At 41.3% G+C, this 72,089-nt stretch overlaps 2 protein-coding genes across 3 annotated transcripts; one reads left to right on the forward strand and one right to left on the reverse strand.

The window, feature by feature from the left end:
• The first annotated feature begins 26,705 nt into the window (after window positions 1–26,705).
• On the forward strand, window positions 26,706–31,904 carry LOC127128385 (proline-rich receptor-like protein kinase PERK8). 2 transcript variants are annotated; one of them, XM_051057640.1, is made up of 9 exons: window positions 26,706–26,868; window positions 27,181–28,334; window positions 28,944–29,351; window positions 29,691–29,777; window positions 30,055–30,125; window positions 30,312–30,388; window positions 30,675–30,822; window positions 31,137–31,298; window positions 31,399–31,904. In XM_051057640.1, the coding sequence occupies exons 2-9, from the start codon at window positions 27,275–27,277 to the stop codon at window positions 31,654–31,656; spliced, it is 2,271 nt and encodes a 756-aa protein (XP_050913597.1). In that variant the 5' UTR covers window positions 26,706–26,868; window positions 27,181–27,274; the 3' UTR covers window positions 31,657–31,904. The 2 variants fall into 2 exon arrangements, with proteins under 2 accessions (XP_050913597.1, XP_050913596.1); XM_051057639.1 differs by having other exon boundaries at window positions 26,707–28,334.
• A 60-nt stretch (window positions 31,905–31,964) lies between these two features.
• LOC127128386 (uncharacterized) lies at window positions 31,965–33,775 on the reverse strand. Its single transcript, XM_051057641.1, has 5 exons — window positions 33,346–33,775; window positions 33,149–33,263; window positions 32,635–32,716; window positions 32,278–32,329; window positions 31,965–32,189 (listed from the first exon to the last, which is right to left on the reverse strand). The coding sequence occupies exons 1-5, from the start codon at window positions 33,697–33,699 to the stop codon at window positions 32,127–32,129; spliced, it is 666 nt and encodes a 221-aa protein (XP_050913598.1). The 5' UTR covers window positions 33,700–33,775; the 3' UTR covers window positions 31,965–32,126.
• Window positions 33,776–72,089: the final 38,314 nt, after the last annotated feature.

A 72,089-nucleotide genomic window follows, 5' to 3' on the forward strand; every position in this document is an offset into this window, starting at 1 on the left:
CATATGTCTATGTTAATGGTTAAGGAATTGGATTTGATTGAGCAGTTTAGAGACTTGAGTTTGGTGTGTGAGAGTACTCACAATAGTGTTAAATTGGGAATGTTGAAGTTAACGAGTAGTATTTTGGATGAGATCAGAGAGGGTCAGAAATCCGATATGCTTTTGGTTGATAAGCTGACTCTAGTGAATCAAGGTCAAGGTGGTGAATTCAGAGTTGATGAGAATGGTGTTTTGAGATTTGGTAATCGGGTGTGTATTCCGGATGTTACTGAGCTTAAGAAGAGCATTCTTGAAGAAGGACATCGTAGTGGTTTGAGTATTCATCCTGGAGCTACGAAGATGTATCATGATTTGAAAAAGTTATTTTGGTGGCCGGGAATGAAGAAAGAAATTGCAAGTTTTGTTTACTCCTGTTTGACTTGTCAGAAGTCAAAGATTGAGCATCAGAAGCCGTCTGGGCTAATGCAACCGTTGGCTATTCCAGAGTGGAAGTGGGATAGTATCGGTATGGATTTTGTTTCTGGTTTGCCGAGGACAAGTAAGAATTTTGAGGCTATATGGGTAATTGTTGATAGATTGACGAAGTCGGCTCATTTCATTCCGATCAGAATGGATTATCCGTTAGAGAGATTAGCCGAGTTGTATATTGAGAAGATTGTAAGTTTGCATGGTATTCCGTCGAGTATTGTTTCGGACAGAGATCCTAGATTTACATCGAAATTTTGGGAAGGTTTGCAGAGAGCTTTGGGAACTAAGCTGAGATTGAGTTCTGCATATCATCCGCAGACTGATGGTCAGACTGAGAGGACGATTCAGTCATTAGAGGATCTTTTGAGAGCTTGTGTTTTGGAAAAGGGAGGTGCTTGGGATTGTTATTTGCCTTTGATTGAGTTTACCTACAACAATAGTTTTCATTCGAGTATTGGTATGGCACCGTTTGAAGCCTTGTATGGTAGGAGATGTCGGACACCTTTATGTTGGTATGAGCCCGGTGAGAGTGCTGTGGTTGGACCGGAGATTGTTCAACAGACTACGGAAAAGATTAAGATGATTCAGGAGAAGATGAGAATTGCTCAGAGTCGTCAGAAGAGTTATCATGATAAGAGGAGGAAGTCACTTGAGTTCCAAGAGGGAGATCATGTGTTTCTTCGTGTTACTCCGATAACTGGTGTTGGTCGAGCTTTGAAATTGAAGAAGTTGACACCTCGATTTATTGGTCCTTATCAGATTTTGGAGAGGATAGGAGAGGTAGCCTATCGTATCGCTTTACCGCCATCGCTTGCGAATTTGCATGAGGTTTTTCATGTGTCTCAGTTGAGGAGGTACATTCATGATCCGTCGCATGTAGTCCAAATAGATGATGTACAGGTGAGAGATAACCTGACTGTTGAAACATCACCTATGAGGATCGAGGATCGAGAGTTGAAGCAGTTGCGGGGTAAAGAGATTGCCTTGGTGAAGGTAGCTTGGGGAGGACCAGCAGGTGGCAACGTGACTTGGGAACTGGAGAGTAAGATGAAGGAGTCTTACCCAGAGTTGTTCGCTTGAGGTATGTTTTCGAGGACGAAAACTCTTTTAGTGGGGGAGAGTTGTAACACCCCGATAATAATAAAATAATTATTTAAATTGGGTTAATAATTTATTTATTAATTTAATTAAATAATTGGAAATTTTATTATTATTATTTTTGGATTATTATTATTCGAAAAATATATATATATTGGAATTGAGAAAAATCCCATTTTTGGTAAAAAGGTTATTTTCACGTGAAAAGGGAAAAGAGGCAGAAAAGGGAAAAGGGCAAAAAGCCAGAGAACGAAGGTTGAAAGAAAGGAAAGCTTGGAGCTCAGAGACTGCCGGATTAACTCAGGTAAGGGGGGTTTATCATCGATTAACGGGTATTATGGGATAGTATGTGATGGGTAGTGAGAAACCATTGAAATTTGCCTCTGATTGAATGATATATGTGATGAACTTGTGACTTATTGATGAACGAATTTGGGTGATGATTGATGAGAAATTCGTAGGAATTAGAGGTAGAAAGGTTAACAATTTGTGAAATCGAAAATGTATGATTCGTGTTAGATGTTATGTGTAATATTGTGTGAAATTTGGACTGTGGAAGGGTAAATTGGATAGATCCCGTAGCAGAGAAAGCCATTGCAGATCTGAGAGTTCTGGTTTCTGGTCATACGCGTATGGCACTAGGCAATACGCGTATGAGATGGCTGGTACACATATGGCACTAGGCAATACGCGTATGGATGAGGAAGATGATGTTTTGAACGTGTTTTGGTCTCTGTTGGTACGCGTATGGGAATGTGATACGCGTAGCATACGCGTATGGGCGTGGGCATTACGCGTATGGATTTGGTCAGGCGTGGGCAATACGCGTATGGGCATAGGCAATACGCGTATGGGCAGAATTGTGATTTTCTGTGCTGTTGTTGTGTAGTTTTTGGTTGTTTAGGCTGAGTGATGTACTTAGCTGATGTATGATGTAGTAGGGATCATTTCCCGTTGTTTTGAGTAGTATAGGTATTAGTAGAATGTGCTAATACTGTATTTGATTATGTGGCATGATGTGATATGCTTTTGTGATAAAATGTATTAATGAGGTGTGATGATAAGCATGATGCTGTGAATGTATCAGTTATGTATGCATTTGCGAATAGACTGTTTTATGGCTTAGAGTGTGAGCTTATGTCTATTCTTGAGTTGTTGCTGTTGTTGTTGCATTGCTAGGTGATTAGCATGCTTATTCTAGCCTTTGGGGCTGTAGCTAATTCCCATGGTGAGGAATTAGTGAGTGAACCATGGTGGGTTTGTTGTTGATGTTTGCATGCTAGATGATTAGTGTGCATAGTCTAGCCTTCGGGGCTGTAGCTAATTCCCATGGTGAGGAATTGGTGAGTGAGTCATTAGATCTCAAATGAGTGGGACTAGTGAGCTTAGTAGCCGTATCTGGATTTGATCGGTGAGCTTGAACTGTATGTTCAAGAATAGTCGGTACCGCATGTGTGGAGTCTCATTTCATAATGAATGTATGGCATATAATATGAATGGATGTATTCCAGTATTATATGTGTGTTATGTGTTGTGTTGTTGATGTTGAGTATGGTTGAGATTATACATATGCTATATGTTACTGTTGAATATGATGTTTGAACGGATATGGCCGTTGCTGAGTGCGTAGTCTAATTTGGGTGAATTGATGTGTTATTTACTTAGCATTACATGTTGTTCTATAATGCTTATTATATTGATTGAGGAACTCACCCTTACATCTATTTTTCAGGTAACGAGCAGTGAGTTGAGTAGAAGCTAGTGCTATGGAGTCTAGTGTCGTCCTTAGTGGGTCATGCTCTGGTAGATGTAACATCGGGAGGGAATGTTTGACTATGTTTTCATTTAGTTGTTGATTCAACTTTACATGTAATGTAGTACATGATTTGAATGTCGATGCTTTGTACCCGCTGCGAATTATGCAAAAGAGTCTTATTTTGATTTAATAAATGAGCATGACAGGATATTTTGATAATTGTTGTGAAATGATTGTGTGACACCCTTCGGGGCATAATTACTCTGATTGATATGTTATTATTTTAATTAAATATTTTGGGGTATTTAGAAGGGTGTTACATATCTCATCTGGAATGAGAATCAGAGCTGTCGTAGTTCGGCTAACGCACGACGAAACAATACACCAAACAGAGACGCTGAGACGTCAAAAGAAACACTCAAAAGGAAACAGATTGCCAATACATGGACTTACACCCGACTCCTGGCAAAAGGAAACAGAATGCCAATACATGGACTTATATCCGACTCCAGACAATAACAAACAAAAGGAAACAGAATGCCAATACATGGACTTACATCCGACTCCAAACAACAGCACACGCTAACCAGCGAACACCAAAGAAAAAGGTTATCAGATTGACAAACTAATAGGGAGTCTGGAACTCGAGCCTAATAGTTGTCACACAAACACAAAGAGGCGCTGAGACGTCAAAAGAAACAAAAAGGTTGCCCGGAGAGATCTCACTCGATCTCCTGCCTACGTATCTCATCTGGTATGAGAATCAGGGCGACGTAGTTCCCCTTAACAGGGGAAAGGAGACAACAAACTAATAGGGAGACTAAGACTCGAGCCTAAAAGTTGTCAATCTGATAAGAGAAAGAGGAATCGAGGTTGATCCTGCTAGAGTAAAAGCGATACAAGAAATGCCTGAACCAAGAACAAAAAAGAAGGTTCGTGGTTTCTTAGGTAGATTGAACTACATGTCACGGTTCATATCTCATCTAACAGCCACGTGTGAACCCATATTCAAGTTGTTGAGAAAAGATCAAACGGTCAGGTGGAATGACGATTGCCAAGCGGCATTTGAAAAATAAAAGAATATTTGCATGAGCCTCCGATTCTGATGCCTCCTGTGGAGGGACGACTGTTAATTCTGTACTTGACAGTCCTCGAGGGGTCTATGGGGTGTGTACTGGGGCAGCATGACGAGTTGGTCGAAAAGAGCATGCAATTTATTACCTTAGCAAAAAGTTTACCGACTGTGAAACAAGATATTCACTGTTCGAGAAAACTTGCTGCGTTTTGGCATGGGCTGCTCGCCGACTAAGACAGTATATGCTGGTTCATACCACTTTGTTGATTTCCAAGATGGATCCGATCAAGTATATATTTGAGAAGCCAGCATTGACCGGACGGGTTGCGAGATGGCAAATGATTTTGACTGAATACGATATTCAGTATACTTCTCAGAAAGCGATAAAAGGGAGTGTATTGTCTGATTACCTCGCCCAGCAACCCATTGAGGATTATCAACCGATGAAGTTTGAGTTCCCTGATGAGGACATCATGTTTCTCAAATTGAAAGATTGTAAGGAACCGATCCCGGAGGAGGGGCCTGACCCTGAATCCGAATGGATTCTGATGTTTGATGGGGCCGTTAACGTGAATGGTAGTGGAGTTGGTGCTGTTTTGGTTATGCCGAAAGGATCCCACATTCCTTTTGCTGCCCCGCTAACATTTGAATGCACCAACAATGTGGCTGAATGTGACCTATAAGGATTGGCACGAGATGTTGCCGTTTGCATTGCATGGGTATCGAACCTCAGTGCATACATCTACTGGGGCAACACCTTTCTCGCTGGTGTTTGGGATGGAAGCCGTGTTACCAGTTGAGGTCCAGATTTCGTCACTAAGAGTCCTGATGGATGTGAACTTGGAAGAGGCTGAATGGGTAAGGACTCGGTATGAAGAGTTGAGCCTGATTGAGGAGAAGAGGCTGGCGGCCATTTGTCATGAGCAGTTGTACCAACAGCGAATGAAGCGTGCTTTTGACCGAAAGGTGCGACCTCATGTGTATCATGTAGGAGATATGGTGTTGAAAATGATCCTTCCTCCTCAGAACGATCGTCGGGGCAAGTGGACACCCAATTATGAAGGTCCATTCGTGGTCAAGAAGGTTTTCTCTGGCGGAGCCTTGTTGTTGACGATCATGGATGGCGAGGATTTTCCATTCCCTGTGAATGCGGACGCAATTAAAAAATACTTCGTATAAGAGACCCGCTGGACGAAAAGAATAAAATAGTCCAGGCAAAAAAGGGCATTCCAGCGAACCAAAAAAAATGAAAAAGGTTCGGGCAAAAATTAGGGATAAAAAGAGAAAAAACTGTACACCCAGCAAGTCGAAAACCCCACAAGGGCGGCTTGGGCAAAAAAGGGTATCCCGGTGGACTGAAAATCCGAAAGGGCGGTCCAGGCAAAAGAGGGAATGAAACGAACAACTGCGTCTAGCATGATCGTTTGTACTTTGGATATGACACATGGATAATCCACAGCAGAGATCAGTCGGAAGCGTCTTATTCAGAAGGCAGAAAGCGCGGAGAGTCTTGAGGATATGTGGGTTGCAACCAGGTTGGAACTTGATGAGATCACGGTTTCACATTGCCATTAGGATATATTTTCCTTCTGTGCACAATTACCTCTTTTCAGGGATTGTTTCCTGTGTATTGCTCAGTTACGAGCCACCTTTTTCAATCAATAAAATGCATATCCAGTCAAATAATTTTGTTTTTGTTTTCATTACCGCTTTGATTGCAAAAACATCCGTTTATTTTGATAAAGAATCTTTGCATTTTGAGACATAGGAGTCCCTTCCGATGCATGTTTATAAGATTGAAAGCCTGAAATCTTATTCGGAAGGTTGAGTGACCTAGGTATTGAAATTTTGGCACGCCTGGGGCACATTTTTATCTAACGATCTCTTTTGCAGGTGCTGTTAGATGTTTTCACTCATTTGCAGGTCGTGGTATGAAGTGTTTTTGACAAAATATTCCTTTGAAGTCCAATCAGGGACGAGGAGTTGAAGAATGGTGTAAATACAGCGAAAGAATGTGAAATTCTAGTTATCAGACTTTGGATGTCACACAGGTTGTTATGACATCCAATTCTGCACAGACAGGGATTATGCAGAACTTAATTATAAGTGCAGTAAATAACACAAGTAATTGTTCACCCAGTTCAGTCCAACATGACCTACATCTGGGGGCTACCAAGCCAGGGAGGAAATCCACTATTAGTAGTATCAATTCAAAGCTAAACTCACCCGTTTACAACTTATCACTTAATCCCTACCCAATGCAATTTCAATCTTAATCTAAGATCAGAGTTCCTACTCACTCCCCCTCAATCACCTCAGTGATATTAAAAACACTTTGAAGTCACACTTCAAAAACAACTCTTGGTTATGCTTCACAGCTTAAACCAAGATACACAGCACTCACGCTTAAAAGCTTTGAGTGACACAACACTTACAACTCAATGAACACCCTATGCCAAAGCAATCATCTATTTGATAATGACTTGGCTTACAAGATACGTCTAATTCTAGACTCACAAAAATACAGCAGTGAAGTAAGATGGACACACTAAATCTTCACGCCTCAAAAACCCTGAAACTGAATGGAGGAATGCCTTCCTTTTTATATTGCAGCACCTGGGCTTTTGCACCTGTATTTTCCTGAATTTTAGGTCACATACGTTCCCTCAAATTCAATATTTAGGTTGCTAACAAATAGGCTATTTGTTAGGTTCATTGAATGTAGCTTGGTTGTTGATTTCCTGGATTTTCTCTGAGCTGTTGACTTCCTAAAGAATAGCCTGAGAAAGCTGTAACAGAAAACTGAACAACCTACAATTTAGCATATGCTGTCAGGCATGAATGTCACGACATTCAGCTTGACATCAAGGTCCATATGCTGAGTCTGTTTTCCCAGAAAACAGACTGTACAAATCTGCTGACCTGTACATGATCACTATGACCATACTACAGTACCAGCTTACATTAGTAAATGTCAAAGTGTCCAACTTAACATTTACACAATTGGCCTTAAGTTAGTTCTGCTATTCTCTTGAATAACAAACTAAGTAAAGTGCTGAAGTATAGCAGAACACCACTCTGCCCAATCTTCAGTAGCTGCTGTCAATGATGAATGTCACAACATCCAGTTTGACATTCAATCAGTAGGCCTTATGCCAGGTCTGGTTCTTCCTTGATAACCAGACTGCAAGTGAATACTAAGTTCTAACAGAGCTTCTGTTCCTTAGTATCTGCTGACAGGTATGAATGTCACAGCATTCAATAATCCTGTGTTAGCTAGTCCTGCAATAACTACAATGTAGTTACATATACATGTCATGACATCAGTCAAGACATTTGTGTTTTACCATACAATGCAGCCAATTAAACACCTACAAACTCCCCCTTTGGCAAATTTTTGGCTAAAACACTTTGATCCCCATAACAGAGTTCATGGCAGCGGAATAAAACTAGCTAATACACTCAGAGTGGCAGCACACTCACACACATGGAAGTTAAATAAAACTTCTCATAGCAGCACACATATATTCGAAGTTGCACCTAAACTTCAACATCAGCTGCAAGGGGGGAATCTTCAGATCTGTCATGAGAGTCTGTTGTAGAGACCCACTCTGTTTGTCAGGGGTATTGGTGGTTATTACTCCCCCTTTTTGTCACAAATGTTGCCAAAGCCAACAACATAGTCAGAGCACAATGACAGAGTTCCAGACTTGGTTTTACTTCACAGTTTCAACCAAGTTCACATCCACTTGATCTTGCTTCTTCTGTCATCAGCACTTCCAGCCCAATCAGCAACACAGTACCCATATAGGACAGGCTCAGACCCATGTGAGTACAGCATCCCATAGTCACATGTCCCATTGATGTACTTGAGGATCCTTTTGACTTGATTCAAGTGACTCACCTTGGGCTCTGCTTGATATCTGGCACACACTCCAACTGCATAGGAAATGTCAGGTCTACTTGCAGTTAGATACAGCAGACTACCTATCATGCTTCTGTACAGGCATTGATCAACACTGGGTCCTCCATCATCTTTGGTTAATTTCAGATGAGTAGGAGCTGGAGTCCTCTTGTGCCTGGCATGATCCATACCAAACTTCTTAACTATGTTCTTGGCATACTTGCTTTGGGAGAGAAACATGGAGTCCTCCATTTGGTTTACTTGCATTCCAAGGAAATAGGTCAGTTCTCCCACTAGACTCATTTCAAACTCAGATTGCATCTGGTGAACAAATTTTTTAACCATTTGTTCTGACATTCCACCAAAGACTATATCATCCACATAGATTTGAGCTATCATGATTTTGCCTTCCTCATCCTTCACAAACAAGGTTTTATCTATGCCACCCTTTCTGTATCCATTTGTGGTCAGAAATTCGGTTAACCTTTCATACCAAGCTCTGGGTGCTTGCTTCAACCCATACAAGGCTTTCTTCAGCTTGTATACATGCTCAGGTTGGTTAGGATCACTAAACCCTTTGGGTTGTTCCACATAGACTTCTTCATTCAGGTAGCCATTCAAGAATGCACTCTTCACATCCATTTGAAATAGCTTAAACTTCAGGATGCATGCTACCCCCAACAGCAATCTGATGGACTCAAGTCTAGCCACAGGAGCAAATGTCTCATCAAAGTCTACTCCTTCAACTTGAGTGTATCCTTGAGCTACTAGTCTTGCTTTATTTCTAGTAATTACTCCTTTCTCATCAGATTTGTTTTTGTAGATCCACTTGGTACCAATGATGTTGGACCCTTCAGGTCTTGGAACCAGCTCCCATACTTCATGCCTTGTGAACTGCTCGAGTTCCTCTTGCATGGCAATGATCCAGTATTCATCAGTCAGGGCTTCTTTCACATTCTTTGGTTCAACCTTGGAAACAAAGCAGGAATTTGAGTTTATTCCCCTTGACCTGGTAGTTACACCACTGGTGGGATCCCCTATGATAAGATCCTTAGGGTGGTCTTTCTGAATTCTGATAGATGGCACTTTGGCAGGTGCTTCTACTTCACATTCAGGAGGAGGTTCCTGTACTTCTTCAGGCTTGACTGGACTGTCAGTTGGACTATCAAGGAATGTTTCAACATCCTCCATGACATCGGTTCCTTCCTCTTTATCATCCACAATGACATTTATGGATTCCATCAGGACATTGGTCCTGTAGTTGAACACTCTATAGGCTCTGCTGTTCGTGGAGTATCCCAGAAATACTCCTTCATCACTTTTGGGATCTAGCTTCCTTCTCTGTTCACGATCTGTGAGAATGTAGCATTTACTTCCAAAAATATGAAAGTACTTCACAGTGGGTTTTCTACCCTTCCATATTTCATACAGAGTGGAGGAGGTTCCTTTTCTCAAGGTGACTCTGTTGTGAACATAGCACGCCGTATTCATTGCTTCAGCCCAAAAGTGCATAGGGAGCTTCTTTGCATGAATCATTGCTCTGGCAGATTCTTGAATAGTTCTATTTTTTCTTTCAACTATTCCATTCTGCTGAGGAGTTATAGGGGAGGAGAACTCATGGCTTATTCCTTCAGATGAGCAGAACTCATCAAACTTGGAATTCTTGAACTCAGTGCCATGATCACTTCTAATCCGGACCACACAACTGTCCTTTTCTCTTTGAAGTCTTATGCACAGATCCTTGAAGACATCAAATGTATCTGACTTCTCTCTGATGAAGTTTATCCACGTGTATCTGGAATGGTCATCAACCACCACGTAGGCATACTTCTTCCCTCCAAGACTTTCCACCTGCATAGGTCCCATTAGGTCCATGTGCAGCAGTTCCAGAACTCTGGAGGTTGTGGAATGTCCCAGCTTTGGGTGTGACATCTTGGTTTGCTTGCCCACTTGGCATTCTCCACAGACTCTACCTTCATCAATCAGAAGCTTTGGCATTCCTCTGACTGCTTCCTTGGATATGATCTTCTTCATTCCACGTAAGTGGAGATGGCCAAGTCTTCTATGCCACAGCTTCACCTCCTGTTCTTCCTTGGCTGAGGAGCACGTTGTGGAAAAGTTAGAGAGGTCAGGTTCCCACAGATAGCAGTTGTCTTTGGACCTGGTTCCTCTCATAACTTCCTGATTGTCACCATTTGTCACAATGCACTGCTCCTTCGTAAACTGAACATGAAAACCTTGATCACACAGCTGACTTATACTGATGAGGTTTGCAGTGAGTCCTCTTACTAACAGCACATTGTTCAGTTTTGGCACTCCAGAACAGTCCAGTTTGCCCACACCTCTGATTTTTCCTTTGGCACCATCACCAAAAGTCACATAGCTGGTGGTGTGAGGTTGAATGTCTACCAGTAGATTTTCCATACCAGTCATATGTCTTGAGCATCCACTGTCAAAGTACCAGTCTTCTCTGGAAGAAGCCCTTAGGGCAGTGTGTGCTATCCTAGCATACCATTGTTGCTTCTTAATGGGAACACATCGCTTGCGTGTGTTATGCTTAGGTCTGACAGGTGAGGCTCTGTTAGGGAAGCCATGAATCCAGTAGCAGAAGGCTTTTATATGTCCAAGCCTGCCACAGTGGTGACACCGCAAATTCTGGAATATTCTCTTCTGATGATCATTCATCCTAGCTCCTCGATGTTGAGACATCGGTTGTGACATCTGCTTGAACTTCTGAACTTTAGCCTTTGGGCGTTTGTGTTCAGTTCTTTTCTAAATCCTAGCCCAGATTTGGTTCCAGACTGCTGTCCCACCTTTAGGATTTCTTCCAAGGTGTCAGTTCCCTTATTCATCATTCTGATGGATTTGGTCATCTGGTTCAGCTTGGAGGTCAGCAGGGCTATCTCATCATTCAGCCCTTCTATGGCAGACAGTTGTTTCTGTCTCTCATCTTCCAGTTCCTTGATGAGTTTCTTCTGCTTTTCACCTTGTGCACGTACTTCTGCACTGGTGGTACACAGCTTCTTATATGCTGCAGCAAGTTCATCAAAGGTCAGCTCATCTGCACTTGTGTCATCTTCAGAGACACACACACTAGTTAGTGCAGTGACATGTTTGGCAGATTCTCCTTCAGATTCACTTTCAGAATCTCCTTCAGACCATGTGATAGCTAGCCCCTTATTTTGCAATTTGAGGTAAGTAGGACATTCAGCTCTGACGTGTCCATACCCTTCACAACCATGACACTGGATTCCTTTCCCATGGTTGAACTTTTCTTCAGAAGTTGATCTTTTCTTAATGTCAGACGGGATGTTCTTGACATTGGGTCTACCTCTTTGATCAATCTTCTTCATGAACTTGTTGAATTGCCTTCCAAGCATGGCTAAGGCTTCTGATATACTTTCATCACCTCCAGTATATCCTTCTTCTGCCTCCTCTTCAGCATTAGATACAAAGGCTATGCTTTTCTTCTTCTCAGCATACTCACCTAAGCCCATTTCAAAGGTTTGGAGAGAACCAATGAGCTCATCTACCTTCATATTGCTGATGTCCTGAGCCTCCTCTATAGCAGTGACCTTCATAGCAAACCTCTTAGGCAAGGACCTGAGAATCTTTCTTACAAGTTTCTCTTCGGTCATTTTCTCACCTAGTCCACCAGAGGTGTTTGCAATTTCAAGAATATTCATGTGGAAGTCATGAATAGTCTCATCCTCTTTCATCCTCAGATTTTCAAACTTGGTTGTCAGCATCTGAAGTTTTGACATCTTTACCTTGGAAGTACCTTCATGAGTTACCTTGAGGGTATCCCAAACTTCCTTAGCTAGTTCACAATGGTGCACCAGCCTGAAGATGTTCTTAGTGATTCCATTGAACAGTGCATTCAAGGCTTTGGAATTTCCAAGAGCTAATGCCTCTTGTTCCTTGTCCCAGTCTTCTTCAGGAATCTGCACACTGACTCCATCTTCACCTGTCCTCATTGGATGTTCCCATCCTTTGTTGACAGCTCTCCAGACTTTGCTGTCTAGAGACCTTAAGAAGGCTATCATACGAGGCTTCCAGTCATCATAATTAGAGCCATCCAACATGGGTGGTCTATTTGAGTGTCCTAAGTCCTTGTCCATGGTACTAGAAAGTAACTTCCCTAGATCTCACCCAGAACTTCACAGGCAGGGTGCCTGCTCTGATGCCAATTGAAATTCTAGTTATCAGACTTTGGATGTCACACAGGTTGTTATGACATCCAATTCTGCACAGACAGGGATTATGCAGAACTTAATTATAAGTGCAGTAAATAACACAAGTAATTGTTCACCCAGTTCAGTCCAACATGACCTACATCTGGGGGCTACCAAGCCAGGGAGGAAATCCACTATTAGTAGTATCAATTCAAAGCTAAACTCACCCGTTTACAACTTATCACTTATTCCCTACCCAATGCAATTTCAATCTTAATCTAAGATCAGAGTTCCTACTCACTCCCCCTCAATCACCTCAGTGATATTAAAAACACTTTGAAGTCACACTTCAAAAACAACTCTTGGTTATGCTTCACAGCTTAAACCAAGATACACAGCACTCACGCTTAAAAGCTTTGAGTGACACAACACTTACAACTCAATGAACACCCTATGCCAAAGCAATCATCTATTTGATAATGACTTGGCTTACAAGATACGTCTAATTCTAGACTCACAAAAATACAGCAGTGAAGTAAGATGGACACACTAAATCTTCACGCCTCAAAAACCCTGAAACTGAATGGAGGAATGCCTTCCTTTTTATATTGCAGCACCTGGGCTTTTGCACCTGTATTTTCCTGAATTTTAGGTCACATACGTTCCCTCAAATTCAATATTTAGGTTGCTAACAAATAGGCTATTTGTTAGGTTCATTGAATGTAGCTTGGTTGTTGATTTCCTGGATTTTCTCTGAGCTGTTGACTTCCTAAAGAATAGCCTGAGAAAGCTGTAACAGAAAACTGAACAACCTACAATTTAGCATATGCTGTCAGGCATGAATGTCACGACATTCAGCTTGACATCAAGGTCCATATGCTGAGTCTGTTTTCCCAGAAAACAGACTGTACAAATCTGCTGACCTGTACATGATCACTATGACCATACTACAGTACCAGCTTACATTAGTAAATGTCAAAGTGTCCAACTTAACATTTACACAATTGGCCTTAAGTTAGTTCTGCTATTCTCTTGAATAACAAACTAAGTAAAATGCTGAAGTATAGCAGAACACCACTCTGCCCAATCTTCAGTAGCTGCTGTCAATGATGAATGTCACAACATCCAGTTTGACATTCAATCAGTAGGCCTTATGCCAGGTCTGGTTCTTCCTTGATAACCAGACTGCAAGTGAATACTAAGTTCTAACAGAGCTTCTGTTCCTTAGTATCTGTTGACAGGTATGAATGTCACAGCATTCAATAATCCTGTGTTAGCTAGTCCTGCAATAACTACAATGTAGTTACATATACATGTCATGACATCAGTCAAGACATTTGTGTTTTACCATACAATGCAGCCAATTAAACACCTACAGAATGGCTACGATCCTAGGTTAATCAAGAAGACTCTTCAAAGTCTGAGGTGGAAAGTTGACACTATGGTTAGATGGTGAATGCTAGTGGTCGACGAGTCGACGGGTGTTCCGTGTCGAATATTCTGTATCTCCCCTAGCAGGGTCGGGATTGTTATCTCCAGCAGATTTGAGGTCGGTGTTTCCTCGGCAGACAGGCCTGAAGTTTGCTGTTTCCCCTAGCAGGGTTGAGAGTGTTATTTCCCCAGTGAGTCTGAAGATTGTTGTTTCTTCAGCGGAGGTGTGCGTTGGTGGTTTCTTCCCCAGCGAAGTCCCCAAGCGGATCGAATTCAGTGGAGGTCATCCCCAGTAAGGATTATCCTTTCCCCAACAGCATTGCTATTCCCCAGCAGGGTGGAGAGTGGAGCGATATCGAGTTCCTCAACAGAGTGGCTTGTATCGTCCCCTGTGTAACACCTCAAAATTTGCCCTCTTCTCTTGGGACTAGCTAACATATTGCATATCATTTTTAGGTCATTAGGCATTGCATATTGCATATCATGTGGTTACATTGTGCAAGTCATCCTCACAAGTCTTGATCAGAAGATGAGGAAGTGAAAGTGCAAGCTAGGGTTTTATTGGACTGGTCAGCAATCATCTGAGGATGTGGAGGTCCAAATTAGGGTTTTGTGATTCTCAAAAGATATTGGTCTTCATCTTGTTTGGAATGATTCATCATCATCATCATGGTTTGTCATCATCAAGTGTTGAAGCACATTCCTTGAGATTAGGGTTTTGACCACTGGTCAACCCTAATCAGTTGTATTGGGCCAATCAGGGCATGATCAGGAGATGGGGTCTATGATGTATATGGGGATCATCCTATGATTTTATTGAGATAATTGAGGCTAGGGTTTCACCCTTGAGCCATTTCATCAGGAGATTGGGGCTCAGATTGATCAGTGCATGGCCAAATTCATCTATCAGTTGAAAAAGTCAACTGTGGTCAACTGTACATGATTTAATGGATTTGGTGGTGGAATTGAGTTGGATACACTTCATTCATGTTGGAACAAGTGTTATTTGACATTTCAAAGCTTAAGAATGGAGAAAATCAAGTCAGGACAAAAACTGCCAAAAATAGAAAGTGACTTGTAATGGAAGTTTCCAAAAATGGAAAGTTTTTGACCACAAAATTACATGTCCAAGGAAGCTTCAAATGAAAATTTGTTCAACATGAAAGTTGTAGATCTTGTTCTCACCTTTCCAAAAAGTCCAAGAACTTGAAAATCCCATGTATGGTTGGCAAGTTATGGTCCATTAAATTTCAAAAATGACCCATAGTCAGAGGGGCATAACTTCCACATGGAGTGTCCAAATTGGATGATCTTTTTATGTACAAACTCCATTTGACATGTACTTTCATGGTGCATAATTGGAATTCATAAAAAATGGTCAATGCAAAAAGTCAAATTTCAAGTGTACAGTTAAAGATCCAGGGGCAAAATGGTCCAACTTGTGAAATAATGGGAATTTTTGAATGGGGATTTTTGTAACACCTCACAAATACTATTTGGAAATGGTTTGAATCATCATAACAGGTCAAGGTGCAATGGTTGAAGAATTCACTTTTGAAATGAACTTGAAAATGCATAAAAGTGCCATGACATAGTGAAATTGCAAAATATACATCCAATGGCCATGGGACAAGTTGCAACAGCTCACACATGTCATTTTGAGAGTGTGTGAGCTGTCAATGAGCTGTCACAGAGCCCATAGGAAAATACCATTTTGCCCTTGCCTTTTGAAAGTGACACTTTGCTAATCATATTTCATTTTGCTAATTAAGGTGATTAAGGCTTGATTAATTGGAGATATATATTCCTAATCATAACAAACTTCTAACAGAATCACAATCATCAAGATCACAATCTCTTTTCCCTCCAAATTCACCAAATTCCCTCAAGAACACTTCAAGCAAAATTCCAAAAATCTCTGTCAATTCTCCATCAATTTGTGTAATTCTTCTTGATCCAAGCTCCAATCATCATCTACTTCAACTGTTTTGGCAAGGCAAGATCAAGAGCATCTTCATTCACAACTGTCCAAGTGATGTGCATCCATGGCTTTTGAAGAATTCGTGCATTAGAAGCAAATTCAATCGAACCTGAGCACTTCATTCAACATCTTGAGGCTTGTACTCCATCTGTTTTGGACTTTCACGAGCAAACTCATCAAAATTCATCGCTGTCTTCAAATCAAGGTTGGAATTCGAAATTCACCTTTGCTTTAATGATTATATGCGTTTTGAAGAGTGTTTAACATAGATTATCATGATGTAATTGGTTTTAGAAATGGATGAACGTAGGATAAGATATTGTGATTAGAAGTTAGGATGTGGAAACCTAAGTTGCTCGATTAAGGAAATATAGGAAGAATTGGACAAAACCATTGGCATATTTGTAATCCTGACATTGAGACCTTTCCAACGAGTATTAGTTTGTAGATTTTGGTTAGGGTTTGATGTTCATGTGTTCTTCCCCAAATCTGGAAAACGCGTTGAAGAAGAGAAAGAATTCTGGACAAATTTTCATGTTTGATCCATCGTGTTGCAATTCCAATTCGAAATCGTGTTTGGCGCTGAAACTGACCAATCGCGTGCCTCCATCTCAATTAGTAAAGCGCAGCGTTTTGGACCATTGAGCGCGTAATTACCATTTTGCCATTAAATCATTTAATTAATAATAACAATTAAAGAATTATTTAACAATTCATTTAAATCTTAAAAAATTCACAGAAAAATATTGGCTAATCAGAAAATTATGAGAGTTTTTTTGTTGGATCCCATTTTGTCTCTAGTTTTTTATGGACATGATTTTGCAAGTTGTGCATGGTGAATTGTTGACTTGGTCTATGGATGTTTGACTTGTATGCATTTTTGACATGTTCTACCATTTTCAATGTGAAATACTCATGCTTTAAAAGAAATTCTTGAAATTTTTTATGGTGATTCTAGACATGTTGCTGGTGATTTACATGTAAAGTTCATGATTTTTGGATACCTGTGGAGTGAGATATGTTTTTTTGAACTTAGGTGTGACAATTTGTGTCACACCTAACTAGGGCAACTTCATGAAATTATTTGCCTAGCCTATGTTTGTTGACATGAGTTGAAATTTTTCATGGATGTTTATGGATATGTTGAGATGCTATGTGAATTTTTCTGGATTTTTATATGGCATTTTTAATTTGATTGATATTTTTCATCTCTGTTGGTCAATTATGCAAGTTCATATGACACATGTTTGTAAATTTAATGTGAAATCCTCATATGCTTTTAGATGAACATGAAATTTGGTATGCTGGTTGTAGACACATTGTAGGACATCCCTGTTTTGGTCCCATTCATTTCTTAATTGTTTTCATTTGACTTATGAATTTTTGAAGTGAATGCATGTGTTGATGTCATGGTTTGGCTTGAATAATTGTGTCTGGATTTCTTGATTTTCATTGGCCTAGTTCCTTTTGTCCAATTGAGCTGAAAATTGACATGCTATACCTTGAATATGTCCTGTTTAGGTGTGAATTATTTGAGGATTTTTGGAATTGTTTTGATATGGATTTGATTGAAGTCATTCTGTTGGGACTTTTGATGTTGCATTTGACCTAGTTTGACTTGTTTTGATCATGAAATGATGATGATGAATGATATGAGTATGGGATCAATGGCATTGGCTTTCTATTTGCATTAATTTGGTTTTGGTTGAGAATCCCTTGCTGTTGAGGATTTTTTATCCCTTTTGGACCCTAGGCTTGGCCTAGTGGTCCAGTTTCTCACATTTGGTTTGATTTTTCAGGATAAAAGTGCAATGCTTAAGGAGAATGCTTCAAGTCATTTGAATTAAGTTTGGTTGATGTTTGAGAACTAATGTGAATTTGTTTTGTAGGTTGTGAAGCTTGAGCTTGAGCTTATAGCTTGCCTTTGTGTGCATTAATTTGTATAGTCTGACTGATTAACATTTGCTGTTTATTGTTGTTTGTCTGAGTACTGATGATACTTGATTGTTTTCAGGTACATTTAGTTGCTTACAGTTCTTTAAGAACTTGCTTGCTGCTGCTTGGTTTTTAAACCACTTGAGGTAGGACTTCTATTCTTCATGTAGTCTGGAGACCCGGCCTGTTACTTGGCCGGGCAAACTGTCTGAAGTCCTCCTTAAGAGGCGATGTTTGTGATTGTTTAATTTTGTGCCTAAGCAGGTGAAGTCCTTGATCAAGGCAATTGGTGGAAGCCAAGGGATATGCAATCTATCCCCCACTACTCTGTTGAGTCGTCCCTCTGCTCACACGGCTGTGTGTTGATGCATTGGGACACAAACCCAAGATCTTGTACTTTGTACAGTTGTGTCAGAGTCTTTGAGCGTAGAAGGGTCCCTCCATTCTGGACCCACGCTCCTTCGTCAGAAGCTCTCCCTGGTCAGGGATAAGAGCTGTGAAGTCTAATCTTCACTTCACCTTTCATCTGCTTCACCTTAGCCTCGTAATGGCAAGGTTAAGAGCGAGCAATACCCATGTACAGATGACTTGCTTCGGCAGTCAAACCCATTGTGTGAGCCTCACTTGACTGGTTATAGTGTGTGCTTTGTGAACATTTGTTTGCTTGTATGCTTGTATGCTTGCTTTCTTCCTGGATAGGAGTAGTTTGCAGTTGTGCAAGTAGGTAGAAACCTCAACGTAGGGTAATGATGCATGACAACACTAGGCTCGAGTACAGCTCCCTGGTAGTGTGTCTTCCCTTGGTTTCTGGCTAGATTTTCTTTCCCTTTAGGACGAACTACATCGCCCTGATCCTTGTTCCAGACGAGGTATGTAGGCAGGTGGTCGTGCGAGACCACTCCGGGCAACTTTTTTCCTTCTTTGTGTGTGTTTACTTGTGACCTGATTGCGTGTTTGGTTCGGATGCCGACGTAAGTCCAGTGATTGGCTGTCGGGCTCCACGTTTGCCCTTTTGGGTGTGTTTGGTTCGGATGCTGACGTAATTCCATCGAATGGTTGTCGGGCTCCATGTTTGCCATCTGTTTGTGCGTTTTGTGTTGTTTGGCGTGCGTAAGCCGAACTACAGTGGCTCTGATTCTCGTTCCAGACGAGATATGTAGGCATAGGATGCGATGTCCTATCGAGCTCCCTTCTTCTTAACCCCACCTGCGTTCCCTGTGTGTGTGTGATGTTTAACAACCTATTCTTTATTTTAGAGCGTGGATCCCGTCGAGTACGACGGACGTGAGGGGTGCTAATACCTTCCCCTTGCGTAACCGACTCCCTTACCCTTTCTCTTTGGTCGCGAGACCATTTCCTTTCCAGGTTTCTCTGAGCGTTTCCTTTCCCTATTTTGGGATAAATAACGCGCAGTGGCGGCTCTGTGTTGTGTTTTTATTTCAGCCCGCCGGTTGATTTTCGCGGATGCGACACCCTGAGGGGGATACTTTTTTATGCATTCATCATTTAGAAAAGCATAGCATATTGCAAAATTCATTGCGTAGCATTTCCATGGTTATGGAGCATTACGTTGTAAAAACTCATGCACCAGCATTGCAAGCATAAGCTAGTCTCAAGCCGTGGTTACCGTTTGAGAATTGGTTTAGCTGGTTGGTGAAGATGTTACTCTGAGGAGTTCGGCATCGTGATTCTGAATCGACAGTATTCCCCAGTAGTGCGATATTGGAGGAAAATTCTGTCGTGCAAAGATGGAAGTTGGAAGATGTTACTCTGAGGAGTTCGGCATTGTGATTCTGAATCGACAGTATTCCCCAGTAGTGCGATATTGGAGGAAGAATTCCGTCGTACAGAGATGGAAGTTGGAAGATGTTACTCTGAGGAGTTCGGCATCGTGATTCTGAATCGACAGTATTCCCCAGTAGTGCGATATTGGAGGAAAATTCCGTCGTGCGGAGATGGAAGTTGGAAGATGTTACTCTGAGGAGTTCGACATCGTGATTCTGAATCGACAGTATTCCCCAGTAGTGCGATATTGGAGGAAGAATTCCGTCGTGCGGAGATGGAAGTTGGAAGATGTTACTCTGAGGAGTTCGGCATCGTGATTCTGAATCGATAGTATTCCCCAGTAGTGCGATATTGGAGGAAAATTCCGTCGTGCGGAGATGGAAGTTGAAAGATGTTACTCTGAGGAGCTTAGCATCGTGACGTTGGATCAACAGTATTCCCCAATAGTGCGATATTGGAGGAAGAGTTTCCGTCGGGCGGAGATGGAAGTGAAGATCAGAGAACGTTACGCGTCAGGCGACTGGGGTTCAAGTGGAGAACGGGGTTCATTGTTTGGCAGCAAGAGTGACAAAGAAAGTTCTGGGGTTCAAGAAAAGCAAAAAAAAATCAATCAAAAAAAGTTTTGGGGTTCAAGAAAAGCGAAAAAATAATAATAATTCCCAGCGGAGTGCAAATTGTTCGTCTGTTCTTGGTATTCAACCACTCTTCACTCTGATCATCTGAAAGCCGAGGCTGTTCGTATCGACAGGTTCACAGTGGATTGAATAGGGGTAGCTGTAACACCTCAAAATTTGCCCTCCTCTTCTTGGGACTAGTTTGAGACATTTCATTTCATTTTAGGACATTAGGCATTGCATTTTGCATATCATATGAAAATAAGAAGGTCATCCTCCAAGGTCTTTTCAGAAGATGGAGAAGTTATATGATTCAGGCCTGAGGGTCTTTATGAATTGATGATCAACCATCTGAGGGTTTGCACTTCAATTAGAGTTTCTTGATTCTTTAAAGGTCTTGAGTATCATCTGGTTTTCAAGGATATATTATCATCATCATGGTTATGTCATCCTCAAGGGCTTCATTGTTCGTTCTCAAGTTCCTTTGGATTAGGGTTTTGACCTCTGGTCAACCCTAATCAATGACATTCTTTCAACCAGGGTTTCTCAAGGAGGTGAGGTATTTTCTTGGGATGAAGATCACATGGTTATATTGAGGAGCTTACATGAGCTAGGGTTTCATTTCTGAGCAATTTCCCCAAGTGGTGGAGGTTCAAGCTGATCGGGGCATTTCAAGGTCATCTGAGGACCATAAAAAGTCAACTGTGCCGTCAACTGAGGGCTTTGAGTTGGGGAGATGAATTTAAACACCTCAATCATGTTCAAACAAGGCTTATTCATCATGTTAAACATCTATCTTGAAGATTTTGAAGTCATGGCAAAAGTTTCCAAAAATGGAAAGTGGCCTATAATTTCAAGTTTCCAAAAATGGCAAGTTTCTGGTCCACATTCAACTTGATTTTTCAACATCCAAATAAGTTTCAAATGGATTTTTGGTGAACATGAAAGTTGAATATCTTTCTCTCCCCTTTTCAAAAAGTCCTATTTCATGATCATCTGATAGTTGGTTGAGAAGTTATGGCCAAATGATCACAAAGTATGCATGGAAGTTTAACATGGCATAACTTTTGATTCAAAACTCCAAATTGGTCCACTCTTTTTGCAAAATGCTTATCATGACCAAAGCTTTCCAAATCAATCATTGCCATGCATGGGAGAAGCTCATATGCTTATCATTCCTCAAGTGACCATTTTGGAGGGAAACTTCACAATTCAAAATTGGCTCAAGCTACAAGCAAAATACCTCTTCCATCATGTTTATTAGTTGGTTTTAAGTGAATTTGAAGCATAACATGGTACTGTTCACGTGCACATGGCCACATGCTAGCTCATTTTTGCATTTTTGCATTGTACTTCATATTTCACTAATCTTAATTAACCAAGGCCTAAGTGGATTAGCATTGTGATTAACACCTCATATAAAAGCCAAACCCTAACTGTTTTTGCTCATAACAGAAAATTTGAGATCTAGAATTTTCCATTTTCCCCCCAATTTTCTCTCTCTTCAATTTTCATTTTTCTTCACATAACTCTTCAATTTCTTTGCATATTCTTGATTATCATGCACTATTAAGCAAGATTCAACTATTGGATTGGACAATTGAGCTGGTTTTCAAGCAGATTCAAGTGCATCACATGTTAATGGAAGCTTGGAATTGAATCAGATCTAGGAGTTTTCAAGCGTTTCTTTGTGCACAAAGCTTCGAAGCAAGGTTCAGGAAGTTGATCTGGAGAGTTTGGAAGCTTGAATACGCGTGAATAGTGCACTGCTATTTCAAGTAGGTGAAATTTTCATCCTCTCTTTTTGCAAATTTATGTACATAATCATGTAGATCTTCCATTGCTGAGCTTGCTGATATGTTTGGATTTGAAAATGGATGAATATTGCGCATGCTATGTTGAATTAAAGTTTTGGTTGCAAAAATGTTTCTCTTCGATCCGTGCGTGTTAGGAAGAATTAGGTTAAATGAGTATGATATTTGAGTTGTACATGGAAAGATCTTTCGAATGGTGTATGGTTTGTCCATTTCTGGAAAAATGCACGGCGGAGCTCCGCCTGGTTGGCCGGAGAAGACGGCTGATTCCGCCGTCTGTAATTGGTTAGGGTTCGTGCCATGTGGAACGCTGACTGTATCGTGCGTGGCTATTCCATTGGCCATGATTATTTTGACTTCGCTTGCGTGTGCGAAGACCGCCTGCGTGGCTTGCCACGCGTTTAAGTGAAACGGTGCGTTTCACCAAGCGCTTCTTGACCTAGCACGCATGAGTTCGATCCTGGCGTGTTGTATTTTTGTGGATTTAATTTGTTTTCTTCTGGACCTTGCTAGCGTGGGTTCGATTCTTGGCGTTTGCATGTTTCTGATTTTTATTTTGAGCGCTTTTGTCATCCTTGCTAGCGTGGGTTCAATTCCTGGTTGATGTATTATACTGAATTTATTTGAATTTCATTTTCCTTCATATTGCCATGCTATTTGTTCACTTTAAAAAATCATAAAAAATAGTAGAAATGTCCAATTTGACTCCAATTTTTTTTCCTAATTTTGTTTTAATCTCTAGTTTTTTATAGCATTTATTTCATGATTTGTTTGCTTCTGGATTTTTATTTTGGAATTTTTGAATCCATGTTATGCAAAATTGATACGCTATGGTTCATTGCTTTGTGAAATGCTCATCTTTAATCCAATTGACTTGAAATTTGGTATGCTTGATCCTCACATGTGATTTGATTTTTGAGCTTTGGTTTGGGATTTTTATCATATGCTATCACTGTTTTGGGCACATGAAGATATGTTGTGACAATTTGTGTCACATTTTGGATGTAGCATTTGTGCATTTTTGTTTACCTATCATTTAAGATCTTCTGGATCTAATTTTTTGCAGATTGCTTGTTCATAACATGTGGAATTCACATAAAAAATTTCAAGACCATTGGATGCATTTCTGTTTTGATTTGGATTTTCTAATTTGATTGTCCATTTTGTGCACATTGTCTTGCCTTTGCTTTACATGGATCATTTGAGCTACTTGCCTTGTGAATTAATCTTGGTCCTTTTGAGGACATTTTATTGATTGATTGAATGTGCAATATGTGAAAGATTGACTTCTGTTTTCATCATTTGGGTTGGTTTTGGACCTAGTCTTTGCACTAGTGTTTTTGTACATAACTAATTGTGCTCTGTGTTTCAGGTTTGGACATTAGCCTTGATGATTGGTTTGGTCTCACTTTGTGAGATACAAATGATATGAATTCTGACCTTTGATTGTTTTGTAGGATTATAAGTATTGAGCTCATTGCTTCATTTGATTGTTTGAACATTGCTCATTGAATTGTAAATATTGGAAAGTTCCACTGTTTGTCTGTTGGTTTTCTGATTGAGATATTAACTGTTTAAGCTTTTGTACAGGTACATTAGTTGCTTGCTAGCTTTGCTTTTGCTTAAGCTTTGGATTGTGGTTGATACACCACTGAGGTAGTTTAGCCTTCTTACTCCATGTAGTCTGGAAGTCCTGTCACCTTTTTGGCAGGCATTTTGGCTGAAGTCCTCCTTAAGAGGCTCTGTTTGTGTTTGTTTACATTTGTGCCAAAGACCTCCAAGTGAGGCATGTTACTTGATAAGTCCTCCTAAGTGAAGAGGCAATTGACAGATAGAAGGGATTAGCAATCAATCCCCTGTTATTCAGTGAGTCGTTCTTTATGCTCGCACTACGTGCTGATGCTCTAGAACATGTACCCAAGATCTTTGTATAGAGTCTGTCAAGCGGAATAGGGTCCCTCTTTCTGGATCCCACGCTTTCTTTGTTTTGAGCTCACCCTGGCCAGGGTTAAGAGCATGAGGTCTCATCCTCATTACCATTTTGATTTGCTCACCCTAACTCCCAATGTTAGTGGTTAAGAGCTTCTGTTTGCCCTTACAGTTTGGCTTGTTTGTCGAGGTTGATATGACCCCTCTTGACTAAAGCCTACCCATTGTTTGGGCCTCTTGTATGTATATAGAGTGTGATACTTGTTCACTTGTGTTGGTGTTTATTTGCTTTCCTCTGAACTGACTTGCTTCCTGTGTGAGTTAGGTTCTGATTAGAGACCTCAACTTAGGGATTACTGATTGCATGATAACTTTTAGGCTCGAGTCTTAGTCTCCCTATTAGTTTGTTTGCTTCCCTGGTCTCTGGTTAGGAGAGAGTTTCTCCCCTGTTTAGGGGAACTACGTCGCCCTCATTCTCATACCAGATGAGATACGTAGGCAGGAGATCGAGCGAGATCTCTCCGGGCAACCTTTTTTTTGTTGTTTTGACGTCTCAGCGTCTCTTTTTGTTTGCATGACAACTTCTAGGCTCGAGTCTTAGTATCCCTATTAGTTTGTTGTCTCCTTTCCCCTGTCAAGGGGAACTACGTCGCCCTGATTCTCATACCAGATGAGATACGTAGGCAGGAGATCGAGCGAGATCTCTCCGGGCACCATTTCAACCTTTTTGTTTCTTTTGACGTCTCATCGTCTCTTTTTGTTTGCATGACAACTTTTAGGCTCGAGTCTTAGTCTCCCTATTAGTTTGTTGTCTCCTTTCCCTTGTTAAGGGGAACTACGTCGTCCTGATTCTCATACCAGATGAGATACGTATGCAGGAGATCGAGCGAGATCTCTCCGGGCAACCTTTTTGTTTCTTTTGACGTCTCAGCGCCTCTTTGTGTTTGTGTGACAACTATTAGGCTCGAGTTCCAGACTCCCTATTAGTTTGTCAATCTGATAACCTTTTTCTTTGGTGTTCGCTGGTTAGCGTGTGCTGTTGTTTGGAGTCGGATGTAAGTCCATGTATTGGCATTCTGTTTCCTTTTGTTTGTTATTGTCTGGAGTCGGATATAAGTCCATGTATTGGCATTCTGTTTCCTTTTGCCAGGAGTCGGGTGTAAGTCCATGTATTGGCAATCTGTTTCCTTTTGAGTGTTTCTTTTGACGTCTCAGCGTCTCTGTTTGGTGTATTGTTTCGGCGTGCGTTAGCCGAACTACCACAACTCTGATTCTCATTCCAGATGAGATACGTAGGCATAAGATGCGATATCCTAGCGAGCATGCCTCCCTTTCCCCGAACTACGTTGACTCTGATGTTTGTTTCTGACAAACTACGTAGGCCCAGGATGCGACATCCTGCCGAGTCCACTTCCTCCGTTTTCTTTCTTTCACCTGTTTATTATTCCAGTTTGTGCAATTTCTTTGAGTAGTTTTATTAGCAACCTTATCCTATTCTTTGAGCTACCTTTTGAGCGTGGATCCCGTCGAGTACGACGGACGTGAGGGGTGCTAATACCTTCCCCTTGCGTAACCGACTCGCGTACCTTGAAATCTCTGGTCGTAAGACCGTTCCTTTTCCCTTTCTTAGGTTAGTCCTGCGCTTCCTTTCCGTCATAGGATGAATAGCGTCGGTGGCGGCTCTGTAAATTGTTTTTTTTCCGCCAGTTGTTTTTCGCGTTGCGACACCTAAGCGTTAGCAAGAGAGTATATCATTTGTAATTTATCCATGTTATTTGCAAACTACAATCACACATATTAAAAAAAACTATAAGACTTTGTCCTCACCATATATCTCTCTCATTTTTGCGCGGTCGGCCACACTAACAATAATGTGGGGTAAATCAATTTCTTCCTCTCCAGGGAAGACAACACCTCACGGGGCCGAACTCCTTTTCGTAACTAAGTCTCTGGTACATGGATCTCAAATTTCTTCCATCGTAACCTCTTCAGTAGAGAGACTCCAATTTAATGTTGAAGGAAGAAGCTAAAGGAAGAAGCTGCAGAACGAAAGTGAGGCCATGATCAATATTTCACAAATCTACTCTTGCAATAGTGGGAAGACTCTACCAGGCTATAGCAAAAGGAAAGATGAGCATCCGGAGTAAGGGTCCTCACCAATACGAGACATCTCAATTAATCGCCTCAATCGAAGGGGTTGGATCGGGCATGGTCCTAGCGAAGCTCGATAATTCCATGGTCATGAATGACATTCTAGGAGGTGCACACGATGTATAACATGTTAAAGAACAACCCTGAAAAAGGTTTCCAAAGCTTTTTCTTAACCTAAAATTAAAACACCTTCATGAAAGCCGAAGACCCCGAAAGATCTAAGAGAAAGCAACTTTCAAATTCTTTCGGATGACCTCCTCAAACTCAAACAAAGACAACAATATCCCTACCACAGTGAACCTATACTCATAGAATATAACTAAACACATGTCCAATAAACTTCATATCTTTTTTCTAAATCAACATAAACTTGCACAAATAGAATTCTATAAATAACTAATATCAAAACAAAATAAGACAAAGTAAATATGTTCATTAGAACTTGCACATGGAAAATACGCGTATAAATAAAATACTTTGAGCAATAAATCTAGAATGTTAGAGTCTTTAAGTACAAAAAAATTTGGACATCCAAAAATATTTATATAAACAAACTCTTGTTTTTTTTGTTCTATAGTAATAGTAATAAAATGACAATGTCAATAGTTAATGATTGACTGTTTCAATTTTCAATTGGTTCACAGCCTTTTTTCCACTGTATGTGAATGTGAATGACGACCGGGTTGTGTGACAGACAGTGTAGCTGATCTTCCTTCTCAAAGTCGTCTCCACGTTCTCTCTTCGTGCTCTATGTATGTTCCACTATTGCTATTTTCTGCTCAATTATAGTACTACCTTTTTCTTCTCTCACTTTCTTTCCACTCCCTTTTCATATATTATACAAAATATTTATTTTTTGAGATCTGGGTATGCTGCATTTTGTTCTTAATGTTTTGGTTTAGGTCAGAAATATTGCTGAGTTTGTGATTTCTCATTGATTCGTGGGTTTCTTTGTTGGAATTTTGAAATTTCAGTATTGTTAGGTTTTGTAGACTATAAAAATATTAGCTTTATTGAAATTAGTTTGTGGGTGTTGAAATTTGGGAACTGGATTGTTGTTTTAGGGTTCAGTATTTACTTGTGGAAGAGTTGATCTGAAATCTGATGTTTGATCTGGAGTTTTGAGTGTTGTTGAAGGGTTTTGGAATGTAGTGAGTGATGGCTTCAATTACTCTTTCTCCAAATGCTGCCCCGGTTGCTTTGCCTCCATCATCTAGTGCTGTTGTTTTGTCACCACCTCCATCACCGTTACCTGGTTCCTCTCAGTCGAATCAAACATCGAATTCTCCTCCTCCTTCAGACCCTTCAGCTCTTCCTCCTTCTCCTCCACAGACTGTGCCTGTCACCCCTCCTCCTTCGCCACCTGTTTCTCCTCCTCCTTCGCCACCCGTTTCTCCTCCACCATCAACTACACCGCCGCCGAGCTCTCCACCACCATCGCCGCCAAGCTCTCCACCACTGTCACCACGTGCATCACCACCTCCACCAGTTGTAACATCACCACCTCCTGCACCAGTTGTAACATCACCGCCTCCTGCACCAGCTACCACTGCCCCTCCTCCACCAGCTACCACTGCCCCTCCTCCAGATGAAACTTCACCTTCTCCTCCAAATTTGTCTCCACCACCTCCAGCAGCTGGTTCCCCTCCTCCTAAATCATCAAAGCCACCGCCTTCTCAAGCAATTTCGCCGTCTCCACCTCCTCCTCCTCCAGCCAATCCTCCTCCTACACCACACGCAAAGCCACCAAAAAGTACTCCACCTCCTTCACGTGACGCTTCCCCTCCATCAGTTTCTCAATCACCTCCTACACATGATGCACCCCCTCCATCTGTTTCTCAATCACCACCTTCCCCTTCAACTGTTTCACCTCCTTCCCCTTCAACTGTTTCACCTCCATCCCCATTGCCATCAACTCTTACTCCAGCCCCTTTGCCTCGTCCTCCTACTAACGAAACAGTACCCGGTGGCAGTCCAATTGTGCCATTGCCATTGAGACCAAGTGTTGATGGTTCTAATAATATAGCCACAAACAACACACCTTCACATTCAGGAGGGTTAAATACCGGAGCTGCTGTTACTATTGGCGTTGTAGTTAGTTTAATTGTCCTCAGCCTTCTTGGTATCGCCGTGTGCTTTGTACAGAAAAAGAAAAAGGAAAAAGGATCCAGATCTGATTATGCTGCGCCTTCTCCATTTACCTCATCTCACAATTCAGGTATTACACTTTGCACCGAAAATTATTAGCAATGTACTCTCTTCTTAATTTTTCATGTTGTTTGTTATTTACATTGATTATTTGCTTTTGAGATGATACTGAAGATTTTTCCAGCACTGCATAAACTTAAACTAGATAATCTTGGTTACACCGGATTCTGGATTTTGGTTCCTGGATATACAGCAATAATAAATAGAAAAGTCCCCAGATTCTGGTTCTTAAATATTCAATATTGACTCAAGGGGTTCATTCATTTGATTTTGCATATATCTATTCCGAATATTTTTTCCCAGACATTAGAATCGGGTTATTAGTGACAGCTTTCGGTAGTTTACAGTTTTTAACTGGTTCAAACCTCCATGCTTTCCTTTTAGCCCTGCCAAAAAGAGCAACGCTTTCACTCATTTGTGGCGTCTTTGGGTTGAGAAATTTTAGTTGATTAAAATGATTAAGTTGAATAATTCTAGTAAGACTTTACTTCTTCTACAAATTTAGGAATTTAGCTGCGTTATGTTTGAATTGCAAGGCACTATATAACCGCCACATGTTAATAGTTACTGTAAATGGCTGCTACAATATTTGTTTTTAAACATTCATATTCTCCTACAGGTACCTTGTTCTTGAAGCCATACCCTCCAGCCAATTTGAATGGGAGTGGCAATGGTAGTGAATTTGTGTATTCACCACCGGAGCCCAGTGGAGTAAATAATTCAAGATCATGGTTAACATATGAAGAACTAATCCAAGCTACAAATGGGTTTTCAGAGCAGAATTTGTTGGGAGAAGGTGGATTTGGTTGTGTCTACAAAGGTTTGCTAGATGGAAGAGAAGTAGCTGTAAAACAGCTTAAAATTGGTGGTGGACAAGGGGAACGTGAGTTCAGAGCAGAAGTTGAGACTATTAGTCGAGTACATCATCGTCATCTGGTTTCTTTGGTTGGTTACTGTATATCTGAGCATCAAAGATTGCTCGTCTACGACTATGTTCCCAACGATACTCTTCATTATCATCTACATGGTAAGATACATATCTATGATTAAGTGATTTCAATTGATAAGACTTTCATCACAGATCTTCACCTTCGAGACCTATGAAGCACATACACCAACATGGAGACATCAAGGGACACTGAAGTGTGTGTGTGACCAAAGCACCATTGTCCCTTATTTTCATTGCTATCATTAAAAATTGCTTAGAAGTTTAAAACAAAATTAAATGTGTATTCTGAAATCTTGATCATATCTATGCTGTGTCACACTCATCAAGCTAGCGGCAGAAAAAGGAAGTTGAACATGTATGAACTGTGTCCATCTAAATTTCGATCTAAAACATGACCAGTAATTTAATATTCTACAGATGAAAAAGCACCCATTTTGAATTGGTCTATCAGAGTTAAGGTTGCTGCTGGCGCAGCTCGTGGAATAGCTTACCTACATGAAGACTGTAAGTTTCTTTTTTTTTTCTTTCAGATTTGTAGTTATCCCAAGAAGACTGGTACTACATGTTCCTTTTAGCTTAGATACTTTCTTTCGAAATGCACATTTTTCTTTAAATTATGCCCATGTAATTCTTCCGATATTTTTCAAACACAATCAAAATGCATCAGAGGTGGTTCCGTTATTGTCAATTGCAAATTTAGAATTGTTTGTGTTTCTAAGTTTGTCCTCTTTGGTTTTTATAGCATATTGTTTTCATCCTATTTCTATTTGATTTTTTTCAGGCCATCCACGCATTATTCATCGAGATATAAAGTCATCAAACATCCTTCTCGATCACAACTTTGAAGCTCTAGTAAGCTTCTTTTATAATCTACACCCTCTGATTCAGAATACTTCATAATTTTTTTTAAGTATTGCACGCTTTGTAAATCGGTTCATTCTTAAATGACAGCTTATGCTGAGCAATGAGCATCTCCAAATTGATGTTTCGCATTTCTAATTGGGACAATCTGTTTTATTGATATTATTTGGCCAACAGGTTTCAGATTTCGGGCTTGCGAAATTAGCATTGGATTCGAACACACATGTAACTACACGTGTAATGGGAACATTTGGGTAGGTTAAACCTCTGTTTGTAGTATCGCTCGAGTCATATTTTTCTGTTTACAATATGAAAATAAGCTGTTCATAAGTTGTTTTCATAAAATCTTCCAGAAAGTCTCTGAAGTGCTTATTCCAGTAGATAAACTCAAAAAAGTCAAACCAAACAGGCTTCATTCTCTATTTTCTCCCGACTGCTGCTTGTTGCTGATATTGAATCATTTGAATATTGATAATACTAAAGTATGCACTGTTATCATTCTGAGCATATATAATCGAATAATTTGTTCTGAATTGGCAGGTATATGGCACCAGAATATGCGACGAGTGGAAAATTGACTGATAAGTCCGATGTATATTCCTTTGGTGTTGTGCTTTTGGAGCTAATTACAGGTCGGAAGCCTGTAGATGCGTCTCAGCCAATCGGTGATGAGAGCCTGGTTGAATGGGTGAGTCACGCATTTCCAGTAACATTTCTTTGCTTATTAATATTATAGATATTTACAAGACATACAAGTTAATAAGAATAGGTTCCAGATTTAGATAGTATCTTATCTTTATTACTTGATTTGATACGGTTGAGGTTAATCACTGCAAGCAATAATGCTAGAACACCGTTTTCCCTCGCAAATTGAAGAAATCCACGAGTAAAACTGCATAGTTGTTCCTGGTTGTGTGATTCCATTGTGCAGGATCAAAGGAAACCTTGTAGATCAAATTGATGATCCAATTATATTAATGGTGTTCGCAATTTGAATTCCAGGCTCGGCCTCTATTGATTGAAGCACTTGATACCGAGGACTTTGAAACTTTGGTGGATCCAAGACTTGAAAAGAACTACAACAGAAACGAAATGTTTAGAATGATTGAGGCTGCTGCAGCCTGTGTGCGTCACTCCTCAGTTAAGAGGCCACGGATGAGTCAGGTAATTTTAGAACACGCCATTGTCATATACTTTGTTGAATTGATTTAGAAGATGCTAACTTTGTTGTGCATGCTTTGGCTTGTTCATCATCGTTTTCCAGGTTATGAGAGCTTTTGATTCCATGGCTGAGTTTTCGGATCTGAATAACGGAATGAAACCGGGGCAGAGTTCAGTGTTTGATTCCGCACAACAATCTGCACAGATCAAAATGTTTAGGAGGATGGCTTTCGGAAGCCAAGATAGTTCCAGTTTCTTTAATGATTCTCAAAGTAGCTATGGAAGTAGGAATCAAGACTCGACAACTATGCTCCCTCAAAATAAAACTCGGCCTTGGAACGTTCGAGACGACTCTTTATAGCTGCAACATATCTGCATAAATTTTCACGCGCGCGAACACACGTAGGTCGACCAGTAATTCCTCAGTGATATCTTTGTAAAGTTGCTGCATTTCTTCCATTTTGCTGGGACAGGTGCTGTGGTGTACTGATTTGTAAATCTCTTATTTTTTTATTTTATTTTTATACTATTTTTATTCTCATTTTCCTAATGTGATATTCCTGATATTATTTGATATTAATATTTTTAATTCTTTCGAAATTTCACACAGTTCCATATGTTATTTTATTTTATTATTTATAATAATACTCTTTGTCATATTTTGAATACTTAATACAAAATACAATATATTTTCATTCATATAATATCAATCTTAACATGCAAGTATATCTTTAAGTCATTTGCTTTTATTTATGTATATACAACAACACTTTCACATTTTCTACTTGAGAAAATCTTATAATCAGATTCCACAATAATGTAGAGCTTTCACTAGAATCGATCTGCCAATTGAGGAAATCGTTGAAGAAGCCATGTCACACTCTTTATCAGCGTCTGCATGTAAAGTTTTTCAAGAGGATTAGTCTGATATATTCATTGTTTTACATTCAGAAGCATTGCAGATAAAGAAAAATTCACATACCAAAGTTGCATCGCCCGGCTTGATTGCAGGTTCAACACTGTCTCGTCCATATCTGTTTATCCGAAAATATAAGGTTCATCAAGAAATTAAACTATAATAAATTTCGATTACGAATAGCATATAAACACATCGAATCATGATTCCTTTCACGGAACACTGATACCGATCAAACCAGAAACCGCCACCAATTCATTCACGAATCCGACCTAAATAGCGTATTACGCAAGAAAATAAATAATCATCATCTAAACAAAAATTCCATACGAAAATCATGGAAGTTGTTTATACTATGATCAAAGAGTTTACCAAGCACCATCATGTTAATGCTCACAAAAAAAACAAAGTATCATTACTTACGTTATTTGCCTCTTGCCATTAATCACCTCCAAACGATAAAAACTGCATCCTTTGCTAAAAGGAAAAGGCTTTCCTTTCCATTCTGCAGGCAATAACAAATGTTAATAAAACATAACACCTTCTCAAATAACCCTGCAATGGTTTTAAATTGTGGTCTGCAACAACATTTGCAGCCGCAATATTGCTGATGCGGTAGTCTCTGCAACCTCAGACGGGCAATTGTGACGTGATTTGAAATCACGTATTTTTCCACATTAAAAATCACATTGAAATCACGTGTTTTTTCACATTAAAATTCACGTCGTAATGGCCGTAATACGCATCACAACGACCGTAATGACTTCAATTTAAAACACAACCTTTTATCGTATGAGATCTATTTACACGACTTTCTCAATAGATATTTACCTAAAACTAATTTACATCGAAATTCCATTCTAGTTAAACTCTATGAGTAATAGATAAATCAAATGTATAGATATAAAGAAAACTTCAATTTGAATATGAAACACACCTAAATGCCAAATCACTCCAACAGATGATGCATCCTCCATAGACAAATCATCAATAATAAACTGCAGATCTAAGCTTGTAGATTCAGTAAACTTCTTGAAGAACTCTATAATTTCCTGCAAAATAGTACCAACAAAAATTCAGAAACCAATCTGCATAATCAATTATTTAACCAAAAACAAAATTCCCATAAATCACCTTACGACCGACAAAGGGCCTAGGAAAGACAAGATCCTCGTACACACAATTTTCAGATATAAGAAACTGAACAGAATCCACATCATGTCTATTGATTCCTTCATAGAAATTTCTCACCACTGTTGAAGCTGAATCTACAACGTTGTTATCATCAAAGCGTGTGGTAGTTGTAACTGATTTATTAACTGCCATATTCCATTTTCTTGCTGTTCTTGTTCCAACTCCAGCAACCTTGTTAACTGAATTTGGAACATAGATTGTGATGATTCTTTTTGGTGACAAAGAAGTTAGAGGTGAAGTTGAGTTCAAAATTAGCGATTGAGTGATGCTACTTGAACTACACACCATAGACATTTTATGCTACACTTCACCCACTAGGCCACCACCTCATAGACTCACTTTATCTTCACACTTCAACAGGTCTTATATTTAAAATGAAAAAAGTGTATATATGTGTATAAATATAAGCTTAGAAGAAAATAAATCTTAAACATGCATTTTAAGATTTATTTTAAATTAGTGGATATATTTATATTTTTTTCTTAAATAGACTTCTTATTTTGTTGATAAGGTAAATACATTTTTTTATTAATACTACTCATTTATTTTATTTGATAAAATATTTAACATTGCAAAAATTAGAAATATGCACACATCTATTCTTTTAAAAAAAATATAAATTATTGAATAAAAAAGGAAAAACAATTTGGATTGATATATTTGCACAGGGTTAAAAGAGATATGTATATTTGCAAATGGCTCACGAGGGACGATGTAGAAGGTGAACGACGCCCACAACATTCTCTTGGTCGCCCGTTTACTAGATTGAGCGCCCATTATTAAGATATAATACCCATTTCTCGAATACGTCGCTCATTCTATGGATGACTCGTCAGAAGCGTGAGAACGTGAGAAGTGACATGTCTGAATCTACAACGGTACAAAGAAGAAGTCACAGGAAATTTAGTCACGTTCTCCTAAATAATAAGGAAGTAAGTTCCCCTCCCCCACGGTCCTAGAAGTGATTACTACTCCTTGGATGTCTGAAGTTGATCGGAAAAATAGCAAGTGTACTATTTTTACCGATGTAGTAATAAGGAGTTTTATTTCCAAGTATCGATCTCAAGGATTGCGTAGGAAATACTTATTTTAATTTGATTCTATCAGAACAAAAAGATAATGGTTTGGTTGTTTTGGAATTTATAATAGTAAACACAAAAAGAGTAAAAATAATTGATTACGATAAAAGATGCTAGGGTGAGTGGTTGAGCTAACCGGCTATGAATTCAGTCACGATTTCCTTAATACATATGAAACATTCAATCACCTAACCTCAGAATGTTCTTAATTAAGTCCTTAAGGAAGAAACTATTAAAATACCAATTCTTACTCAAATGTCCATTCAATTAATCATTGGTTTTAATCATACAAAATATCAAGGTCTACGGTGATTTATGAAAGTTACTAGTCCTAGATGATGCATTCATAAACCCAATTGTGTGAAAACCCTACCAATCACAATCCTGTTATTGGAAGTCATAGATCAATTTGTATTTGTCCGATACAAAAGCATAATAACATCACACAATTGAATTGAAATACGTAACATAGTAATCAAGAGATCATTGGTTCAAATTCATAGCATGCGATAACATCAAGACCACCCCCTAGCATCAGGGGGGTTTAGCCTCTCATAGTACTTAAAGAACTCATAATGTAAAGATTAGACATTACAAAGAATTAGGAGAGTTTGATCTTCAATGGTTGATTCCCCTTGAATCTCGCCGTCTTCAAATCCGTCATATTCGCTATCTTCTCCAATGCAATCTTTTCTTTCGTCTGTAAAAAGGTGCCTTCTTCTTTCTCTTTCAAGCCTTCTTATAGCTTCAGATGAATCTCCTCCAAGCAAAAGGTCCAAACTACCCTTAATGAGCAGAATCGGTTCACAAAGCAAAAATTAGGTTTTCCAAGCTGCGTCCAATCAACACGGCCGTGTGGTGGCACACGGGTGGCCGTGTTGTTCTTCATAATTAATTATTTTCAGCACAAGCTACAGTGGAAACAACACGGGCCGTGTTCCTCCACACGGGTGCCCGTGTTAATGCACTGTTTTATTCAACACGGCCGTGTGGTGGCACACGGGTGCCCATGTTGATCTCTGTTTTTCTGCTCCCATTCTGCTCTGCCTGATCAACAACACGGGCAGTGTTGTGGCACACGGGTGCCCGTGTTGACCTGCTGTTTCTTCATATTTTTACCCTTCAGAGTGTCCATAACTTCACCATTCTTGCTTTTAAACCTGTGCAATGGCCTGTAACAATGACACTACCAAACGAAACATAAACGAGATTTTTTTGACATAAACTTGTAATCGAATGCAATGCGATACCAAACCAACAAAACATGATAAATGACTCCAAAGCAACTGAAAACAAACATAAATCTTACCAAAGTGATGAAAATATGTCGGATTAACGGAGGGAATTCAATGGAAATGGTGACCGATCACAACCACAAACTTGTCTCATTGCTTGTCCTCAAGTGATGTATTGAGTCCAAACAAAGGTCACCCCCGACTTCATTTTCTACAATGCAACCTAGTCTTTCACCATTTGTGTTCTTCCTTTCCAATCGAGTTTCAGGTCTCTCCGATTCAGGCAGTTTACCACATTTCCACATCAGAAACCTCTTCACCTGCAAGCTTTTCACACACTCACAATACCTCTTAGGGTTAGGTGTGTACACTCACAACATAGTATGCAATACCAAACTCTTAACTTTGAATATATTCTAATGTCACTACCACAGCAGATTCCACACACTTTTTGAGGTCTTTTTAGGTTGTAACGGGGCTTGGGTACGGTGGGATAAACAAAAAATTTTGGATAACAAAGGGTTTTGAACTCGGTAGTCATGTTGTGTGATTTTTCTTTCTCTTTTTCTCGTGCAGCACGTATACTTGGGGTTTAATTTCACTCTTTTGACTCTTTTTCTACTCAAATTTTCCGAGCATTTTATATCTGTTAGAGTCTTAGGTCTCGGCAAGTGCATTTTTCTCTTTTGTTTTTTTTTTCTTTTTTTTTTTCTTTTACAGAAAATACATACTATTTTTCTTGTTTTTTTTTTCTTTTATGATCTCATATTATGCACTTGCCTTCTCTTTCAAGATTTCCACCCCAAACTTAGTTTTATTGCACATCTTGCAATTCACACAATCATACCGAGTTATGACACAAAAGGAAATGAATGATTCAAAGTTAACAGGGGGTTTATGATGAATAATGCTTAAACGTTAACATAGGGTTTATGATGAATAAAATGGCTAAGGCTCAACGGGGTTTACGAAGGGAAACATATATATATATATATATATATATATATATATATATATATATATATATATATATATATGGATGGCTAGAAAGGCCCTGGCTAAACAAACAACTTGCCTCAGTGTGTGTTGTCATGCTGTGACGTGTCAACAGGACATACGCAAAATCAGAGTGATAAAGTTATACCTGGCTGAACTCTCATGTTGATATTTCGTGTTTGGCTTTTTGTGATCTCACCATGTTGGTTAGCTTGCAAGCTCTGAAGTCTCCTTGTGTTATGTGGTTCTTTTCTGACTTGGTCTTTCCATACCGCTTTCTTGGTCCGATGTCCCCAAATTGTGTCCGACTTCTTTTCTCAAGGTTGCATCAACTTCCGGGGTGCCTTATCAGAATAAGTATGAGGGGTGTCTTTCATCCACTACCATTGATCCCGGATTCGTCCAACCATTTCTCATCACTCTGTACACACAAGTAAACAACGAAAACAAACAAAAACAATACGACGACAACAAAACAAAAGCGATGGAAATAAAACATGAAAGGAAAAACCCCCCCACACCTGAACTAAACATTGACCTCAATGTTTAAATCCAGATACAAAGGGGACTCACAGCGACTACTGTTGGTTTACTGCACTTGTGTGGTTTCCTTCCATTTGGAGGTGTTTGTGACTTTGCCCTTTTAATTCTCCTCCTCCCCTACACAAAATTTTAGCACACACAAAGAAAAATAAAAACGCAATAAATTAGAAATCAAACGCGTGGGTTGCCTCCCACGAAGCGCTTCGTTTAACGTCACATGGCTCGACGGTTCATTTCCCTTATCATGGGGGGTATTTCAGGTTCAAAACCTTGTTGCACCTCTTGTCTACAACACGGACGTTGTCTCTGTTATCAGTGTGGACTCCTTTGTGTCACGATTCCTTTTTAACTATCCTTTCAGTGTTCGGAATCTTTCCATTTCGGGTGGCTACTGGCAGTGGTGAGCCTTTGATAGTATTCAATGTCCTGATTAAGCCTACTTGATACTGAGATTTTGTATCTTCCTCCATCTCCTGGTTTTCAATAGCATTCAATGTTATTTCCTTGTTGTGAACTTTCAAGGTTAACGTGCACTCATCCATGTCAAGCTTGCATCGACTCGTCTTCATGAAAGGTCGACCCAGAATGATGGGTGCCTCATTGTCTTCAGGTATGTCTAGGATTACAAAATCGACTGGGAAAGTTAAGTCCGCTATTGTTACCAGCACATCTTCAGCTATACCATATGCATCTTTTCTTGAGTTATCCGCAAACTTCAGATTGGTCTTTATATCACTGATGTTTTTAATACCCAGCCTGTGATAGACCGATAATGGCATCAGATTCACACTAGCTCCCGAATCTATTAGTACCTTTTTGAAGGTTCTTTCTTTGATTGTGCATGGTACTGTGACGGTTCCTGGATCCTTCTGTTTGTTAGGAATGTTCTGCTCCAGGGAGTTTGCATTATATTGTTCCTTACCAGATACCTGTTCTTCAGTGGTTGGTTTCTTTTCAGCCATTACCTCTTCCACGAATTTCTTGTACATGGGCATCCTTTCAAGTGCTTCAAACAAAGCCATATGACCCTCAATCCTTTTAAACATTGTTATGAATTTCTCCAAGTCCGACTCACTAGGTTCCTTCTTTGTCATTCTCTGAGGATAGGGCAACTTAATCACCGATTTAGTTTCTTTTGTAGTTTCTTCTTTAGTCGGCTCGCTCGGTGATATCATTTTTTTCTTTTTAGCAACCTTTTTCTCTGTCGTCGTGACAGTATTAACATTCTCCTGACCTCTCGGATTTTGAATTGTTTCACTTGGTAGGGAACCTGGTGTTCGAGAACTTGCCAATTGATGTGCTATCTGTCCCAGCTGAACTTCGAGATTCCTTAGGGAGGCGGTGGTATTCTTCTGATTGTTTCTAGTCTCTTCTTCAAATTGCATATTTTGAGCTGCCATCTTTTCAATTGCAATATCCCAATCTGCCTTCTTTGGGACTTGTTGTTGCTGTTGCAGATATTGGTTTTGATATTGGCCTTGTACCTGCTGTTGCACATTCCCCTTTTGATCTTTCCAAGCAAAGTTGGGGTGATTCTTCCACCCCGGATTGTAGGTGTTGGAGTAGGGATTTTTTTGCTTTAAAAACTTGATATCTTCTATCTGTTGTGGTGTTGCAAAGCAATGAACAGTATTGTGTGGTCCATTACAAATGCCACACACATCGTTTGGTGCCTGTTGTACTTGAGCCACTTTCTGAGCACCTATGTTTAGTGCCTTCAACCTTTTCTCCACCTCTACAGCAACTGCTTCTTCAATTTTTACCTGTTTGTTTGTTTCAAGCTTCAAATCAATTACCGTAGATTTGCTTGACACCCTATCATACAACTCTAGATGCTCATTTGAGGCAATTGCTTCAATTATCTTCTTCATACCGGTGGCTGTTGCAAAGTTTGCTGAGCCACCAGCTGCTGAGTCAAGGATTTGTCTCGTTTGAATTCGAAGACCATTAACAAACATTTGCATCTGCTCAGTTTCATCCATGTTGTGAGTAGGACAAGCCACTAGGATTCTCTTGAATCTTTTATAGGCATCTCCTAGTGACTCACCCTCCTTCTGCTTGAAGTTAAGGATCTCGTATCTTTTTCTCAGTGACACAGATGCGGGAAAATATTCCTGCAAGAATGTTGTTTCCATCTGCTCCCATGTAGTGATACTGCCAGCAGGTAAGGAATAGAACCACTCTTCGGCTTCATCTGCTAAAGTGAATGGGAACATACGAAGCCTTATTGCTTCTTCGTTATGTCCAGGCATTTTCAGCATTGTGCTCATAGTCAAAAACCTTTGGAGATGCTTGTTGGCCTCTTCATTCACTCTTCCAGAAAAGGACCACCTTTCGAGTTGATTAATTGTGCTGGGATGCAGCTGAAATTGTTCCACATTAACCGGTTGGTTGACAATTGTCATACGACCACCCACAGTGTTGTTTCCACCATAGTCACCGAGAAGTCTCTCTGGTGGTGGTGGTTCTGCAGCCATGACCTTGGGAGTTGTTTCTGCTTCTGAATCTGAATTCTCTGAGTGCAGTGCAACAACTTCCTTCTCTGCTTTTTCTGCCATTTCCAGTTTTTCTCGCTTAGCTTGTCTTAGTCTAGCGCGAAGAGTTCTTTCGGGATCTGTGTCAAAAGAAAAATCTGCTGAGGCCTTACCTCGCATACACAAGTTAAACAAATATTAGAATTGACTAACAAGATTGTCACAGATAAAATTTTGGTTGACGAGCAACAAAATTTCAATAGAATAAAAATTAAAATAGGTATTTTGGCAATCCCCGGCAACGGCGCCAAGAACTTGATCGGAAAAATAGCAAGTGTACTATTTTTACCGATGTAGTAATAAGGAGTTTTATTTCCAAGTATCGATCTCAAGGATTGCGTAGGAAATACTTATTTTAATTTGATTCTATCAGAACAAAAAGATAATAGTTTGGTTGTTTTGGAATTTATAATAGTAAACACAAAAAGAGTAAAAATAATTGATTACAATAAAAGATGCTAGGGTGAGTGGTTGAGTTAACCGGCTATGAATTCAGTCACGATTTACTTAATACATATGAAACATTCAATCACCTAACCTCAGAATGTTCTTACTTAAGTCCTTAAGGAAGAAACTATTAAAATACCAATTCTTACTCAAATGTCCATTCAATTAATCATTGGTTTTAATCATACAAAATATCAAGGTCTACGGTGATTTACGAAAGTTACTAGTCCTAGATGATGCATTCATAAACCCAATTGTGTGAAAACCCTACCAATCACAATCCTGTTATTGGAAGTCATAGATCAATTTGTATTTTTCCGATACAAAAGCATAATAACATCACACAATTGAATTGAAATACGTAACATAGTAATCAAGAGATCATTGGTTCAAATTCATAGCATGCGATAACATCAGGACCACCCCCTAGCATCAGGGGGGTTTAGCCTCTCATAGTACTTAAAGAACTCATAATGTAAAGATTAGACATTACAAAGAATTAGGAGAGTTTGATCTTCAATGGTTGATGCCCCTTGAATCTCGCTGTCTTCAAATCCGTCGTATTCGCTATCTTCTCCAATGCAATCTTTTCTTTCGTCTGTAAAAAGGTGCCTTCTTCTTTCTCTTTCAAGTCTTCTTATACCTTCAGATGAATCTCCTCCAAGTAAAAGGTCCAAACTACCCTTAATGAGCAGAATCGGTTCACAAAGCACAAATTAGGTTTTCCAAGTTGCGTCCAATCAACACGGCCGTGTTGTTCTTCATAATTAATTATTTTCAGCACAAGCTACAGTGGCAACAACACGGGTCGTGTTCCTCCACACGGGTGCCCGTGTTAATGCACTGTTTTAATCAACACGGCCGTGTGGTGGCACACGGGTGCCCGTGTTGATCTCTGTTTTTCTGCTCCCATTTTGCTCTGCCTGATCAACAACACGGGCAGTGTTGTGGCACTTGGGTGCCCGTGTTGACCTGCTGTTTCTTCATATTTTTGCCCTTCAGAGTGTCCATAACTTCACCATTCTTGCTTTTAAACCTGTGCAATGGCTTGTAACAATGACACTACCAAACGAAGCATAAACGAGATCTTTTTGACATAAACTTGTAATCGAATGCAATGCGATACGAAACCAACAAAACATGATAAATGACTCAAAAGCAACTGAAAACAAACATAAATCTTACCAAAGTGATGAAAATATGTCGGATTAACGGCGGGAATTCAATGGAAATGGTGACCGATCAGAAGTCCATACCCAAGGATTTCTATAATTATCTCAAACCTAAGGTTAAGAAAGACCACAATCTCATTACACAAATACCATATATAGAGCTTCTCGCCTCTATGTGTGAGCTAACTTCCAACCTCACAGCAAACCTTAAAAGCCTCTGACATCCCTTAATCATTAGGGATTGTCATATTGTATTGTTAGCAAATACAATTAATGTTCATCGTAGGTCATGGTAAACTGATATGGACCATCATCACAACATTCAATTAGATTAATGTCCTCATTGTAAACCCCCTCGTCCATCATGGTGAACAAGAGGGCAACAACTTTGATTAATGATGAATCAAATGGTGAGGAGAGCGCCACAGAGGAGATGTGTGTTGCCATGGATGACTTATGTCGCCCGAATTAGACTTTGAGAGATTATGTCTTCAATATCCAACAACACTAGTATGAGGTGGGTCCTACGGAAAAGAGGTTGAAGTACTGGATCACATGTCACTCTCAAATGAAATATGGGAGGCATCGGTGCCGAAGAATTTCAAACCACCTATTTTTGGCTAAGTTTGATGGGCACATCGACCCATATGAGCATGCCACCTCCATCAACACTCAAATGACAATCATTGGAGCTCCTAATTCCTTGAAATCCAAGATTCTCTTTGCCACCTTCAAAGATTCATCCCTAAGGTGGTATATGGGTCTGCCTTAGCTCTCCGTCGCCAGCTATCAGGATTTAGTGAATAAGCTAGCCCTCCAGTTTGCAGCAAGTGTCATACCCCGATTTTGGTCCTAAATTTTTATGTTTGTTTGGCATGCTTGGCCTAACCTTATGTTGGTTTTATATGAGGATTGGTTTTGATCCAAGGTCATGGTGTTGTGATTGTGGATACATCTATGGTCTTGGTCATCTGAACGATCAAGCTTCTTGTGTTTCAAGCCACTTTCTAGTCATGTTATTGGTTCATGGATACTTTGTCAAAACCCTAGTCTTATACCATCATTTCATGGCCCTGTTAACATATATTGCCTGTCAAGTCATGTTCTTTTCAAAGTCAAACATTCAAGTCATAAGGCAAAACAATTTGGAAACCAGCTTCAAACCATTTGTTAATCCATTTCAATCCATTTCATGTCATTGAAAACCATTACATGTGAGTCAATACAAGAAAAATACAAAATTTGGCATTTTTGACCAATTGTTGACTTTGGTCAACAGTTGACTTTTTGGTCAACTTTGACCAAAGTCAACCCAAATTCTTTAAACCCTAAATTTCACCCTAACCAATAATTTCATTTTCCATTTACAAAGAAAATACAAAAAAAAATGCATTTTTTGACCAATTGTTGACTTTGGTCAACGGTTGACTTTTTGGTCAACTTTGACCAAAGTCAACCCTCACTTGCTCTTGCCCACCCAACTTGGCCTGACCTTTTTCTTCAATGTGTCATCCAACCCTCATGTTTATTTATGTTCGTTCTTGGTAGCTTCCATCACAAGTAACACATGTGGTGCACCTTGACTTTGTAGCTTTTGAACCATTAACCATTCGCCATTGGCCTGACCCTAACCATGGACCAAGGAGCCCCTAACAGTTCAACCATTATCCTTTGCTCATGCCCTTTGGATGCAACAAAAACCTTATACATGTGCAACAAATCCATGGATGCAGATGGTCTAGCCAATGCTGCTGCCACAATCATGTCACATCCTGCTTTGCAACAGCACCATACCATCGTCATCATGCTGGCCTGCTACAACACATCTGCTGCCACAAACTGATCAGGAAATGGCCATGGATTAGCAAGGTTGCATATCATTCATATCAGTCTGCAAAAATACAAATAAGCCCAAGTTAACTGGCAGTCATGTTCATTGCTTGGTACCACATTAAGATACCAAAACCTGTTGCAGCAAACCAAAGCCATGCTAGCATCTAACTGCTTCAACCCAACCTTAAAAATCTGCATTGGAATAACACAGTCCATTACAGTTCAAAGAATCATGGAAGGCGGTTGCAATGCAATAAGGACATTCACATACACATGTACTTTTCAGCAACCACAACACCATGTTAGATTAGCAAACCAATTCAGCAAACAAGAAGACCAACCTTTACCCTGCTAAACTGGCCCTGCATTCACCACAAACAGGTACCATTATCACATAATCATGTACTGTGCTTACATTGTTTGTTTGGACAAGACATTTCAATTGGATTTGGCCTTGAACTCCTCTTGGTAAACATCCTGCCATCATAGTCCTATAGCAGGCCTGACCAAAGCTGATCTTGCCATTTGAGGCACTGTAGAATCACATCCAGGCCCTTGAGAATTCCAGCTTAACCTGGACATTACCTACAACATGTGAAGTATGTCAAGTCACAGATGGACATGGCTGTACATCATTCATTGCAGCATGACCATCACTTGTTATCTGAAGCAAACCCTACCAGTAAGGGAACCAACCAAACATGACATTACCTGCAGCAACTCATCATGGTCTTGCATCCTGCAGTTAGGAAACCAGCTGCAATCTTGAGGCTCTACCAAACCAGCAGGTGAGAGAAGTGGTCAAGTGTGGATGAAATTGGGCTAGACACCATTGGTAGCTGCAACATTCAGCAGGAACCAATCCTGCACCAAAACCAAAACCCGCTGAGAAAAGATCATCCTTTTGCATCCATAGAGCAGTCCAAGACATGGTATGAATTAGCTTGGTCAATGCAACTCAAAATCCATTAGCAATAGCTGACCATTAACCTTGCCCAATGTAACATGCAAAGGTTAAATGTTGCAACCAATGAGACCAACCCCAACCAACTAGCCTAACACCAGCTGCCACTTGACATCACAAGCAGGAAATGCAGAAGAATAAAGGATGGTACCTGAGCTCCTTGTTACCATAATCCTGTTGAACAACAAGCAACTCATTAATTGCCATGATAAGTGTATTGAAATACTACCTGCAACATGTTACCAATCCAATGCCATTTGACCACATTCATCAAAAAAATCAGTTGGTTCTTGTAAGCATCCTTCCTGCAGTGTTGTTGCTTATCACCAAGCTAAGTTAGTAGTCATGATGGAATTCCTGTCAGTTGGAGCAAGTCAAGAGAAAACACAGAAATACAACAGTGAAATGGAGACTTAGGGTATATCAACCATACCTGCAGAAGTATGAACCACTTGTGCAATGAGATAATGGGATGAGTTGTTAACTGTTGCACCATTGCCTTGAGCTATGAGCACAGTAGGTTTGTTTGGCATTGAGAGAAAATCCTGCAGCCAGCATTCCACACTCTCATGTTGCATTGAGAAGGGTCATAACAGGGCACACTTTGGAGCCAAGTGATGTCCAAGGTTGCAACACACTTTACCATGGACAAACCTTGAGTTAGAATAGGAGGAAAACAGGTGAGGGCAAAGGGAAGTTATGCCTTTGGAAACATTGATCCACACACTGCAGTTAATCACCATCAACCAAACACAAGAAGTGAAGATCAGGGTATGTTGCAACAGCCAAACTTGGGCCTGCAGCACACAATGAGCATCAGGATGCTGCAGCAATAAAAATACGCAACAAACAGTTACAGCAGGCCATAGTTCAATGGACAACAACCCTCCATAACAATTCAACAGCAGTGTAATGGCTTACCATTTAGCAGTGATAACTTGGAACCAGTTGCAGACTTGATGTAGTCAATAAATTCATGCACAAACCTTCCACGTCAGTCTACAACCTGAAGCAACATCAAGCTGCGACAAGGAAGCCTCCCTGCTCACAGTCCAACCACAAACCTAGCAAATGTAACACAAATCCTGCAGCAAAACCATAATCTCATGTCAGTTCCATTTCTAGCCTAGTAGGAAGCTCCAACAGAACCTGCACTGCAAAATCACGCAACAACTTGAGCCAACAACATCTTTCTCATCATTAAGCCAAGGCATAGCAGCTGCATTTAAATTCTTGTTGAAAACAGTCAGCTGAAGCAAATTGCCAAACCTCCAAAGCCATCAACTCAGGCATGTGCTACAGCAAAAGAAGGCAAGTGGGACCTATGGAACATCAACCACAGCCTGCATTAACAGAATATGAGCATACCAAATGAACAGCAAATCAATGCAATGTAACAGGGCATGGTTTACAAGACCTACCAACTCAGTGTGCACAAGTGCTAGCCATTGAATTTCCTAACTAAGCGCATCACAGGCCATGAACAATTTGTCCCATGAAGTGGATTCAGTGGACATCAAAACTGCAGTAGAAAACATGTCACAAAGACACAATTACCATGATCCTCATACCTGCTGCTACAGTATCCTGTCAACAAATTCCTACAAAGTGATGACAGCAGTCTGCAAAACCAGTGCACCATAAGTCTATGAGGTTGTTGTGTAAAGATTCATTTGATTAAGCTAACAAATGCTCAAGGATTTTCTAACCCGTAATGAGGCCTTTAGACCAAGTCACAACAGTTAGACATACCTCAAGGCCTGCAACAAGTCAAACCAAGCTCACCATTTTTTTTACTGCGGTAAAAAAGGGACACATTAATCAGTCAAATTGCAAAAACCTAAAGTGCAAAACTATTAACCAATAGTCAGAGGGCAAAGTCCAAAAACATCCCAAATTGGTATGAGGTCAAAGCAGAGAAGAAAGTTTGTGAAGGATACCTTTTCTTGAATCTAACATGAAAAGGTCAATCCAATTTCTGAGCATCCAAAGTGCTTTGCAGAGTTACTTTTGAACACAAGGGCACCAATTTGTAACCCTAATTCACAGAATATAAATAGGGAGAATGAATCAGTAAACAAAGAACCTAGAGGCGGAAAAGAGACTAAAGAAAACCCTAATCCAAGAAGAGGAAAGCAACAAAGACCTGAAGGCGAAAATCTGAGAAGGAACCCTAAGATCCCAAAATCAATTACCTGGAGGCCAGCTTCTTCGCGTCCTTCACCACCATCGCCGCGACACTTTGTAAGGACTCTTTTTCTTTCTTGTTATCCTTCTCTTGTTTTGTTGTTGAAAATATTTGTGAGAGTTGAGAGAGTTCGATTCACTGAGTTGGAGAGCGTGAGAGGGTTTTGTTGATGTCATAAGAGGGACGAGAGGTGCGAGTTCGTGAGATTGCCATTGTTGGGGGAAGGTTGAGATTGTGAGGTGGGAGAGAAGAAGATGAGCCTCTGTTTTCTTTTGTTTTCATTTCTTTGTTTTCATTTCTTTTTTTAATTTAATTTTTTTAATCAAATTTGTTTTGTTTAACAGAGATAAAAGATAATAATAAACAAAAACATAAAAAGGTTTTATATGTTAGTTTTGTTCTTAATCTTTTTTTATTTATTTATTTTTTCATTCCGGTTTATATATTTAAGGTAGTACTTCAGTAGTAGATGATCATAAGTGGTCTGGTGGAGAAGGGCAGTGTGTATATTCTTGAGTAGGGTGGGTTCAATACTCATGTGTGGCATTTTTTGGCATTTTATTTCTTTTAGCTATATTATTTTTTTTCTTTTAGCATTTTCGTTTCTTTTTATGTTTATGCCTTTATTACACTCATATGTTCATTTTGTTAATAATGTAAAGTTGTGGTATTTTAATTTAATTCAAAACCATTTTAAAACTATAAAAATCATATTTTTCTCGATTTAATATCGAGCCCATTTTTTACACCCTTGTAAGTCGATTGCTTTTTAAGCATCGCCATCGACCTCACATAGCTTACTCTTGGGCTTTCTTACAATGAGCCGGTTCCTTTGTACTTACACTCATACATTGTTTAATGCTTCATTATTTCATTCTTTGATTACTTGATTCGATTATATACTTGTTTATACCTTACTTGTTTGATTAACTGTGGCCTACTTGTATGGTGTATGAGGCATGTATTATTATTGTTTGTTTGCCATGAACAATCCCCATTTGACAAAATGTACCCCTCTCCCATGCAATGTATAATATTTATTCTTTCATTCTTTATTCGTCTGTAAATACAAGAATTAAAATGAGCATTCGATAACCATTTCAAAGCAAGATCAAAACCTCGATCCAACGTCGAGTAATCATTTTTTCAAAAACCTAACAGAACCAACACGTATTCATCCACCCTTTTGTAAGCCGATTGCTTTATGCATCGCCATCAACCTTATAAGTCGATTGCTTCATGCATCGCCATCTACCTTTATCCCTAACACTTCTCCTTGCTCCATTCGTCGATTCTTGTTCCGATTAGGTAGCACCCATTAGATAGAACCCTTTGTATGATAACATAGGTAGGATTCCCATATCCTTTTTGTATGATAACATAGTTGGAATCCCCATTTCCTTTGCATGCTAACATTAGGTAGATATTCCCATTTGTAAATCCTAACACTTAAGTACATATTGCATGATAACTCTAGGGCAGAGCTTCCCCACTTCTAGACCTTTCCGAGCGTCTCCGATCTTGTGGCATGTAGTCCGTTCTATTGCAAAGAGGTAACTGCCTAAGACTCGATTCAGCGAGCTGCGACACCTACTGCCAGGACGTGAACACATTGCCCACTCTCCTTTGACACAACTGGTGTCCTCCTTTTGTAAGTCCATGTTCAGATGGCAATCCCTATGTAGGGGAACTACGTCGCCCTGATTCTCATACCAGATGAGGTACGTAGGCAGGAGATCGTGCGAGATCTCTCCGGGCGCACTTTTCTTTCTTTTTGTGTGTGTGCTTGACAGTTATAGGCTTGAGTTCCCGACTCCCTATTAACTTGTTTGGTTGTTGTGTGCTTAGAAGCTGATGTAAGTCCATCGAGTGGCATTCGGGTTCCAATGTGCGTGTGTTTTGGTTCGGATGCCGATGTAAGTCCAGTGATTGGCGTTCGGGCTCCACGTTTGCCTTTTTGTGTGTGTGTTTTGGTTCGGATGCTGATGTAAGTCCAGTGATTGGCATTCAGGCTCCATGTTTGCCTGCTTGTTGTTTGTTTGTTTGGCGTGCGTGTGGCCGAACTACGGCAACTCTGATTCTCATGTTCAGATGAGATACGTAGGCACAAGATGCGATGTCTTGTCGAGTTTGACTAACGACTAGCAACTAATCCTTGTTTGCTTTCGCCCTTGTTGCGATCCTTTCTCTCGCCCTCGTTGCGATCGAGACCTTCCCTTTCTCTTGCCCTAGTTGCAATCGAGACCCTTATTCCCGTAGTTAGCTGAACTACGTTTTGCTCTGATTCTCATTCCCGATGAGATACGTAGGCATAAGACGCGGCGTCTTAGCGAGCACACTCCTCTTTCACCCATAGGTAGCCGAGCTACGAAGACTCTGATTCTCATTCCAGATGAGATACGTATGCAGTGGATGCGACATCCGTGCGAGTCATTTTCTTTGACCCCTTTCTTTTAATAAATAGTACATTAGATAAACACACACCCTTTAGACAAGAAACAAACAAGAGTGGATCCCGTAGAGTACTACGGATGCGTAGGGGTGCTAATACCTTCCCTTCGCATAATCGACTCCCGAACCCAAGATTTGGTTGCGAGACCTTGTCTTTTCCTTTCCTTTCTCCAGGTTTACTTCGAGCGTTTCCTTTCCCTCCTTTGGGATGAATAACGCACGGTGGCGACTCTTCTGTCATTTCTTTCTCGCCGGTTGTTTTTTTCGCACCTCTGTATTTTTCGGGCTGCGACAGCTGGCGACTCTGCTGGGGACAACTTTCCCTAAGCGAGTCCCTCCTAGCTTTTGTAGGTTTCTTGTTTGTGGTATGTTTATTCTTTTGTACAGTTATTTATTTTCAGCATTTACCTGCTTTACCTTATTGCATTCATGTATATATGCTTGCTGTATCTGTGGGTTGTTTGTTTGTTGGGTTGGGACTGTTCTATGAGAGATAAGCCCACTACCCAGGCTTGAGTGTACACATAGGTGTTAGAGTGGATAGTCGTAAGGCTTGCGTGGTATGTTGCTGCGTTAAGTCGTTCATGAGACCCACATTCCAGACGAGGTTTCTTTTGGATATATTTTGTCCTATGGGTGTTCCATAACGACAGATATTCCTCTAGAAATCGTCGACTCTGGTGACCATTTCCCGAGAACTCAGTCGAGGCCTCTCCTCCGAGACGTGATTATGTTAGCTCTGGTGGGCGCATTCTCGCTTCTCAATCCGAGGACCCCGAGACTGGGAACTTGCTTTAGGATGTCCTGTTGAGGGGAGTCAGTAGAGGTATTTTATCCCGTAATAATGCCAAACCTTCAGTGGTAAACGTATTATTCTCGACTGAAGGGCTGAAGCTGACAAACTTCTGTTCTTAGAACCTACCAGTGAGGGGCGGGCTAAATTCAGGAAACCTTAACCTCCAACCAACCCGGTTTTCTGGAGCAAAGTTTTGGTTTTGTATTATATTCCTCAGTGGGTTTCTCTTTAGACAGTGCAACCCGACAGATGTTCAAGCAGATACAGCAATCTTGATTTCCATGTCACTGCATTGCATCACATCATTTTGCATTCATATCATTTAACACATGTTTATCCATTTCTAGGGGGGTTTACATCTTCTTCTTGATTCCGGTCGGGGTTTTCTGGTTCTCTTGAGATGGATATTGGCAGAAAGAGACACGTCGCTTACAAGTTTCCAGTGGTTTGTTTGGAGCCTATTCAACAACTGATGAAGTCAATGGATCACGATTCTCTAGAAGGATTCCGGAAGGATTACGGTTTGATTCTAAGCCTCGTCACGGTTCTCTCCAAAGATCAACACGATGCTCTCTTTACACTGCTGCAGTTCTATGACCCTCCATTGAGGTGTTTCACATTCTCGGATTTTATTTTGGTCCCTACTTTGGAGGAGATTGCCAGTTTTCTCAGAGTTCCTATCAAGTCACAGTTGTTGTTCTACAGTTCTGAGTTTTTGCCCGATCTCAGCATGGTTGCTTCGGCCACGTATTTGGGGAAATCAGTCTTGAAGGCTAATATGTGTCAGAAGGGAGGAGTCAGTGGTTTTCATTTGAGTTTCTTATTGGGAGAAGCAAGGAAGAAACTTGAAGATGGTGACCAGAGGGGTTTCAATGCTGTGTTGGCTCTTTGTGTGTATGGGATTATCCTGTTCCCTAATGTTGCCAAATTTGTGGACATAGACGCAATACGCCTTTTTGTGTTGGGTAATCCAGTGCCGACCTTGTTGGGAGATTTCTTTCATTCGGTGCATCACAGGAATGAGAATAGAAAAGGAGGATTGGTGAATTGTTGTGCGCCTTTGTTTTATAAGTGGTTCGTTTCTCACCTACCCAGGTCAGGAGCGTTCGTTGATGTCGAGGACTCGTTGAGTTGGTCGAAGAGATTGATGGGGTTGAGAGCTGAAGATATTTCCTGGTGGTCTGACCGGAGCTTGCTTCGGGCGGATATTATTCACAGTTGTGGGAACTTCCCAAATGTACCGTTGGTAGGAAGAAGAGGAGGAATCAACTATAATCCTTCTCTAGCAGTTAGACAGTTTGGATTTGCTTTAAGAACTCCGCCCTTGGAAAAGGATGTGGAAGAATCTCTATTTTTCCATTCTTCGCCTGACTTGACTATATCCCATAAGGCAGCTGAGGCCTGGCTCAAGGCGATCAAGAGAGGAAGAGCTGTGCTTGGAAAAGGAGATTGTAGGACTTATCCTCAGTATGAAGAGTGGCTTCAAGGAAGAGTTGAAGAGTTTGGTCTGCCGTTTCCTATTGAAGAACCTTTGTATCCGCCTACTCTTGAGCAGTCAACAATGGTGAGCCGAGAGGAGTATGACAAATTGAAGAAAGCCATGGAGGAGCTTCAAATTGAAAACTCGGAGTTAAGTGGGAAGTTGCAAGACTATATGCGTCAATTCCATGAGGCAGAATATCAGAAGGGGGAAGCCGTCAGATTGCAAGGGGAAGCAGAAGGGAAATTAGCTGTGGAGGTGGACTTCTTCAGGAAGACAGACAAGGCCTTGGGATCATCCAGTTCTGAGTTGAAGCGAGTCAAGCAACAATTAATGGATGCTCATGGTAAATTGGCAGGGTGGCAAGAGCGATGGGATGCATTTTCAACTTCTCGGAAAGCAAAGGAGGAGGAGATGGTGATCGAACTGACTGGTCAGATGGAGAAATTGAAGACTTCGCTAAAGGAGAAGAACAATGAGCTTCTGTGCGCCCGTTCTACTAATGGTTACATCATCGATCAACTCAATGAGGCTCGAGGACAGATTGAAGAACTTAAGGTGTTGGCAGGTTTGAAGAAATCCAGACTTGAAGAGGTATTCAGAGAAGATGACCGGAATTACTACAAAGAGCACATCAACGAGTTGGATGGAGTTATTCACCAAAGGAATCTGCTTATCCGGCGTTTGACAGAATTCCCAAATCATCCTGACACGATAGCATTGCTGGCTGAAGTGAGGAGTAGTCCTTATGGTTTGTATACAGGAGGCTGAGTTTTGATTATTGCTCCTCCTTTTACTTATTGCTTTGTTGTTGTGTAGTGATGATCCACAGGCTTGTTGTGGAGATCCTCTTTTGATGTACTATTGGCTAAGGCCATTCTCTTTGAATTTATCTATATGAAGACCTGCTCTCTTTTGCATCTTGATCTCCGAAGTTTATCTACGGCTCGATCTTCTCGTGAGACCGGAATCAAGGGGGTAGAATACCTTTTTGGGAGTGATAAACTTGTCATTGCATTAACACATTCATTTGCATATTCTTGCATAACAGGTGTCGCCGCGGTGTTCTCATATTATTTGGTGTTCCACTAGCAAGATAGCTGATTCAGGAATTCACCGGTACGGTACCCGCAGAAACCAGCAGAAAGCTATGGAGGGTCTACAAGCAGAACTTGCTGAGATGAGGGTCCGCATGAACCAGTTCATGGACGTGGTCCAGGGAGTAGCGCAGGGACAGCAGGAGATTAGACAAATGATACAAAGGAATCCCGCAACTACTCAACCAGAGGTCGTGACTGATCCTCCAAATGCAGAGGTTAATGGACCGGGGCCTGTCCCGATCCCACATAACAACCACGATCAACAACCCATCCACGATGATCAAGATGATCAGTTCTTGCTGCCAGAAGACTTTGGCATGGGCCATGGCATGGATCCCATGTTCAGGAGATTAGAGGAGAGGCTGAAGGCGGTGGAAGGACAAAACCCTCTGGGGGTAGATGTTTCTGACTTGGGGTTGGTCCCAGGCGTGAGGGTCCCACCAAAGTTCAAAGTCCCAATCTTCGACAAGTACAATGGTAGCTCTTGCCCGAAGACCCATGTGCAAGCTTACTTCCGAAAGATGGTTGCATACTCTGATGACGAGAAGCTACTCATGTACTTCTTCCAGGACAGCCTAGCTGGGGCATCCCTGGAATGGTACATGAGGTTGGATAGAGCCCATATCCGTTGCTGGAGGGATTTGGCAGAGGCTTTTGTGAAGCAATACCAGTATAATACAGACATGGCCCCAGACAGAACTCAACTCCAGAACCTGTCTCTTAAAAGCAATGAGTGCTTCAGGGAATACGCTCAACGCTGGAGGGAGACAGCTTCCCGTGTTCAACCCCCCATGTTGGAAAAGGAGATGGCCAACATGTTCATGAATACGTTGCCTGGACCTTACCTGGAGCGTCTGGTGGGGTGCAATGCCTCCAACTTTGCTGATGTGGTCTCTACCGGAGAGAGGGTGGAGAATTACCTGAAGACCTACAAGAGCCACATTGGAGTTGGATCTTCATCAGGAGTAAAAAAGCCATTTATGGGAGGACAGAAGCAGAGAGAGGGGGGAGTGAATTCTTTGACTTCATATCAGAACAGAGGTGTTCGGAGGGATAATTTTCAGACTTATCATCAGCAACCGTATGTTGCAGCTGTGACTATTCCGGCCGCAGCACCACTACAACAACAACAACCACAGCGTCTACAGAATCAATACCAACAACCACAACGTCCGCAAGCTCAGTATCAACAACAACAACAACCAGGTAACAGACCCACCTATCAACAGAGGCAGAGGATGATGGACCGGCGTTTCGACACCCTTCCAATGTCGTGCGCTCAACTGCTTGCTAGTCTTCAACAGCTACAACTCGTGCAGCTACGCACTCTGGCTCCTCCGGTTGGTAGACTTCCGGTGGGTTACGATGCCAATGCTAGGTGTAGCTTCCACTCTGGGGCACCTGGCCACAATATCGAGAACTGCAAAGCTTTTAAGCACGTAGTTCAGGACCTCATTGATTCAAAGGCTATCAGCCTTGCACCGGCTCCAAATGTCGTCAACAATCCCATGCCACAGCATGGTGGTGCAAACGTTAATATGCTGGAGGGAGAAGCCAAGTCTGTTAAGGATGTGTTGAAGTTGAAGACCCCGTTGTGGGAAATTAAGGAATGCTTGTTGAAGGCCGGTGTCTTCCCCGGTTGTGGGAAAGGTTGTTCGGAATGCGCTACACAGGGTAAGGATTGTTTGAAGCTGCAGCAGGGTATCCAGGTCTTGCTTGACAATGGTACCCTCCAAGTTGAAGACCTGTCTGTCAGAGAGTTTGCTGAAGAGGTAGTTGAAGAGGTGTTTGAAGATGCTGTTGAAGAATTCACAGATGTTGTTCCTGCTGACTTTGTATTTCCCATTGATGTATTTAATTTTTCAAATGTTGTTGCTGATATACCAAACAATGTGTCTGATCGTGATGTAACTGAACTTGATTCCGGTGTTCCGGATGTTTTTGTTTCAATGAATGAAATTCCCGAGTATGACTATGATGTCGCTACTATCACCATCTTTTACCCGACTAATCAGATCAGTGTGCCAGAAGCGCAACCAGTGCCACTAGTGCGACCGGCCGCTATGACAATCACAACCCCTGGTCCTTTACCTTTCACAAGCGATAGGGCCATTCCTTGGCATTATGGGGGGAGTGTATACACACACGATCATGGGGTGGAACGACCTTTGAAGGTAGAAGAGGGTCAAAAGCCTGAACTTGAAGTTGAAGGTCCCGCAGTGGACAATGTTGGTGGGATCGGGCGATTCACCAGGAGTGGTAGACTGTTCTCACCACCGGTTACCCAAGCTGATAATGTTGATGCTGCGGCGAAGGCCAAAGGCAAGCAAGTCGTAAATGAGGGCACTTCTGCACCCCAGACTGGCTCAGAGCCTACTTTCTCGAAGGATGTGGACGAGCTCTTAAGAATTATAAAGAAAAGCGACTACAAAGTGGTCGATCAGTTGATTCAGACGCCTTCTAAGATATCCATTCTCTCACTCCTGTTGTGTTCAGAGGCACACAGGGAGGCACTTCTGAAGGTCCTTAATGCTGCATATGTGCCTCAGGAGATCTCAGTAAACCAGCTAGAAGGGATCATTGCAAATGTTCATGCAAGCAACGGGCTGGGCTTTACTGATTCTGACCTAACACCAGCTGGACGCAATCATAACAAAGCTTTGCATATCTCAATGGAATGCAAAGACACCGTGTTATCTCATGTGCTGGTGGATACAGGTTCCTCTCTCAATGTGCTACCCAAGAGAGCCCTGTCAAGGTTAGAAGCAGAAGGTTTGATCTTGAAACCTTCCGATCTCATGGTGAGAGCCTTCGATGGTTCTAAGAGGTCGGTGTTTGGAGAGGTAGAATTGCCAATTCAGATTGGATCACAAACCTTCAACACCGTATTCTATGTGATGGATATCAGTCCCTCGTACAGTTGCCTTCTGGGTCGTCCTTGGATCCACAATGCTGGGGCAGTCTCCTCAACATTGCACCAGAAGATTAAGTTCCCGGTCAATGGAAGAATTATCACTGTCTGTGGTGAGGAAGACATCCTGGTCAGTAACCTGTCTACATTCAAGTATATAGAGGTGGAAGGTGAAATTCAAGAGACTCTCTGTTAGGCCTTTGAGTCAGTTCAGATTAAGGATGCAACTCCGGTGGAAGGGGTTAAAGCAGGAGCCCCTATCTCATCTTTCAAGCAGGCGCAAGCCTTGGTGGATTCAGGTGTTGCTCCTGGTTGGGGACGTCTGTTGGAGTTACCAATGAAGGATGACAAGTTCGGGATTGGGTATCAACCAGCGCTGACTTCTACAACTTCAGCACTTCAGACTCGTCAGGGGCCAATTACTTTCTCTAGTGCTGGCGTCATCCAATATGGCCAGATCTCTGCGATCAACGATGAAAATGGAGATAGTGATTGCGACATCGACAACTGGGTGCGTCCGAGGATCCCGGGTGAAGTCATCAACAATTGGTCTTCCGAGGAAATTGTCCGAGTCACTCTTCTAGAGGAGTAATTTTTCTTTGTTTATTCATGCATGTCCAAGTCTTACGTTCCGCCCAGGGCGTAATGACTCATTGTAGGGCTCATCTATGTGAATACCTGCATTGTTTATCATAAATGAAGGACGTCTTTTGCATTCAAATATTTTGTTCACTGTCTTTCTATTTTTGCAGTTTTTCAAAATTTCAAAAAAATAAAAATATTTGGCATTGTTTTGTTTAGTTTTCACTCACTGTTCACACTCATAAGCACATACCATCACTCATGCAGATGCACATCACCGGATCCTATTGATAACAGTTCTGCTATGGCTCGCTTCGACTTTGAAAATCCAATCTTCCAAGCTGAAGAAGAGGGTGATGAAGACTGTGAACTCCCTGAAGAACTTGCCAGACTGTTAAAACAGGAGGAAAGGGTCATTCAACCGCACCAAGAGGCTACTGAAGTGATTAATCTTGGCACCGAGGAAGTCAAGAAAGAAATCAAGATAGGGGCTGCTTTGGAAGATGATGTGAAGAAGGGGTTGATTGAACTGTTGCAAGAGGATGTTGACGTCTTCGCTTGGTCTTATCAGGATATGCCAGGGCTTGACACAGACATTGTGGTACACCGTTTACCTCTCAAAGAGGATTGTCCTCCGGTCAAGCAGAAGCTCAGAAGAACAAGACCAGAGATGGCTGTCAAGATAAAGGAAGAAGTGCAGAAACAGTTGGATGCAGGGTTCCTAGCGGTTACCAATTATCCGCCATGGGTCGCAAACATCGTTCCAGTACCTAAGAAGGATGGAAAGGTACGGATGTGTGTCGACTACCGGGATCTGAACAGAGTTAGCCCTAAAGATGACTTCCCATTACCTCACATCGACGTTTTGGTGGATAACACAGCTCAGTTCTCGGTATTCTCCTTCATGGATGGCTTTTCTGGCTATAACCAAATCAAGATGGCACCAGAAGACATGGAGAAGACGACTTTCATAACCCCATGGGGGACCTTCTGCTACAAAGTGATGCCGTTTGGTCTGAAAAACGCTGGGGCAACATATCAACGAGCTATGGTGACTCTATTCCATGATATGATTCATCATGAAATCGAGGTTTATGTGGACGATATGATTGCCAAATCTCAGACAGAAGAAGAACATCTGGTGAATCTGCAGAAGCTATTTGAGCGGTTAAGGAAATTCAAGCTGAGGCTTAATCCGAACAAGTGCACTTTCGGGGTGAGATCTGGAAAATTGCTGGGTTTTATTGTTAGCGGAAAAGGGATTGAGGTGGATCCTGACAAGGTGAAAGCAATACAGGAAATGCCTGAGCCAAGAACGGAGAAGCAAGTCCGTGGTTTCTTAGGAAGGTTGAACTATATTGCAAGGTTCATCTCTCACCTAACAGCCACGTGTGAGCCAATTTTCAAATTGCTGAGGAAAGTTCAGGCTATCAGGTGGAATGACGATTGTCAAAGGGCTTTTGAAAAGATAAAAGAGTATTTGCAGAATCCCCCTATCCTCATACCTCCAGTCCCAGGGAGGCCGCTGATTATGTACTTGACAGTACTTGACAATTCGATGGGTTGTGTTCTCGGTCAACACGACGAGACAGGCAGGAAAGAACATGCCATCTACTACTTGAGTAAGAAGTTCACAGATTGCGAGTCGAGATACTCAATGCTTGAAAAGACATGTTGTGCACTTGCATGGGCTGCTAAGCGATTGAGACAATACATGCTGACTCACACAACCTTACTGATCTCCAAGATGGATCCAGTCAAGTATATATTCGAGAAGCCAGCTCTCACCGGAAGGGTTGCTCGTTGGAAAATGGTACTGACAGAGTATGATATCCAGTATACATCCCAGAAAGCCATCAAGGGGAGTATTCTGTCAGACTATCTTGCTCAGCAGCCGATTGATGATTACGAGCCGATGAAGTTTGATTTTCCAGATGAAGACATCATGTTCCTCAAGATGAAAGACTGTGAAGAGCCAGTTGTTGGGGAGGGACCTGATCCAGATGAAAAGTGGATTTTAACGTTTGATGGGGCCATCAACGCCAAAGGAAGTGGAATTGGCGCTGTCATTACTACTCCGAAAGGTGCCCACATGCCTTTCACCGCTCGTCTGACTTTCGAGTGCACCAATAATGAAGCTGAGTACGAGGCCTGTATCTTGGGTATTGAGCAAGCCATTGATTTGAGAATCAAGACTCTGGACATCTTCGGAGATTCAGCTCTAGTAATCAATCAAGTAAATGGTGATTGGAACACTCTCCAGCCCACTCTGGTCCCGTACAGAGACTACACGAGAAGACTGTTGACTTTCTTCACAACAGTAAAGTTGTATCATATACCTCGTGATGAGAACCAGATGGCAGATGCTCTTGCTACTCTATCCTCCATGATCAAGGTGGTTCGGTGGAACCATGCTCCCAGGTGTCGCATCCGCGAAAAAACAACCGGCGAAGCTCAAATAAAAAACACAACACAGAGCCGCCACTGCACGTTATTTATCCCAAGATAGGGAAAGGAAACGCTCAGAGAAACCTGGAAAGGAAATGGTCTCGCGACCAAAGAGAAAGGGTAAGGGAGTCGGTTACGCAAGGGGAAGGTATTAGCACCCCTCACGTCCGTCGTACTCGACGGGATCCACGTTCTAAGAAAAGAAAAGGTTGCTAAACATCACACACACACACAGGGGAACACAGGTGGGGTTAAGAGAAGGGAGCTCGATAGGACATCGCGTCCTATGCCTACATATCTTGTCTGGAACAAGAATCAGAGCCACTGTAGTTCGGCTTACGCACGCCAAACAACACAAAACGCACAAACAGATGGCAAACATGGAGCCCGACAACCACTCGATGGAATTACGTTAGCATCCGAACCAAAACACGCACAAAACGGCAAACGTGGAGCCCGACCGCCAATCACTGGACTTACGTCGGCATCCGAACCAAACACGCAATCAGATAACAAGTAAACACACACAAAAAAGAAAAAGGTTGCCCGGAGTGGTCTCGCACGACCACCTGCCTACATACCTCGTCTGGAACGAGGATCAGGGCGATGTAGTTCCCCTCAAGGGAATGAAAGAACATGCAAACTAGTAGGGAGTCGGGAACTCGAGCCTACAAGTCATCAAGCAAGCCAGAAGAGACGCTGAGACGTCAGAAGAAACAGCACACACAGACTAACAGGGAGTCGGGAACTCGAGCCTGATAGCTGCCAAACAAAACACATGCAAAAAAGAAAAGGGTTGCCCGGAGTGGTCTCGCACGACCACCTGCCTACATACCTCGTCTGGCACGAGGATCAGGGCGATGTAGTTCCCCTGAAAGGGACTGAATTACTAGCCAGAAACCAGGGGAAGACACACTACTAGGGAGCTGGACTCGAGCCTAGTGTTGTCATGCATCGTTACCCTAAGTTCAGTTTTCTATCCTACTTGCATAAGCAAACTACTCCTATCCAGGAAAGAAGCTAGCATACAAGCATACAAAATAATTCAAGCATACATCAAATGAGAACAAGCATCTCAAACAGATATCCACATAGCACGCACTATAACCAAACAAGTGGGCTCACACAATAGGTTTGACTGCCTCAGCAAGTCATCTATACGGGCTGTGTTTGCTCTTAACCTTGCCATTACGAGGCTAAGGTGAAGCAGATGAAAGGTGAAGTGAGGATCAGACCTCACAGCTCTTATCCCTGACCAGGGAGAGCTTCTGACAAATGAGCATGGGTCCAGAATGGGGGAACCCTTCTATACTCAGAGACTCTGACACGATGTGCACTGCACAAGATCTTGGGCTTGTGATCTCAATGCTACAACCATGTAATGGGAGCAAGGAGAAGACTCAACTGAATAGTGGGGGATAGATTGCATATCCCTACCTTCCACCAATTGCCTTGATTAAGGACTTTACCTGCTTAGGCACAATATTAAACAATCACAAACATTGCCTCTTAAGGAGGACTTCAGACAGTTTGCCCGGTCAAATAACAGACCGGGTCTCCAGACTACATGAAGTTAGGAAGTTATACCTCAATGCAAGTTGCTTAAGCAAAGCAAAGCAAAAGTTCACAAGGAACTGAGCAACTAAAAGTACCTGGAAACAGTCAAACACAGTTAGTACTCAGACAAACAAAAATAAACAGCAAGTATTAATCAGTCAGACTATACAAACTAATGCACAACAAAGGCAAGCTATGAGCTCAAGCCCAAACTTCACAACCTACAAAACAAAGTTATGTTAGTGTACAAACATCAAACAACATCAATTGAATTGACTTGGATCATTCTCCATAAACATTGCACCTTTTCATCCTGAAAAATCAATCAAATGTTAGAAACTAGACCACTAGGCCAAGCCTAGGGTCCAAAGGCAAGAAAAATTCCTAAACAGCAAGGTATATTCAACCAAACTCAAATTAATGTCAAACAAGAGCCAACACAATTAGTCCCATGTCCATATCATTCATCACGTTCATTTTATGCACAAAACAATCCAAACTAGTTCAAATGGAACACCAAACATCCAAACAGAACTATTGCATTCAAATCCATATCAAAACAAATCCAAAAAATCTCAAATAAATTACACCTAAACAGGACATAATCAAGGTCCAGCATGTCAAATTTTAGCTTAATTGGACAAAGGAAACCATGTCAATGAAAATCAACAAAAACAGACACAATTATATGAGCCAAATCACAACATCAACACATGCATTCACTTCAAAAATTCATAATTCAATGAAAACAATAAAGAAATGACTGGGACCAAAAGCATCATGTTCTATCATGTGTCTATAACCAGCAAGCCAAATTTCATGTTCATTCACTACCATATGAGCATTTCACATAAGATCTACCAACCTATGTCACACAAGCTTGCACAATTGACCAACAGAGATGAAAAATAGCAATCAATTTGAAAATGCCACATAAAATTCCACAAAAATTCACATAGCATCTTAACATGTTAATGAACATCCATGCAAAATTTCATATCATTCTAACAAGCCTAGGTCATTCAAATAAATCCAGCAAGTTGACATAATGAGGTGTGACACAAATTGTCACACCTAGGTTCCAAAATTCATAACTCAAACACCAGGAATCCAAAATTCATGAAATTTACATATAAATCAACATTAGCCAGTCCACAATCATCACAAAAATTTTCAAGCATTTATTTTAGAGCATGAGGATTTCACAATGGATATGGTAGAATGTATCAAAAATGCACACAAGTGAAACAACCCTAGGTCAAACCTAATTTCTACCAAGCACAACTTCAATCAATAGGTCAATAAAATTCTAGAGTCAATTAGGAAGTCAACAAAAAAATCCACATATTTTTCTGATTTTTAAAACATTTTTTATGAATTGTTTAAAGTGTTTATGAATTTTTAATAATTATTTTAATTAATTGGATTTTACTAATGGCAAGTGTAATATCGTGAACAGTGGCCGCGGCAAACATCTCATTTGAATTTTCAAACGGAAACAAAGATCTAACACACTTTTCGCCCAGAACTTCATCATCTTCTTCCCAGAATTGCTATGAACACATGATCCTCGAATCGTCACCAAACTGAGCAAATGCATACTCGTTGGAACCGTCTCACTACGCACAATCCAAATATCAACCTAATTTAACCTAAAAGTTCCTAAATCTCACGGATCGATCGAGTTAGGGTTTTGGTTCGAAACTTAAAATCAAGATTACATCCTCTACAGTTATCCATTCGCAAAACCAATCACATCACGATGACCTACGTGAAACGCACTATACAACACATATAACAATCGAGCAAATCGTGACATTCGAATTTTGGAATACCTGATATGGCAGCGTTGAAACTGGCGTTCTTGAGCTTTGATTTCCACAAACAGATGTAGTAGAGTGATAAGGAAGATGATTGATGCGTTCAGGTTCACTTGCCTTTACTCCTAGTGCATGAAACTTGAATTCACCATTGATGGAGCTTGTAGGTACAGCTGCGAATGGTAGCTTCTTTCAATCCAAACTTCAAAAACAGATGGAGATGATGATGAAAGGAGTTTGCAGCACAAAGAATTTCGAAGATTGATCAAGAAATGAGAGAGTTCTTGTCAATTTTTGGTTTTGGTGTTCTTGAGAATTCTTGAGAATTTGGAGGGAATTTGAGATCTGATTTTGGGATTGGTGCATTCTGTTATGATTAGATGATGATTATGAATATATATCATTGCTTAATCACCACTTAACCATGTTTAATTAACCAAATGGAATGATTAGTGAAATTGGTTAATTTCAAGTAAGGGCAAAATTGGAACTTCCCATGCCAGCTCATTGCCACCTCATGGACAGCTCACACACTCTCAAAATGACATGTGTGAGCTGTTGCAACTTGTTTCACTCTCATTGGATGAGTATTTTGGAAATTCACTATGTGGTGGCACTTTGTCCATTTTTGCAATTTCATTTTACAAGTCAAATTCCAAACCACAAGGCCTAGGCATGTTATGATGATTCCAACAACTTTCAAATACCATTTATGAAGTGTTGCAAAAATCCCCACTCAAAAATTCCAATTATTTCACAAGTTGGACAATTTTGCCCCTGGTTCATTTAACTGTCCAGTTGAAATTTGACTTTTTGCATTGACCATTTTTGAGAAAATCCAATTATGCACTATGAAAGTACAGGTCAAATGGAGTTTGTGCATATAAAGAACTTGCAATTTGGACAAACCATGTGGAAATTATGGCCTCCTGATTATGGGTCATTTTTGAAATTCACTGGACCACAACTTGACAACCATACATGGGATTTTCAAGTTCTTGGACTTTTTAGAAAGGTGAGAACAAGATCTACAACTTTCATGTTGAACAATTTTTCATTTGAAGCTTCTTTGGACACGTGGTCTTGAGGTCAAAAACTTTCCATTTTTGGAAACTTCAATTACAAGTCACTTTCTATTTTTGGCAGTTTTTGTCCTGACTTGATTTTCTTCATTCTTAAGCTTTGAGATGTCAAATAACACTTGTTCCAACATGAATGAAGTGCATCTAACTCATTTCCACCTCCAAATCCATCAGATCATGTACAGTTGACCACAGTTGACTTTTTCATCTGATAGATGAATCTGGCAATGCATAGATCAATCTGAGCTCCAATCTTCAACTGAAATGGCCCAAGGGTGAAACCCTAGCCTCAATAAGCACAATATAACCATAGAATGAACCCCATAACCATCATAGACCCCATCTCCTGATCATGCCCTAATTGGCCCAATGCGACTGATTAGGGTTGACCAATGGTCAAAACCCTAATCTCAAGGAATCTGCTTCAACACTCCTGATGAAATCAAACCATGATGATGATGATGTATCATTGCAATCAAGATGAAAACCAACATCCATTGAGAACCATGAAACCCTAATTTGACAGCCCAATCCTCAGATGGCCCATGATCAGTCAATAAAACCCTAGGCTTGCACTTTTGACTTCTTCATCTTCTGATCAAGACTTGGGATAGTGGCTTGCACAATGTAACCACATGATATGCAATATGCAATGCCTAATGACCTAAAATGATATGTACAATGATAATGCTAGTCCCAAGAGAAGAGGGCAAATTTTGAGGTGTTACACCAGGATCGATGTTATGCGCCTTGATAGGGCCGCGTATGTGTTTGCTGCTGAACTGGTAGTCGATGACAAGCCCTGGTATCACGACATCAAATGCTTTCTGAAGAATCAAGAGTACCCTGCAGGGGCATCCAACAATGACAGAAAGACTTTGAGAAGATTGGCAGGCAGCTTCTTCTTGAACAAAGACGATGTGCTGTATAAGAGGAACTTCGACATGGTTTTGCTCAGATGCGTGGACAAACACGAGGCGGACATGTTGATGCAGGAAGTTCATGAAGGCTCCTTCGGTACTCACGCCGGCGGACATGCAATGGCTAAGAAATTATTGAGAGCGGGTTATTACTGGATGACCATGGAATCAGATTGTTTCAAGTATGCTCGGAAGTGTCATAAATGCCAGATTTATGCTGATAAGGTGCATGTACCGCCGAATCCTCTGAATGTGATGTCTTCGCCGTGGCCGTTTGCAATGTGGGGCATTGACATGATTGGAAAGATTGAGCCGACTGCTTCCAATGGGCATCGCTTCATCCTTGTTGCCATCGACTATTTCACCAAGTGGGTCGAAGCAGCATCATTCGCGAATGTCACCAGACATGTGGTTGCCCGTTTCATCAAGAAGGAAATCATTTGTCGCTATGGGATTCCCGAGAGAATCATTACTGATAATGGTTCCAATCTCAATAACAAAATGATGAAGGAGTTGTGTCAGAACTTCAACATTCAGCATCACAATTCTTCCCCCTATCGTCCTAAGATGAATGGTGCTGTTGAGGCAGCAAATAAGAACATAAAGAAGATTGTGCAGAAGATGGTCGTTACGTACAGAGATTGGCATGAGATGCTACCCTTCGCCTTGCATGGGTACCGCACTTCAGTACGTACATCGACCGGGGCAACCCCTTACTCCCTTGTGTATGGTATGGAAGCAGTCCTACCTGTTGAAGTGGAGATTCCTTCTCTAAGAGTCCTGTTGGATGTCAGGCTAGACGAAGCTGAATGGATTCGGATAAGGTTCAACGAGTTGAGTCTTATCGAAGAGAAGCGAATGGCAGCCATTTGTCATGGGCAGTTGTATCAGAGTCGGATGAAGAGAGCCTTTGACCAGAAAGTGCGTCCTCGATGTTTCCAAGTTGGAGATTTAGTGTTGAAAAGGATCCTTCCTCCTCAGACAGATCACAGGGGCAAGTGGACTCCTAACTATGAGGGACCGTATATCGTCACCAAGGTTTTCGATGGTGGGGCCTTAATGCTTGCAACGATGGATGGTGAAGACTTCACTTCCCCGGTAAACTCAGACGCAGTTAAAAAATACTTCGCATGAAATAGACCCGCTGGACGGTAAAAAGAACAGTCCAGGCAAAAATGGGCATCCTGACGAACCAAGAAAATGAAAAGGTTCGGGCAAAAGTTAAGGATTAAAAATGAAAAGATCGTACACCCGGTAAGTTGAAAACCTGAAAAGGCAACTTAGGCAAAAATGGGTATCCCGGTGGATTGAAAACCCGAAAGGGCGATCCAGGCAAATGTTAGGGATTAAGCGAATGACTGCGTTCTGAGTTAGTTCTGAATCTCATCTTATGTCGATGACTGAAAACTTTCAAAAGGGGAGGAAACAATCTAATCACCTTTTCAGAAGGCTGATCATCTGGAGGATCGTGAAGACGAGCGAGTCATAGCAGAATTGGAACCCGATAGAAATCCATTTCACATTGCCATTAATTTATTTTCTGTTTTTTATCTTTTTTTGCGATTACCTCTTCCTAGGGATTGCTTCCTGATGTAAATGCCTATTCAGAGGCCATTCAATCAATAAAATCATGTTATTCAGTACATCTCTGTGTTCATTTTCATTTTACTATTTTGTTTGCAAAAATGACGTCCGAATTTTTGATAAACATTGCATCATGAAACATAAGAGCTTTACAGGTACATTCTCAATGAACATTTAAAATTGCTGTAATTTTTAACTACTTTGAATCATCTATTCAGAACAGGTACACTCGAGGCATTTCCTTAAGATTCCCAGCAGGTTCTCACTACTGTACTCCCCAAGCGGTTGTTTCAGACTATACACTCCCTAGTAGAGTTAACAGTGCCAGACTGTATATCCCCAGCGGAGTTGACAGTACCAGACTGTAGCTTCCCAGCAGAAGTAGCTGCTCCTCAGAGTTCGATGCCAGATCGATGTTTTCAACCCCAGATCGATGATCTCTCTCCTGGAAGCATAATCTCGGTACCGTATCGGTGTTTGCCCCCCCTGCTGAGTCATCTCTCGTAGATTATGGTTGCCAGAACCACTATCACTTCCCCCAACAACAGGTTTTCGGTACCGTATCGGTGTTTGACTTTTTGCATTGACCATTTTTGAGAAAATCCAATTATGCACCATGAAAGTACAGGTCAAATGGAGTTTGTGCATATAAAGAACTTGCAATTTGGACAAACCATGTGGAAATTATGGCCTCCTGATTATGGGTCATTTTTGAAATTCACTGGACCACAACTTGACAACCATACATGGGATTTTCAAGTTCTTGGACTTTTTAGAAAGGTGAGAACAAGATCTACAACTTTCATGTTGAACAATTTTTCATTTGAAGCTTCTTTGGACACGTGGTCTTGAGGTCAAAAACTTTCCATTTTTGGAAACTTCAATTACAAGTCACTTTCTATTTTTGGCAGTTTTTGTCCTGACTTGATTTTCTTCATTCTTAAGCTTTGAGATGTCAAATAACACTTGTTCCAACATGAATGAAGTGCATCTAACTCATTTCCACCTCCAAATCCATCAGATCATGTACAGTTGACCACAGTTGACTTTTTCATCTGATAGATGAATCTGGCAATGCATAGATCAATCTGAGCTCCAATCTTCAACTGAAATGGCCCAAGGGTGAAACCCTAGCCTCAATAAGCATAATATAACCATAGAATGAACCCCATAACCATCATAGACCCCATCTCCTGATCATGCCCTAATTGGCCCAATGCGACTGATTAGGGTTGACCAATGGTCAAAACCCTAATCTCAAGGAATCTGCTTCAACACTCCTGATGAAATCAAACCATGATGATGATGATGTATCATTGCAATCAAGATGAAAACCAACATCCATTGAGAACCATGAAACCCTAATTTGACAGCCCAATCCTCAGATGGCCCATGATCAGTCAATAAAACCCTAGGCTTGCACTTTTGACTTCTTCATCTTCTGATCAAGACTTGGGATAGTGGCTTGCACAATGTAACCACATGATATGCAATATGCAATGCCTAATGACCTAAAATGATATGTACAATGATAATGCTAGTCCCAAGAGAAGAGGGCAAATTTTGAGGTGTTACAGCTGCCCCTATTCAATCCACTGTGAACCTGTCGATGCGAATAGCCTCGGCTTTCGGATGATCAGGGTGAAGAGTGATTGAATACCAAGAACAGACGAACAATTTGCACTCTGATGGGATAATAATTAACAACGCCTGTCAGAATCGGCGAAGAACACAGTCTTGAAACAAAAATCCGTCTGGTACGGAGAAAGTCGGCTTGATCACCGAAACAGCAACGTCGACCTGGATACCAAAATAAATGGTAACGTAGGGATAACCATGGCCTGATCACCACACATCCACTCGGGATTATCACTCTCTCCTTTTAAGCTTTTCTTGAACCCCGAAATTTTCCTTATCTTTCTTCATTTTCTTGAACCCCGAAAATTTTCTCTGCGCAAATGATCCTCGGATCTCTGCATTTGAACCCCATAAAATGCCTCAGCACTCCTTTTTGCCAAAATAATGAACCCCAATCTCCGATTTGAACCCCAGTCGCCTGACGATAACTCGCGATCGCCAATATGAACCCCGTTCTCCAGAAAATGCCGCAACATCTCCTTTTCTCCATTTGAACCCCGTCTCCAGAAAATGCCTCAACATCTTCTTTTCTCCATTTGAACCCCGATCTCCAATCTCTCGTGATAATTCCGCTGGCAACGCCGGAAATAACACCAAACACCACTCTGAGGGCGACATGTCAGAGGGTATACCTTCACAAAAGGAAGGTAGCATGTGTATCTCTTCCTCAGAAGACACCTATAACGACCTCCATTGGCCTCAGCCAGAGTCTAAGGTGACACATGAACAGAAGATAATCCTAAGGACCTCATCCCGGATACAATCTTCAACTCCAATCTCCATATGAACCCCAAAATCGCGCTGATCGCGTAACGTCTTCTGATATCATTTCCATATCTGTCCGACGGAAACATTTCCTCCAATATCGCACTACTGGGGAACATTGCTGATCTGACGTCATGATACCAAACTCCTCAGAGTAACACTTTCAACCAGACACTAACTGATGACTGGGAAGAAACTCGACGTTTACTGGACATCGAACAATGATGTTGACAGGACATCAAAGAAAACTCGACCAAACATTAAACAATGACTGGGAGAAAACGCGACGTTTACTGGACATCGAACGATGATGTTGACAGGACATCAAACAATGATGTTGACAGGACATCAAACAATGATGTTGACAGGACATCGAATAAGGATGTTGACAGGACATCGAACAATGATGTTGACAGGACATCAAACAATGATGTTGACAGGACATCAAACAAGGATGTTGACAGGACATCAAACACTGATGTTGACAGGACATCAAACACTGATGTTGACAGGACATCAAACAATGATGTTGACAGGACATCGAACAATGATGTTGACAGGACATCAAACAATGATGTTTACAGGCATCAAACAATGACTGGGAAATAACTTGACGTTTACTGGACATCGAATGATGATGTTTACTGACACCAAAGAAAGCTCGACCAGACACTTACTGATGACTGGGAAATACTGTCGCTCCAAACTCACAATGCTGAACTCCTCGGAGTATCGTCTTCACTGTCCGGCAAAACCAATCCTCAAGCGGTAACCACGGCTTGAATTGCGCTGATCGCGTATCATCTCCTGATTTTATTTCCATCTCTGTCCGACGGAAAAACTCCTCCAGTATCGCACTACTGGGGAAATACCCTTGATCAAATTATGAGGCCAAACTCCTCGGAGTAACACCTTTACTTCTGGTAAAACCACCTCTCAAACGGTAACCACGGCTCGAGACTAGCTTGTGCTTGCAATATGATGCATGATTGATTTTTCTGCGTAATGCTCCATAATTATGGAAGTGCTACGCGCTTTAGTATTTTTCTATGCAATATGCTATACTTACGCTACATGATGAATGCATAAAAACGTCCCCTTCAAGGGATTCTTCTGGGGAGCACGAGACACTCTGCTGAGGAACTCGACATTGCTCCAACTCCACCCTGCTGGGGAATAGCACTGCCGTTGGGAAAAGGTAACCCTTGCTGAGGAAACCTCCTTTGCACCCAATCCGCTCGAGAAACTGCTGGGGATAAGCCCCACCAACACTCTGTGGGGATACAACAGTCTTTGACTTGCCAGGGATATCAATCCCGACTCTGCTTTGGGAAAACCCTCACAGATACCTGACGATTTTACTGGGGAAGTACTTCACAAACACTCCGCTGGGAAACAGCCACCTCCAGACCTGAGACCGGGGAAGCATCGATCTGACACCCGCTGGGGATAACCATCCTGACCCTGCTAGGGAAAATGAATGCTACTCCGCTGGGGACAACTCATGCAATCCATAGGTAGAATAAACTCGGCTGGGGATGCAGATATCGGCCTGCTCTGGAAAATTATCCGATCCACTGGTAGGATGAACACTGCTGGAGATATATTTCATTGAAACCCGCTCCACTCGGGGATAGCAACCTTCTGGCCTGGCTAACGAGGAAACACCATCACAAACCTGCCGGGGATAACCATCTCGACTCGGCTGGAGAAGTCACAGACCTTGGATCTGCTGGGGAGCTAGTCCTCTGACTCTACTTGGGGACCTAGCCGGGAAATGGGAAAAGTTGGTACAAAACACCCGTCGACTCGTCGAACCATGGTATCCAACTCCCAATCTCGTATCAGCTTTCCACTTTTGAGAACTCCCAGACTCGTCTGGACTTTTTCTGCTCCATCATCTTGTATTCCCAATCGCCCCGCGCTCGACGAGAAACGTACTCCTGGAATGTATACCGAAATTCCAATTTTCCGACTTTGAAGAGTCTTCTTGATTAATTCCAAAGGTCGTCGGACGTCTCGACGTCGTCTCCCCGTTCTTCATTCGTCTCTGGTCGGACTCTGCGGGGAATTACATACTTTCAAATCTTCCAACTTTGAAGAGTCTTCCTGATTAATTCCAAGGTCGTCGGACGTCTCGACGTCTCGCACTGCTTCTCTACCCATTCGTTCCTGATCGAACCCTGCGGGGAATTTTCACAAACTTTCAAATCCTCAGATTTTGAAGAGTCTTCTTGATTAAAATCAAGGATCGTCGTACGTCTCGTCATCCTTTCCCATACACTCGTTCCTGATCGAACTCTCTGGGGATCTATTACAAAGCTTCCGCCTCACAACCTGCAAGTGAGTGAAAATATCTAACAGTTCCTGCAAAACAGATCGTTAGATAAAACCGTGCCCCAGGCGTGTCAAGATTTCAACACTTGGGTCACTCAACCTTCCGCATAAAATTTCAAGCTTTCAATCTTATAAACATGCATTGGAAGGGACCTGTATGTCTTAAAATGCAAGATTCTTTATCACAATAATCGGATGTTTTTGCAATCAAAGCGGTAATGAAAACAAAAAACAAAGTTATTTGACTGAATATGCATTTTATTGATTGAAAAATGTGGCTCAAACCGAGCAATACAAAAGGAAGCAATTCCTGAAAAGAGGTAATTGCGCACAAAAGGAAAAATCTATCCTAATGGCAATGTGAAACCCGTAATCTCATCGAGTTCCAACTCGGTTACACCCCATATGTCCTCAGACTCTCCGTGCTTTCTGCCTTCTGAACAAGACGTTTCTGATTGATCCCTGTCGGGTATTATCCATGATGCTTTAACCAAAGCGCAAACGATCATGCTAGACGCAGTTGTTCGTTTCAATCCCTCTTTTGCCTGGACCGCCCTTTCGGGTTTTCAGTCCACCGGGATACCCATTCTTGCCAAGTCGCCTTTCCAGGTTTTCGACTTGCCGGGTGTACATTTTTCCACTTTATCCCTAATTTTTGCCCGAACCTTTTCTTTCTGTTTTTGGTTCGCCGGGATGCCCCTTTTTGCCTGGACTATTTTATTCCTTTCGTCCAGCGGGTCTTTTTTACACGAAGTATTTTTTAACTGCGTCCGCATTCACAGGGGATGGAAAATCCTCGCCATCCATGGTCTTTAGCAACAAGGCTCCGCCAGAGAAAACCTTCTTGATCACGAATGGACCTTCATAATTTGGCGTCCATTTGCCCCTTCGATCGTTTTGAGGAGGAAGGATCCTTTTCAGCACCATGTCACCCACGTGATATACCCGAGGTCGCACCTTCTTATCAAAAGCACACTTCACCCTTTGCTGGTATAACTGCCCATGACAGATGGCTGCTAGCCTCTTTTCCTCTATCAGGCTCAGCTCTTCGTACCGGGTCCTTACCCATTCAGCCTCTTGCAACTTGACATCCATCAGGACTCTCAAAGAGGGAATCTGAACCTCAACGGGTAACACAACCTCCATTCCATATACCAATGAGAAAGGAGTTGCCCTAGTAGATATTCCGAGGTTCGATACCCATGTAATGCAAACGGCAACATCTCATGCCAGTCTCTGTAGGTTACCACCATTTTCTGCACAACCACACCGTCGGTGCATTCAAACGTTGTCCGGGCAACAAAAACTCATTCACCTTAACCTCCCCATCAGACATCAGAATCCGTTCGGATTCAGGGTCAGGCCCCTCCTCCGGGATCGGTTACTCTCAATCTTTCGATTGGAGCACCTCGAGATGTCCTCATCAGGGAACTCAAACTTCACCGGTTGATAATCCTCAACGGGTTGCTGGGCGATGTAATCAGGCACTACACCCCTTGATTGCTTTCTGAGAGGTATATCGAATATCGCATTCAATCAAAATCATTGGCCCTTTCGCAACCCGTCCGGTCATTGCTGGCTCTTTCAGAAATCTACCTGATCAGATCCATCTCGAAATCCACAAAGTGGTATGAATCAGCACATACTGTCTCAATCGGCTAGCAGCCTATGCCAAAGTACATCAAGTTCCCCGAGCAGTGAATGTATTGTTTCACAGTCGGTAAACTTTTTGCTTAGGTAAATTGCATGCTCTTTTCGACAAGACTAGTCATGCTGCCCTAATACACCTCGTAGACCCCTCGAGGCCGTCAAATACAGAATTGACAATTGTTCCTTTCACAGAAGACATCGGAATCAGAGGTTCCTGCAACTTTTCTTTTATCTTCAATGCCCCTTGGCAATCATTATTTCACCTGACCGTTTGATCTCTTTTTCTCTGACTTGAATAGGTTCCCACGTGGCTGTTAGGTGAGATGTGAACCATGACAGGTAGTTCAATCTATCTAGGAAACCACGAACCTCTCATTCCATTCTCGGTTCAGGCATATTTTTTTTTTTTTTTAAAGCAGGATGAACCTCGATTCCTCCCTTATAATGAACCCCAACATCTTACCGGACCGCACTCTGATAGTGCACTTGTGCGAATTCAACCTCAGTTTGAATTATCTCCACTGGTCAGACAACCTGCCCCGGACTGCCAGATGCCCCTCTTCTGTTTGGGA

This window comes from Lathyrus oleraceus, chromosome 3, assembly GCF_024323335.1.
Source record: "Lathyrus oleraceus cultivar Zhongwan6 chromosome 3, CAAS_Psat_ZW6_1.0, whole genome shotgun sequence".
Lineage (NCBI taxonomy): Eukaryota > Viridiplantae > Streptophyta > Magnoliopsida > Fabales > Fabaceae > Lathyrus > Lathyrus oleraceus.

Bases quoted from the DNA above. Each gene is read 5' to 3' on its own strand.
- LOC127128385 (XM_051057640.1), top strand. From the start codon at position 27,275: ATGGCTTCAATTACTCTTTCTCCAAATGCTGCCCCGGTTGCTTTGCCT. The intron at 28,335-28,943 runs GTATTACACTTT...ATTCTCCTACAG, and splicing joins TACCTCATCTCACAATTCAG to GTACCTTGTTCTTGAAGCCA. The intron at 30,823-31,136 runs GTGAGTCACGCA...TTTGAATTCCAG, and splicing joins ATGAGAGCCTGGTTGAATGG to GCTCGGCCTCTATTGATTGA.
- LOC127128386 (XM_051057641.1), bottom strand. From the start codon at position 33,699: ATGTCTATGGTGTGTAGTTCAAGTAGCATCACTCAATCGCTAATTTTG. The intron at 33,264-33,345 runs GTGATTTATGGG...ACTATTTTGCAG, and splicing joins GGCCCTTTGTCGGTCGTAAG to GAAATTATAGAGTTCTTCAA. The intron at 32,190-32,277 runs GTATGTGAATTT...CTTTACATGCAG, and splicing joins AGCCGGGCGATGCAACTTTG to ACGCTGATAAAGAGTGTGAC.